This window comes from Acanthochromis polyacanthus, chromosome 21 (assembly GCF_021347895.1).
Source record: "Acanthochromis polyacanthus isolate Apoly-LR-REF ecotype Palm Island chromosome 21, KAUST_Apoly_ChrSc, whole genome shotgun sequence".
Lineage (NCBI taxonomy): Eukaryota > Metazoa > Chordata > Actinopteri > Pomacentridae > Acanthochromis > Acanthochromis polyacanthus.
Window position 1 is genome coordinate 3,868,541 of NC_067133.1, and position 61,494 is coordinate 3,930,034.

Below are 61,494 nucleotides of genomic sequence, written 5' to 3' on the forward strand. Positions count from 1 at the left end.
AGACATCAATCAACAAAAGCAAGACACAAAATGACAAAAACGAGAAACGAAATGACAAAAACAAAACACGAAATGACAAAACTGACACAAAACGACAAAATCTAGACACAAAATGACAAAACATTTGTTGAATAAGGTCATTTTATTATTGTTTAATTTGAAGGTGGTTGTTATTAAATTTGGATGGTTACTTATTTAAACTGCTTTATATCCAGTTTTATATGCAAGGACATGATTATTGGGAGAGAAAAAAATATTCTGAAACACAAACTTGTTTATAGTTTTTTTTAACTTTTCCTCATAATCTTTGATTTTATATCATTTGTTGACTTGAAATCATGGGCCTGGGATCTTTCTGCATGGAGTTTGCATGTTCTCTCTGTTCATGTGTGGGTTTTCTCCGGGCACTCCAGCTTCCTCCCACAGTCCAAAAATATGCTGAGGTTAATTGATAACTCTAAATTGCCCGTAGGTGTGAGTGTGAGTGTTCGTCTGTATATGTAGCCCTGTGACAGACTGGTGACCTGTCCAGGGTGTCCCCTGCCTTCGCCTGAGTCAGCTGAGATAGACTCCAGCACCCCCTGCGACCCTAGTGAGGATAAAGCGGTGTATAGAGAATGGATGGATGGATGGCTGGATGGACTTGAAATCATCTGAAAAATGTAGAAAAAAATCAATATTTAGTGAGTCGTAAACTAAACAGACATGTGAAATGTGAGCCCGGCTACACACTGCAATCAGAGAAGCCAAAAAGGTTGAAGGTTAAATATTGAACGGTGTGTTGTGTTTTAAGCAGGAAAATGTTATTCATTGTGTAAAATCCTCACTTCAAAAGCAACTAAAGCTGAGGGGCCGGGGGCATGTAATGGAGCACAATGTACAGTAGTTCTCTTTGAAATGTGGTGGAGTGGAAGTGTGAAGTAGCATAAAATAGATAAAATAGAAATACTTAAGTAAAGAAGTTTGGTTCCATGTGGATGGAGGAAGATGGATGCTGTTCAAAACTACCCACTCCACAATCAGTGTGCATTCATTTGGCTACAATGTAGAATTCAGCATATGAAATAACAAAATCTGCACTGTGCAAAAATATACACATTTGACATTTTTTATTGAAATTCTGTATTTGTTCAGTCGGGGGAAATGTTCATACTATCACCAAACCAGTATGCGTCGAAATAATCGTTCTGTCAGTCTGTAGGTTTGATGAGAACACACCAGGTTTGATTGAAGCAGCACCCTGTTTCCAAAGACAGCAGTGAAATGCTGCGTATGTTCTGCCAGTCAGTGTTCTTCTCTATGCTGTGGTCTGTGGGGTTGGCTAAGAGGAACACCAGGCGGCTGGACAAACTGGTGAGTAAGACTGGTTTTGTGCTCGACAGGAGTTTGGACTGACTGAGGACAGATAGTTCAGTCCATCGTAAACATCGTCAGACACTTCACAGCATCCTGGTTGAACAGAAGAGCAGCTACAGCGAGTGGATCATCTAAAGACTGAACACTGCAGGAGATCCTTCATCCCCACAGCCATCAGGCTCTAGAATACCTTGAACATCTAGCTGAAAAATTAATCCTTCCTGTCTCAGTATGGCCCATCTGTGTATTTTTATTCACATTTTGAAGCATTGCATCAATGGAAACTGCAGAATTTGAAAAAAAAAAAAAAAAAACTTCCTACGCCCGCTTGAAATGGTTTTTTTGGGTTTTTTTACTTGTCAGAAATGAGTCAATTAGCTTCCTGGGAGATGGAAACAGCTCTTTGAAAGAAATTCTAACGCTGTGAACACTTAATTCACCTGGCTCATTAGCTGTTTCCTCTTCAGCAGCATGAAACACCCTGACCAATACCAGCTGACTTCAAAGAATAGTTTCAATTTCCATGATTGAAAACCATACCTGAAGACTTCTCTCCTTTTCTGTCTTGTAGATGGACATGATGATTGTTGATCTATCTGTTTTTACTCATGGGTGTTTCCCAGATAAATGCACATCTTTTTGAAAGCATGTGGGTTAGAAACATCCCTGACACATCCATCATGACCCTTTTAGCAACATCTGCTGTGCAAACAACATGTTTCTTTTACGGATGGAGTGTTTCTATGTTTGCGAGACTGTGTCCTCTTCACAGCCACAGACATTCTCATTCCACGTTTTTTTTTTGCAAAATAGCTCAATATTCAGTAATGGAAAAAATATGAGGCCACCCTTGTTTTCTTCAATTTTTTGTTCATTTTATTGCCCGATACCGCTAAAGTTATATTACCTGAAGAATACAATGAGCTCGACAAAAAATGCAGCTGATTCCACAATACTTTATGTCCTATTTGACATGCTTCAGCTTCATTGTATTCCCAGGGTATATAAGCAACATGTCACAAGCAGCACATGTAAAGGCCAAGAGTGGTTTCCTGCTGACATTTAAGCTGTAGCACAACTCAGAAGTTGTCAGCTCTCACATAACGCCTAAAACTAAAGAATTATGTGAATCCACAAAGGCAGCCATTTTTGCTCTGCTTAAAATTTGCATAAGTGAGAGACAAGTAGAGAAAAAACTGAAGATCTCCAAAACAGCTTCATTACACCAAAAAAACAAAAAAAACAAGCCCAACATGGTTCTATCAAACTGCTAGCTGGTCACAACAGGAAACATCTTTCTACCCACCAGATGACCATCACTCATCTGTTCCTGTGTCAGGAATCATCATCAGACCTCCAGGGACCTTAAAAATGAGTGAACTCTGTGGAGAAATGTGACTTGTTGGGCAAGGACAGTTGGAAACCGACTTCTTGAAGCTGGTCTGAAGTCACACAGGGCAGGAAGAAGCCCTTCATCAATGAAAGGCAGAGGAAAGCCGGTTACTCTTTGCTGGGATCACAAGGATCGGACTGTTGATGATTGGACTAAGGTTCTCTTTACTGATGAATCCAGTTTTTACTTGATGCCCACTCCAGCCAAGTGGTTAGAAGGAAGCCTGGAGAAGCTACAAACCAGACTGTCTGCCCCTACAGCAAAACATGGGGGTGGATCAATGATGATCTGGGGTAGTTTCAGTATAGCTGGAAAAGGGCAAATGAACCAGGTCATGTACAGGGCTACTCTTGAAAACAGTCTTCTTCTATCAGCTGGAAAACTCTTTCCTGCCTCCAATGACTGGATTTTCCAACAAGACAAGGTCAGTTAAAGCCTGGATGGAGAACCAGAACATTAGAACCATGCCTTAACCTGCTCAATCACCAGATCTAAGTCCAACTGAAAACCTGTGGAAAATCATCAAACGATAAATGGAGAACCACAAGACCAAAAACAAAGCGAATTTGTTGGAATTAGTGCAACAGGAATGGGCTGCTGTGATCAGAAGCTGGTGGAGAGCATGCCAAGACGCATGGCTGCAATCATCAGAAACAATGGATATGTAATCAAGTGTGTGGATCATGTGACTAAAACAGACAGAAAAGGAAACATGGAATGAATAAAAGCTGTTTTTGGCAGTATAATGCTATAGCTATTGATGGAAGAACTGTAGTGATTTTGGTTATTATCAAGAAAACCATGGAAAATGTCTGATATCAGCTCTGAAATTGAATTCTTATGAGCTATTTTTCTTGTTATCATTATATTTCTCCAAACAAATGCATCAGGCATTAAAATGAACAAGAAACTGAAGAAAACAAGGGTGGATTAATCATTTTTTCCATGACTGTATGTTTGTGAGATCGTGTATTCTTCACACCCACGGACATTTTAACCCACAAGAACCCATTTTTCCTTAAAGGACTTAATGAGTTAAGGTCAGACATAAAGCTTTACAAGGAAAAGACTGGGGCACTCAAAGTGCCTGTTACACTGGTGTCACCGTGGGTTCTCATGGGTTAATTCCAAATATTTTATTTTATTTTGGCAAAAATGGCTCAATATCTGTGTTCAGTTGGAGAACAAAGTCCAGGCTGTGGCCCTCATAATTATACTGTCATCCAGGTCTGCAGCCAGCAGCACTGTGAGTAGCGCTGCTGACTGATAAATTCCGCTCACCGTTTGACACCTCCAGAAGCTCTTTCATAAAAATGGAAGTGAACAGAGAAGAGGTGCGCTGGAGCAATGTTAATCACCATATTCGGCCCCTGGTGCTTTCTTTGATGTTAGCTGGGAAACATGTCGGCATCTGGTGTGTTAAATTCAATATTTTCATTACCAGAATACACCCATGCACACACAGATGAAATGCACTAGGCTATATCAAAGAGAGGGCTTTTCATGTGAATCTGGGGCGGGACAATTGAGCTGTAAAATGACAGGCTTTCACTTGGAAGTAGGCGTCATTCTTGTTAATATCTGAGGCCTGTTTCTCAGTAATGCAGCCTTGTCCTCTACTTTTCCTCTTATTCTCCGTGCTGGAACGGCTTACGCACTTATTTTTTTTACTTTGATGGATAGATGGGCAGACAGATGGAAAAATCACATGTAATTCATGTAAATGAAGCTTCTTTTTTACAGAACTGACCAGAGAAGTGCCCCACATATTGAAACATTCATAGTTGCACTGAACCTATGCTTGTTGTTGCAAATCATTGGAAATATTTAATTGGCCTCGGATGTAACTGAGTCACTAAGTGGCACCCTGGACAGAATCACAATTTGAAATTGAATTACCTTTCCAAACACTCATTCATGTTAATAAGCAATGCAAAATGGGTTCCAAGATGCTTAGAAAAGGGTTCAGTGTCTTATAAATTTGCTTAACAAATCATAAAGCATGACAGTATGGAGAGCTGCATGCATGCTCAGGAGCACAGCACTTAAATGAATCATAAACACACCACTACACCATTTATATATGGTGTTTTTTTTCACATTTTAAAGCTTCAAAAGAAAACTGAAAGAACTGCAGACTTATTTCCATCCTGTTACTGGAATACTGGAGTGAAAATGTTCAGTTTAACAGAGCCCAATGTGATCGTGTTCCCTAACAGAGGCAATAAAAACAATGTTGCTCTGGAAAAGACAGAGTGTCCTGTTGTTACTGGTTTCAGTCTGTCATTTTTGAACATTCAAGCAGCAGGGTAGAACATCTATTTTCTAACGTGTGTGTTTGGAATAATGTCAGTATGATAAAAAAAAAAAAAAAAAAAAAAAAGGTGCATCATCTGGGTGTTCGGGGACTGGAGAAAGGTTCCTATCAACAGAGAAAGCTCACAGTACTGAGGGTAATTACTGTCGTTGCAAGAGCTGGTGGTGTTTTTTTGTTTTTTTGTTTCTTCAGAGGCCAGTATTGATGTTCCTACTTTGAAAAATGCTGCAAATCAGAAGGAAGTCGGACATTTGTGCTGATGTAAAAAGAGAAAGCATCTTACATTTCCAACCCTTTCTTCAAGGCGGCGGGTTACAGCAAAAAGGATTGCAAACAGATGATGTTTATTGATTTAGTTCAGGCAAAGTTAAGTAACATTGGAGTTAAGTGTTCTCAAAATATCCCAAAATGTACACTGTCCCTGAGGTGCAACATTTAAGCAAAGCTCACCAAGGTTACAGAAAGCACAACAACATGGAATGAAAGAACAAAAAGAAGCAAAACACAAAACCAGAAAGCTGAACAACATCTGAGAAAGTATTAGACAATAGAACCTTTTACAATATGCAAAAACATTTCTGAAAATATTAGACAGAAACCAAACAGAAAAGGCACAAAACAGAAAACAGAACATTTAAAAAAAAAAAAAGACTAGAAAGTACAACATTAAAAAACACAGTAAAACAAACAAGAAAAGCACTAAGAGAGCGCAGTTCTCCACCAAGCGTTGCTCAGTTGTATTATTTCTGACGGATGGAGTCCTGGGAAAATTCCTTGGACCACTTTTGATAGATACTGACAGCTGCATGCACGGAACACCTCACAAGAGCTGCAGTTTTGGAGATGCTCTGATTGAGTCGTCCAACCATCACAGTCTGATCCTTGTCAAACTCCCTCTAATCCTCTCTTGCCCATTTTTCCTGCTGTTACCGCATCAACTTTGAGGACAAAATGCTCACTTGCTGCTACTATATCCAGTGTTATCCGCCTGTCAGCCGTCATAATGTTCAACCTGATCGGTGTATGGATAAGTACATGCCCTCTTGTCCTTTTGGTTCCACAGTGATGATAGTCGGCAATACTGAAATAATGTGTGTTGGGCACTGTTGGGAATGTGCTCAAATGGGTTCTTATGAAATTAAGTTTGAAATTAGCAAAAAAGAACTTGAAAGAAAGAATGAAAATCACATCCTCAATCAAGGACATTTAGTGGCAAACTGAGTGATCAACTTAAAACAATGAACGATTAGAGTGAAAAGCGTTGTTAGTTTGAGTGGGCTGGTGAGATGAAACTGCTTAAAAGCCATCATGCAACATCAGTTTGCTTTAGAAGGATTTTTTTGAGAAAAAACATTTTCAGACAGTTTGAAAGGACATTATGCATAAAGAGCTTTGTGTGATTATGAGTTGGATGTCAGGATGCATTGTACTTGTCAGTGCGTCTTGGCCTCTGCAGAATAAACTTACTGTACATTGTGTTTGTTGGTTCTGCATATTAAAATTAAATATTTTACATAAGTTGGGATGTAAACCGCTTTCAAACCTGATGAGGTAAAGATACACCCATGGATAGATGCTGAAACAACAGGCACAGATATGCAAAAGTCTCCACACATCTCACCAGAAAGACTCAAACAGAAACACAACACGCAACCCAAAAACAACTAAACTGTGTCTATACAGTTGTTAAACATGTCGCTGGATCCTTTTTATTCCCCTTTATTATCATTTTGCGTCATTTCATAGTGATTTTAACCTCTACATGGTTGTCTTCTATATATGTAATTTTGTTGTTCTTGGTTGTTTTGTTCCCTTCTTAGTTGTTTTGCATTGTTTTGTGGCCATTTTGCACGCCATTGCAGATTGTTTTGCACTTCTCTGCAGTATTTTGCCATCAACTTTAAGAAAAAAAAAATTCTACTTGTAGTCGTATTGGTTCTCTTTGTATCACTGTGTGGTTATTTTTGTATCTCCATTTTGTGTGCTTTTGGACTTTGCCTTATAGTGAAGACATTGGACTTAAATGTGAGAAACCCTTTTCAGGGTTATTTCCTGACTTGCTGAGTGAGTGAATACGGAGTAAAAGGTGAGCTCTGAAAGGAAAGAAAAATCTCAGTGCCTGGGACAGCAAGACTCACAAGTGTTTATCTGCAAAACCCATCATGAATTCATGGAGTTCACAAAAGTAAAAGAAGACTGAATAGGAGGATTATGCTTCTACACTATCCCTGTGGATTGCAATTGGCCATACAATCTTTAGATTATTTTAATCTGAAGAATTTTTATTGAAAAAACTATGACCAACAATGACAACAAATTATGTTCAGAATCATGCTCAGACTCAACTAGCACCAAATCTCTTCATGTAAAGAACCTAACATACCATAAAATAATGTGTAAAATGTCAATTAGTTCCAGTTTGCTTTATAAGCCACCAATTAGGCCATATAGCACTGTGTGCCTCATTTTCTTCTAAAATAAACAGCATAAGAAACTTAAGTCACTCTCTGGTCATTCACCAAAACCCTATTTTTTTTTTTTCAAGAATCAAAAATGTGCTTTTTTTCCCCATGAAAATATTCCCTCCCTGCTTTAAAATGGATTTGACCTAACTCAACACCTTTCTAATGGCTGTTTTCATCAAATATCTTATACTAAAGTCCAGTCGGCCATCATCATTTCTAATTATTGATATGAAATGAAATGAAAGTGTAACCAGTAACACAGCTCTGAAAATTGTGTGAAATCCATAGAAAATCTCTGATGAAGTTATCACCTTGGAAACTAGCAATATAGGAGGTTGTAATATGGTAAATCTAAGAACAGAGTGTATTTTACCTTAGTCTGTTCTAAACTCGGCCAACAAAAGGCGGTTGATACAACCACCTCAGCAGGGCCAGTCGATAGCTGGACTCTGCTCTTCTGTGGTTCCCTGATAGTGGAACGAGTTACCAAATTGTATTCCATCTGCAGAGTCTCTTTCGGTCTTTAAAAAAATACTAACAATTCAGCTTTTCACTGAGCACCTTTGCACTTGACAGACTGCAATTAAAAAAGAGAATTAAAAATAATCCTGTTACGTCTACTGCCTGTAGACACTATGGTCCAATTTTGACTCTTGAACTTGTGTTTTGGCTCTTATCCAGGTGTTTTCTCCTGACGAGATCCTTGCTTGTGTTGCATCTACTCTCAGATGTACGTCTCATTGGATAAAAGCGTCTGCTAATAGAAATTATAGAATTGTAAATGTAACCAAGTAATTTTGTGTCATGCTCCGCCTGCTCCGGGGTGGTGTCACAATCAGCTCAACAATGAGCGGCTGCGCGGAGAGCACAGCTGGCTGGAATTGACAATCACTGCTGCATATAAGCCTGCCTCCTTGCACAAGCTCACTGCTGGTTCATTGCTCCATGTTTCATCTGCCATGCCACACCACGAAAGTCGCTACAACCTGCACGCCGTTCTCCATTTCCCTGCATGCCGCTTCCTGGACTCTGTCTCCCTTTTTGGATTGCTTTCCTGTTTCCCCTGCCATTGCCACATTCTCTTCACCTGCTCCATTTGTTTTGCCCACCTCCGCCTTTGGACATTCAGTGAGTCTCCCTGCTCCCGTGATTTAGTTTAGTTTTATATTTAGTTTAATTCGGCCTTCAGGTCCGCCCTTGGTTTAGTTCAGTTCTCCTTTCTGCTTTTCCCCTCCTGTTTCATTTATTAAGAATTTTCTGTTTGTTTCCTTTGTTAATTCAATTAAATCATTATTAATTCACCTCCCGTCTGTGCCTGCTGCTTTGATTCTCCTCTGACTCGTGACATTTTGGTGCTTAAACTTAACCAAGCGATGACTGAAACAATGAGTGAAAACAAAAGTCTTCAAATGGAGACTTTTATTCTATTTTTCAAGTGCAAAATGGTTGCTACTATGAATTCCCCTGCTCTCTCTCCACCTATACTCGCTGCAGCCCGAGCACACCGGCTCACCTACAACTCTGTTTAAACACACTGGACTCTGGAGCAATCCGGCCACACGTGTTTGAACCACAACCTGAATATTGACCCCTTGAAGCCTGAATTTATTGTGTGTTTTTGCTTTCAAACTGATGCTAACATAAGTGGAGATTGTTAATTTATCTGTTACACATAGAACAGATATATAGCAATAACCGATATATAATAATTAGGTCCCACTCTGACCGGTCCTACGAGAAACCAGTGCTTGCAAAAGGTTCCAAGGTACGTATTGAATATTGGAGGGATGGATTCGCTATCTTGGCTGCAGTCTGAATGAAAGTGGTATGATGCGAATTGGCGACAATAGGCATCAAGGTGTGAAGAATTATACAGATATCCTCACCTTGCACGCTGACAGAATTGATTCCTTAGACTTAGGAGCACAAATGTTTCGAGCTGAAAATGCTCAGCCATGGTGTTGATTGCTTTTTTCAATCATGATGCATCTTGTAACATGCAAAAATCCTCATATGGACATATGGATAACAAGATAAAAAAAACAACTTGATTTTCACCTGAGACGGTCTTAAATGAAGTATAAAACCAAGCTTAATAGCACATTTTGAATGCACACAATAGGTTTCACTTGCAAAATAGTGAATCTGACTTTAGTTCTATTAAACTCTAACAAATGCTTTCAAAAAAGGAATGTCACACACAAGGGCAGAGAAAGATTTATTAGCGGTGTCATGCAGTTTTGTGATCAGGCTTAATGTTCTATAAACACAGTCACTCAAAGATAATCTCTTACCAGTGCTGAGCATGAATAATAGCCTTGCAATGTCCTTTTGAAGTGCATGTGTGTGTATGTTTGGAGTCGTGTCGGGGGGTTTCTTATAATAGGGAATTACCATTTTAAAGCACTATAATCCTGGCTTTATTCCACTCATTTTCTTTTAAAAAATAATGTGTGTTGCTATGAATCCTTCCTCCTGACATTTGAATTAGCAGGAACACAGAGTCATGCCACTGTGAAAAGCTGAAAACCTGCTTCTCTGTCACCCCCCTCTACTAAGAATAAGCTGATGTTTGGATTGGAATGTTTCATCCTTGATAAATGACTTTGCATACCACTGAATTCAACACTTTTCTTTATTTGATGTTGGCAATGACAAAAAAAAAAATTATAAAACTAACCAAGGTTTCCTACTTTGATAGTACAAAGCATGCATGTACTCCTGAATAGAACTGAAAACTCAAATCCATCACGCTTTGGAGATCTATTTATAACTTTATATTAAAGTCAATTAGTTCTGGCCCCCTGATGAAAAGTCTTTTTTATTCAACTATGATAAAACAGTCTTCTTCACCTCCTGGAGCTTTGATAACCAGTGAACATACACAGAGACACGACAACAGACATGCCAGCGTGTACATTTCCAAAGCGGTCATAACACAGTAAAGATACCTGGTCATATACGCAGAAACAAATACCTGCATCACAGCACCAGAAGTCAAACGGTCACAAAGATTCAGCATGATACATTTTCAGGAAGCGTGAGCAATGACACTGCAATGTTCAAAAAGCCTATAGACCATCATCCATGTGCAGTCTTTCCGTAGTCGATGATTTGAGGAAAGTAGCAGCCCTTCATTACAGGCCACTAGTAAGGATTTTCATCTAATAACTTGCACTGCCTACGGCTTTGAGTGTGCCTGCTTAATGGTACACCACTACAGAATACAAGTGATTTATCTGTCAAATGTGCTAAATACTCAGGCGATGGATCAAACAGTCTATCAAATCACAGTTTTTCTGCCACAATATAGATAAAATTACAACATTTAAAAGGTAAAAGCTGCACTTAACGTGGATTGGATAGCATACAGATGCACTCCGGGAATACGTTTTAATATGTTTTCTATTCAAGTGATGACCAAAAAAATGATCATAATCAAATACAACATCGAACTGTTTGATGCACAAACATAAAGACACACAATAAATTCTGTAAACCAACTGTACTGATTGCAAATTGTGACATAAAACAATTAAAGTTAAAGTAGGCAGTATTTTTTCCACAATTGAACACTTAATAATATGAACATTTTAGCATATTTTAACTCAGGTAGTCTGAGAAGAAACTAGACCTCTGCACCTTCTCCTGTTTTGTGCATCTGACTTACCAATAAGTCTGCCACTGGTGGCCAGGTTAATGCAGCTTTTTCCTACCTTCCTGTTATCTAAATTCTTCTCCACTAAGCGAAACAAACACAGTAACCTTCAGGCAGCAACCCACATGCTGAAAATGTGGAGCTGAGGATTTGCATCATGCAATAAACCAATCTTGCTAAGATTATTTTGGGTGAATTATTCATTTTAAGACAGTTCTAACCTTCCTGCATGCAAATGTTCCACCAAACCAACTGCACCATTACTATTTTAAGGGATCATTGGTGCTGCAGCCACAGCACACCCATGATGACTGTGATTGGTTTAAAGACATACAAACATTAGAGCATTTTCCCCCTACATCAAAATAATAATAAGGTGCAGCCAGACCATTCTATACATATTGGTGCTAAGGAACCTCCTCCGTCTTCTAGTGTGCTCAGTAGGCTGTTCCATCCAGTGGGTGGTGCTCTACTATCACCTTATATAATAGTGATGGAGCCACAATTTTACACTTCCAAAGAGAAACAAAAGTCCATGCTTGAAGGTTGAGGAGGATGTTGGTGGTGGAAGTCAGCAGGATTTTACCAAGCAGACTGGAGTTCAAGTCTTGTCTCTGAAAATTATTGTAGTGTTATTTTTGACTTAAAATCTCATTGGATGTTCACCTTTATTTTCTGTTTTTCCAAATTGTATTTTAGTATTTAAGTCAGGTTTAGAAAAGGATCATAGTTTGGGTTAAACTACACCCTGTCGCTACGTTTACTACATGTTACAAAGCTCAATTTTGTACCTCAGCAAGGTGACGACCCCACCAGAGGTTTTATATATATACTTATTCACACAACTGAATGTGGTCACTTATGTTATCAGGGCTGCTTTCATTTTATTTATTGGAATAAATGATACCAGCCTACTGACCTTAGTATGAGGTCTCGGAGGCCCTTGTGTTTGTAGATGAGCTATGATGACAATGGGCTGATAGCATCCAAAAATCCAGCCCATTTTAGCCAATCACAAGGCTTCACCCAGAGCAGGTGAGAGACTACAAACAACAACAAAGTCCATTGCAAGAATCCATTGTCTTGGGACAGTGGGTCAGAAGAAGTTTGAACCCTGGTTGAAGCCACAAATGAATGTTGACTTTTATCTCGATTATTATCGTGTGTTTCAAATGCAGAAAGTCTGCAGGAGGAGGGCTGTATACTTTAAGCTTTTGGAAGTTTTTTCTTTTCTTTTCTTGATTTCCTCCAATTGCAGCTTTAGATACAGTTAGATAAATATCAACATTTCCCAAATTAAAAGCTGTTGAGGTGCAGGAATAAGGTTTGCATCTGAGTATTGTAACTGTATATGCAGGACGAAATTTTGTTACTACATCTGATGTAAAAAGTGTCTTCTTTTATGTCTTTTGTCTTTGTTGACATTATTGAAACACTGTTGGCCAATTCAAACTCAAAAAATGATTTACAAGAAACTTACACATAGGAAAACAAGGACTAATCAAGCTGTTAAAAAAAACTAAACATTGGATTTTCAGTCAGTCATGTTCTCAAATCTAATCTTATTCATATAGTCTATAGCTTGCTAAAACTTAAAATGCCTTGTGCCTCATACAGGTTGACTGTTGTTCCTTTTTTATAGTCATATTGATAACAGTGTGACTAAACAGCTGTTACTCACAATGAGCACATCTACAAAAGTCACAAATTATACCACCACTTGACACATAAATGAACTGCTGACAGTTAAAGTTCCTCTTTAAATATACCTTGATGCAAACTATTTTTTTCAGAGGAAATATGAACAGTTTACAGTGGCAGATGGCTGTTAGCTGGCAATGGTAGTTGGCAGTGCTGACCGGATAACTGTCCGTCTCAGTGCACAGCCACAGTGACAGGTAGTGTGTTTGGGAGCAGTTCCCTCGATGACTGCGAATGAGATGGATGAAAGCTTTCTGGTGCCATCCTCAAAGTCATGCTGCCATCGGCCACAGCAGGGGCGACTCTGAAACCCCTGTGGGGCGGCCGAATGGCTACAATGAACTGCCTCTTAAATGTTTCACTTAAGACAATGTAGATAAAAGGGTTGATGCAGCTGTTGGCATAGCCCATACTGATAGCGATGTTGTAGGCGTACATGAAAGCAAAGCTGGGCCGCTGTACTCCGAGGTGGGCCAGCTGCAGAATGTAGTAGGGGGCCCAGCATATGAAGAATGCCAGGCAAATAGCCACTGCCATACGGGTCACCTTTCTGGCCCGCATCCTCAGGCTGCGCTGGGGCAGTGGAGCAACTGTAGCTGACACGTTTTGGAGAATCTTGAAGAAGACGCCGCAGATGACCGCCAAAGGCAGAGCAAAGGCCAAGAAGAACTGGTAGAGGGTGAACCAGTAGGTATCTGTTGCCGGGTTGGGGAGGAGGAGGGCGCAGCCGACTGAGCCATCCTTAAGTCGCATGAGTCCTGTGTACATCCACACCGGTGTGATGGAGACCAGAGAAAACACCCACACTAGTGCCACGGCTGCCCCGGCCACAAACGGGGTGCGAACATGTTTGAAGCGGATCGGGTGGACAGTAGCCAAGTAGCGGTCCAGTGTCATCACAGTCAGGATATAGGTGCTGACAATCTGGCTGTTGGAATCGAGCGCTGTTATTACAGTGCACATGGTGGCACCAAAGCACCATGAGCCGTTGCCAACAAGCTGGTGGATGAGGAAAGGCATGCCGAGCAGAAAGAGCAGGTCTGCGATGGACAAGCTGAAGATAAATATGTCAGGTACTGTTTGGTTGGAGCAGAACTTTGTCTTCTTTACAATAGTGTAGATGACAATACAGTTTCCAATTATCCCGAAGAAGCAGATGACACCAAAGATGCTGGGCATGAGCACGTTGTTGTAATGATCGTGATCTGGTAAAAAGAACACAAACAGAACGTTTTCTGTCAGTCACTCATAACATTCTGTATATTCATACCTTTTCTTTTCAATAGACCCTCTATACAATATGAACTAACAACATAGGCATAGGTTTGGGGGGAGGATGCATGGAGACAGTTTTTATAGGAGAGAAACCGTAGCTCACACTGGGGTGACACAATGTTGTCAGTTTTTTCATTGTCAGCCAAATAGTAATTTGTTCTTTTTTTGGTCACTCACTCTTATTATTTGCTTATACAGACAAGACTGCCATATAGACACATGAGAGCTCATACACAGTATTATAAGCTTTTTATGTGATTCTCAGTTGATAAAAGTTAATCACTTTCAGTTAATGACAAAGCTCAAGCGTCTTTGTTCTGCTCAGGACATCCACCTCGTTTAGACATCACGCTGTGTTCATCCAGCCTTTAGTTTCATTGTTTTGGCTGCAGGTTCTGGGTGATGTATCACTTGATTCCAGAGGTTTTCCAAATACAGCTCATCCCTACTTTTGCTCAAAATCTGTTCCAGAGCTAAACCTATAATCATCAATGACACTTTCACCAATAGAAACATACGACCACGTCTGCCTGAAAGAAATAGTGGTTGCAACTCCAGTTCGATGAGCATCTGCGTCGCCCTCTGGCAGCTCTAATTATTGGTTGTATTGACTTTAGTGTAGTCAAACAAGTGCATTTCCCCCTTTAAATCAATGCATGAAAGAAGATTTCTATAATGTCATTTATAGATAAAACAATGCTTCATATGAGTATAATTTTCTTCAGAAACCTGTATTCTTGTACTCCAAAATGTTAAATATAAGCTGATACAACCACAGAATCTATTGTGAAAAGATCCATTATATTTTGAATTATCACCCGTTGCCTAGATTTTGTTGATTCCTTTCCAGAAAAAAATACATATCCATCACAAATTGATGCAGAAGATGCACAATCTGTGAGAGGACCCCCACAACTCTGCACAATGAGCTCTCCCCCATACTGAAATGACACCCGTGTCTATGTTAACATACATAATATTACATATGGACTACAACTCCATTAGTCTCCATAATTTTTAACCACATGTTTATATTTGTTACATGAAATAAGATGAAAGTTAAAACGAGGAAAACAAACAACCTACCTTGTTCTAGATAATCAGGCGAAGTGAAGGATGAAGAATTCGAATTGGAGACATCCATCCTACAACCTTTTCTTTTTTTTTCTTTTGGCTTTTATTTGGCTCAAATATTCTGCTGCACAGTATAAGAATAAAACTTACGTAACAGTTTCCCGGCGACAGAAAATCCAATTAGGACCTAACCAGCATAAAAACAACAACAGTTTGGCTAACACATAGCCAACTCTGTTAATTTATGGATTGCTGGAGCGCGAGATGCTTCACCGCCGCGCGCTCCTGTCATCCAAAGACTTCTCAGCGCACGCGACACCTAAAATAAACACAGGTGACGTAGCGCGCGCATCTCCCCGGCTTCGGAGCAGGTTCTGTGATGTGTTCGGACCAGAGGAGCGACTCAAAGCCAGAACATTTTCTGCGCTTTTTCCTCCTCCGCAAAGAATAACGGTGGACCGTGCTTTGATATTGCCAGCAGTACGTAAAGATAACTGCTAAAGGTAGGAGTTATTTCTCAGGGCACTGCTGCTGAGTGAGAAACTTAAATGACCCGCACGACACAGAGTTTCTCTCCTAACACGTGTGTTGTGTTCGTGTCAAATATGACCCGGCTACTATGTTTAATAGCATAAAAAACATTCTAAATGACCCTTTTCGACTTGAAATTCGATTACATTTCCTTTATTGTCCTACATCAGCTCATTAGAGTTTAATATGTTCTTCATATTTTTGTTCTGCATCTATTATTTTTATTATATTATTATTGTTGTAAGTTTTGCACCTTGTGGGTGGAAGCAATGATTCAAAAGATGTGAGAAGATTAGTATTTTGTAGTTGAGTTTTGTCGTTTTACAATTCATTGTAGTGTACAGGACACTGATGTTTCCCTTTAGAAATGCATTTCAAGCTACTTTCTGTACATTTCTGGTTCTTTCTTAGGATATACAAGTACTCTTTCTTGCTAAAGAAGTACTGTTTACACCTATACAGTAACTTTAGCGGCAATAATGGTGATAATAAACCTCTACTTTAGTAAAGAAAACAGAATGGGTGTGATGTATTAAAGCGAGTGGTGTCCTCTGATTAAGTACAGTCTTTCTGTCCTCTGAAGAGGGAAAACCCAGACATTTACAAAATGTGCGATGCATGACAGGTTGTATCTTAATGTAAAAAGATTTTTGGTTGAAACTTCAACTAAGCTACTTTAGAGGCTCAATGGAGGAGGGTTGTTTTTGACAAGAGGAGTGCAGGATCTTAATTAGCTCATTTGTTTTTTACTTGTTTGTTTTGTTAATTCAACTCAGTTCAGTTTACTTCATCTAAATTCGCTTTACAGGTGTGACTATCATGTTAAAAATATTGCCAAAACATCAAGGTTGTCTTAAGCACTAAACAAACCAAAATGAAAAACTAATTATTGAAATTCAGAATGGCACACTAACAGAAACTGACAATTAAGAATATAATAAATGTCTGTGTGTGTGACTTTTCTATAATAGGCCTTGCCAAGACTTTGTCATATTCATTGACGCTTTAATTATGTCTTACTTTTTGACGAGGCGACCTATTGTGCAGCTCAGCACTGCGTGTGCTTCTCTGAAAAGAGTGCCACTTTTTGATTTCTCCTTGAACTGTGACTTTTGGAACAAATGAGAACTTGATCAAGTGTTCAGTCTTAAATCACTGGCTCCGTTATAGCTTTTTATAGACATACGCCTGTATTCAGTTTTCACTTTAGTGGCCTTCATTTGGCAAGAATATTTCAAGACGCAAAACTGGAAAAGCATCAAATTAATAATTTGTCTTGTTTGAATTTGTTATTGAAACCTTGTGAGCTCTTTAGAATGTTTAGATTTCTGCATTTCAGCATCAACAACTAGATAGATAGTACAGATGTCTAAAGAAAAATGCTAAAAAGAAACAGCAGTTGATAAAAAACGTCCACCAAATCAATGTTAATATGCAAATGAGAATTGCTCCCCTAACCTCCCTCAACTCTGGTGCGGATTCATTTCCTCCCCCCTCTTACAAATGTATTCTATACACATATTTTTTAATGAAGATAATACAAGAATTTGCATTCTAACATTACTGAGTACTGAATTATCTGATATGTAAATACAAAACAGTTTAATGGTTTTGAGGCTCTAGAGGTATATAAACATTCTGCTGTCTCTGAAGCAAGAAGGGAAACAGGATGCAAATGTCCAAGTTAGTCATTAAACAGTCAACAGAAGATTGGTTGAAAGGGGTCTGAATGTCAGAAGACCAATCAGGACGCCACATCTGATAGCCAGACAGAAGCAGGAGCTTCTCCAGAGGGTCAGGCAGTACCGAGCCATTACTGTAGATCACTGGTGACATGTTCTGCTTTGAGATGAGTCACATTTTCTTCTGTACCTAACTGACTGCTGTGTCAGGGTGGGTTAAATGCAAGTGAAAGACTCAATGAGTATTGTGTACAGCCAAGGCTCTGCAATGGAGGCGGATCTGTACATGTATGGGGCCTTTCACTCCAATGGCTTGGCAAATCAAACCTGCTGATCTTTTGGCCCAGTGTCACTGGGGCTGTGTATTTGCTGAGACATCACCTGTTGCCATGGGCCCAGCAGACATTCAGAGAGAACTTTATATACTAAGATGATAACGTCCCAGCATACAGAGCACAAACTGTGCAGGATTTTCTTGACCGGGAGGGAATTGGGGTTTTGCACCAACTGGCATGCTTGGCTGACACCAGTCCCATCGAGGATTTGTGGGATGCTCTGGAGCGTGCAGTTGCTGGCAGAAACCCACCACCAGCTAACCTTCATGTACTTGACCAGTTTTTGCTGGAGGAATGGGCCAGCCTCCCTAATGCTATGTCACACGCATTAGTGGAGAGTATACCTCGCAGATTGGCAGCCATCTTGCAAGTAAAGGAAGGCCATACATGTTATTAACTATCTAGGTGTCGTAAGTGAACTTTTGGAATACATTTAATATTAATTTGTTATAACTTAGCATCACTTCCAAGATTCTGAAGCACTTCTGATGCAATCTGTAAAGTGTTATTTGTTTTTTATAGGTGTCATTTGGAATTGTTACAAATTTCTGATGAAATAGTAATATGGAAACATAACTGGTACTCTATTATGCAAGAAATTGGTCTGTTTTATGCAACCAGAGCGAAAGCCTTCCTCAAAATGGCTCGTAACCAACATTTTGACCAACAATGTATTTATAGGACTGACATGTGAACCTCATGAGAGCAGCGTTAATACAAGATTTGCAGAGGCACTTGAAAGTTTGTGAACCGTTTCTTAAAAAATATGTCCTAGAACATCATCCGATTTCCACCCAAGTCCTGAAAGGAGATAGAAAGAAACGTAATTAAACAAGCTAGACAAAGTATTATACTTGGTGTGATATTTTCAAGAAAAATTATCCAATTTCATAAATCTATTAGTGTTGAAAATCTGCAAAGTTCTGGCACTTAATTTGAGAGTGAAATTACAGTTAAGTGTTTTCAGTCAGTGGGATGACAGTTTGGTGTGAGGGAGCATCCTTTTTTATTTAAAGAACAGAAATTCATAAAAGTCTGATTTTTATAGCATGTTTCTGGAAATGTGTCAGGGCACAAACAAAGGCGATTTCTGAGGATCTTAGAAAAAAAAGCTGTTGATGCTGATCAGGCTCAAAACAGTTACCAAATCATCTCTTTCTTTCAAGTTATTGTTTTGGCCTTTTGGCTTTATTAGATAGGGACAGTGAACATATAGACAGGAAAGTAGGGAGAAGAATTGGGGGGAAGACATGCGGTCAAGCCCGAAATTGTTCATATCTCTAGCAAATGTTGACTTAAAGTTACTTTTAAATGTAAATAAAAGCCTAGAAATTATTTTTTCCACAGTGGTGCCTCTTGTACATTATCCTGAAGCCTGTTGGATTTTTTTATTTTATTTTTTGTGGCTGGATGAGACAAAAGTAGAGCCTTTTTTGGTTTAGATTAAGTACATTATGTTTGGAGAAAAGATAACGCATGGTGGTGGTATCATGATTTGGGCTTGTTTTGTAGCACCTGTGCAATTATGGCTCACTGTGATCGATAAAACGATGAATTGTGAATTCTAAATGACTGCAGCTACTGATCTGCTAAAGAATAGTTCAAGAAGAATAAAGTTCAAGTTTGGAATAGCCAAGTAAAAGTCCTGGCCTTAATCCAAATTAAATGCTGTGGAAGGGCCTGAATAGGAAGTTAATGTGGGGAAACCACCATCCTAGAGCTGAAGCTGTTTTGAAGGAGAAATGGACTAAAATTCCTCCACACTGATGTGCAAAGTTGATCTACAGTTACCAGACACATTGTGTTTCACTTATTGCTGCACAAAAGTGGTCACAATTGACATGAAAAGCAAACACTCACATACTTTTCTCACTCATGCATGTGTAAATGTGGATCATTTCCCTCAATAACCAAGCAATCAGGTATATTTTTTGTTTCATTTTATTTTAATTGAGTTCTCTTAATGTACTTGTATGAGTTTTGTAAAAAATATGATTATTTTGGTCACATTTTTGCATAAACAAGGTTCAGAACCGTTCAAATGCCACTGTCAATCTGGTATGAACACTCCTCTTGTGAAATTCACATATCAATGCTTTAAACATATACTTTTTTGGTAGTAACTTTTGCCACGGTTGCCAAATTTGCTTGCACACTAGCCCTTGAAGTTGCTGTTTTCATAAAGTCAGAACATTCCGCTAGATGGCAGCATGGTCAAGGGATTTCAGTTCTGGCCTGCTGTCAGAGGCCAGAATTAAAAGCAGATGTGCAAAAAATGAAAACAATGAAAGGCGACCAAGTATCTCAACAATTTACCAAATAAAACAGATGATTTATAAAATGTTGTGTTTTATCAGACACACTCAGATGGCCTACTTTCTGACGGAAATCATCGGGACAATTGAAACATATTACTGATACCTGACCTTATCATGTCCATTTTATCTCGTGTTTCACCTATCGTAATTTCACCCTGGTTGAATTCTTTATAGCTGGCATGGACTAATCTCATTTCAACTTCAAAATACCAATATGAACATGCACAATCGTCAGATTGCAAGAAGTATAAAGTGAAGTAAGGCAGATCAACTCCAACACATCATGCACCCTTTTTAAAATATTACTTTAAGGAGACAGAATTTGTGCAGACTCCATGTGAGCACAGAAAAATGAGTGAGAAGCAGAAGAGAACCACTGAAAAAGAAGATTTTGTTTCCCAGAGACGTGGATACCAGGCTCAAACCATCACAAATGATTTGTTTACTATTTCAAATCAGCACTGTAACGCTCAAAGCTAAGTCTGAATGACATCTAAAAAAGAGCTGGTTTGGTTTTGAGTGTTTATGTGCTTTTTTAATCTTTCATGCAGACACATCCACTGACAAAAATTATACCAATCACTGTCGATGTTTTTAATTACTTCAAAATAGAGCAATTCAAGTTATCCGCTGAAAAATTCTGTGTTTTTTCACCGCAGTGTCATTTCCCCCTGCATATCATTGAGTTATTAGTAGCTTGTATAATGCTGACAGACGTGGGTGACAGTAATGTGGAGGGTTTGGCACACAGACTGACAGGGAGGAGCTCCAGTCACAGCAGCAGGCTGATCCTCGGAGCTCCGTGGAAGGAAGCGGAATTAAACGTATGCTAGCAGCTAGTTTTCGGCTCTTGGGTCGGGGTGGAAGCAACACCACACATACATCGCTGGTTGGCTCTGTAGAGGAAGCAGTGAGCGGATAATTGCAGTTTTGTTTGTTGCGGTGACAGCATCGAAACGGAATATCTCGAGTGGTGAGTTTGTTTTACGCTTTGTCTGAACATAGAAGTTAGGTGCTGTTTCATTTCGCGACGCAGGCTAGCCAAGTTCACAACGTTAGCTGGGCTAACTGTTAGCAACAACAGCTTGCGCTATGAAAAAAAGGTGTTTTCTTCCCTTTCACATTTGCTAATGTGAATCTAGCAAGTAGGCCTCGGGCGTTTAAGAACACCTCCCGTTTATTTAAACCCGAGCTCGGGCTTTTGGTAATGTCGTCGTTAATTTGTCTGTTGTTTTAATTTAACGTGGTTAAGTTTGATAACCGCACTGCATCGCAGTTATTGTTATCCGACCGTTAGCCGGCATGCTAACTGTAGCGTTCTAGAACAGTGGGCGCAGTCTGTTTGCTGGAACGGAATCGATCCACTCAAAGTCTAGAAAAAACAATAAAAAACATGCTGTGGTGCTCGAAGGGGCAGGTTTGTGATGTTTATACGTGACATTTTAACAGTTAACAACCACGAGAAGGATGTGATTATTTAACGGTAACTACAGTCTGTCTCTGCTTGAACTCTAGCTTCCCTTTTTATGACTTCGCCTTTGATAGCACCTCTGTAAGCGATGGTTTTTTCGTCTTCAATAAAGGTCTGCTGGTCACGGGTTGAGTTATTTCGAGTAAACAACACGTATAGTAGCATGTCAGGACTTATTGTGTCGTTTATACCAGATCCCTTACCTCGCAAAAAATGTGCCCTGCATTTTTGTGTTCCAAGCTAACTGACGAACTGACTGTTCATCCGTTAGAGATGTTTTTGAATTATAAACCCTGTGAAATCGTGAACTCTGCATTGGCAGGTTTGCCACACTTCTCTTCTGTTGTCTTCTGGCTGGCTGTCAGAGTTAATGGCCTTAGCAGAGGCAGAGTTGTATTAGTGTGAGCCCATCAGAGCTGTACCATAGTATGCTAGCAAACAACTTAATTGGATAACAAAGCTTTATCTATTTAACCCAGCAACTGTAGGTTTAGCCAGTGTATCACTGTCAGCTTTGGGTAAATAACTACTGACTTATCTTAATTGGACCAGGTGTTTGGCTGATAAGAAGTTCTGTAGGACTAGTCACGGATCGTTGTGCACTTTGTATCAGGATTCTCTGATGACTGTTTTCCAGTGTAGAGACAGCAAATTATGAAAAAAATACGTTTTTACAGAGTTTTTTGCTGTTGGAAATAACAATTAAAAATATTTTGTTTATATTTTAGATATCCAAAGCAACATGTGTGTTTAGATTGTTGAACAATTTAATTATGTCACATGTAAACAATTATAGAAAAAATATGTTTGTGCATTGTACACTATTCAGACACAAATAATGATTTGCGCTTGAGTGGTTGATGAATTTGAAGTGGCTAGAAGATGTTCAGTTGCTGTGCAGCTAACAGTACGGCTGAGCATCATGTGGTTCCTTGTTTCAGGTGCCTTCCTGTGACCTTTATGTGAGGTCTAAGCCCTACAGAAACGGGTCATTGACGGGAGGAGAGACTCGGAGAGAAGCGATTGACCGCAGAAGCCTGGATAAGTGTTTTTATTTTTTTTAATCAGTCGCTGAAACACGACTTCAGAAAAGCAGCGTCCAGCACGCCAAAAGGACCATGGAGGCCATTGCCAAATACGATTTCAAAGCTACTGCTGATGACGAGCTTAGTTTCAAGCGTGGAGAAATCCTCAAGGTAAGTGACAACTGTTTGAATATTTGATGTTAAGACTTGTCTTACTCGAGATTGGGAAACTTTGGGAAATATTTTCTTACTTTGGCTTTGTTTTCTGCATTATCAGCACTGTGCTTAAGAAAAAAGTACTATTAAAGGTAAATACAAATTTTCAGATGAGGAAAAAAGAAAATTTAATACTTTAGTTTTCATTCAGATTTAATATTGTCGTATGATAGCCAGAGGCACCTCTCAGCCAATGTTTACAAGAGAAAAATGTGAATCAGTTTGGGCTATAGCATGAAATCCAATACAGTGCTGTGTTATGTGATGATACACATAACACTGTTGCCTATTGTAGGGCAGTGAAGTATTCTAAACAGACAGTGTTACTCTGCAAAGGCACAATGATTTAAGAGGCAAAAGCTGCAAGGTCTTCCATTATGAACTATTTAAAGAGCTCTCTCTCTGAAATCCCAGGCTTGTCCTATCCTCAGGCATGAGAAGCTTGTTCAAAGCTTTCTGCTTTCTTGTTGGCTGAAAAGTGTTGGTCATTCCCTGACCTTGATGAGATGGCCAAGATTTGAGAAAGCACTTACGGAAATTTTTCCACACAATGATTTTCTTGGATTTAAATGCAGCTATTTTATTCTACCCTGATTAAATTTATAGTTCTAAAGTGCGGGTTGAAAAGATGACAGTGCAGAAAATAAATTATAACAATATTTACAGAATTTCAAAGGCAATGTTTCTAACTGGATGCTTTGTCCAAAATACCCACTGGATAATGTGTGACTTTAAGAATTCCTTTTTCTCCCTGCTGGTTTTTAGGTTAGTCATTATTGTACTAAACAGGACTGCTTTAAGTTAAAGTCATTCTCAGAAACAATACTTGAACTTTTGGTTGATTACAGATCAAATTACCCCCTCATGTCCAGGCTATGTTGGTAAAGCACCACTCAGCTTTTTGTATTTTCAGTGTTAACCTGTCATGCTGTTTTGATCAAAACAGTAAATTGCTTTGCAGGAAACCTCTGCTTTGCCTTGTCATACAGGTATATGGAAAACTGTTGTGAGGACACTGACTTTGTAGTCACCAATATTGTTTTTATTTTTAAGCTTTTTTTTAAATGCAGTCAGCTGTTGTGGATGAGATGACTGTTCTGTCAGGAATGACTGCTGTTTTCTCAGAAAAAGAGATTTGAGCAGAGCGGTTTGAAAAGACTTCTTATCTCAGCAGGGGGGCCTGGAGGACGAGAGAGCAAGAGAGAGAGAGAAAGTCAGCTTAGGAAACGCTGAGCTAAATACTGAGCTAAATAGGGGTTCTTTACATTTGCATATGATAATAAAAAGTACTGTACTTTACCTCTAATTTCAACAGCCAGCTGCGTTGTTGAAAAATCTCTCGTCTTTCCCCAGATGGCAGAGTTCCATCCAAGAAGTTAATAGGAAATACCACGGATTTCTTTTTTCTTTAATTCACGCCATTCAAGATAGGATGTACCGAATGGTGGCTAAGCTAATATTGTTCTGTGAAAGATGTATTTTAATGTCTGATGTTCTGCTCATTTTTCCAAAGAAAGTTGTGTACAGTCCTCTGCATTACACTCGGGTTTGTAATTTGTTTCCTTGCTAAATGTTTTCAGCTCCGTCTTACAGAGATTTGCACGAGGAAGATGTTACATTAATGACTAACATAAAATAATCATTGCATGTGTAATGTGTAACCGTGTAGAGTTAGAAAACATCTGACTTTAGTGCCCACCAGCTCTGCCGCACACAGTGGCTCAAAAATCAAAAGAAAATATCCATATGTCCTGGTGATACTTGTGTATAAGAGTCAAATGGCGACTGGGCAACGTACTGTAAGCGCACAACATTAAAAGCAACAAAAAAATGAACGCATTACAGTTTATGTCCGTACAGAGAATGGATCTAAAAAGGGGAAGGAAAGCAGCACGAATGTTGCCTCTAGCAGTGGCCACATTTCATCTGAATCATTTGTTGGCTACTTTGCCCATAGGACCAGTTTTTGAGATGGAATAAATTGGCATAATTTTTGTCAGATGCTGCCCCCCTGTCTATTTCTTTCATCTTTTTTATCTTGTTTCCCTCTTTTGTTCCTCTCCTTGGTACTCGTACATCAGTTTCAAGTCTGAATGTTTCTAACCCCAGGTAACTAATGAAAAACTGTAAGGAACATGCGCTTGTCATTTATTGAAACATATGATGTGCATAGGGACCTACACTACACCTTATTTATTAACATGTTTGGCTTGTTCAGCTTTATTTAGTCAGAAACTTTTAATGAGAACAAGAATTCTTTAGGGAGAGAAAACACTTGTATAGCTATATATATCTATAGTGATCAATCTAGAGAGATAGAGAATTTCTACACTCTTGATAGATGGATTATATAACCTTCAATGCCACTCAGAGGAATACATGCCCCTAACTTTTTCTAACTTAAATGGTGTTCCAGCTCATTCCTGTAAAAAAGTGGCTAGTATTGGAAGCCAGTCTGTATGAGGAGCTTTCACCGCTCTCTTTTTACTCGTGGGTGTGGTAGTTATCCTGTGTGATTAATCAAATAGCACTGTGTACAGTATATTAGTATATATTCAAAATGTAACGTATAGGGTACAGTGGAATGCATAATGTTTTCTCTGTTTTCAAATGAGGAACAAGATATTTTTTTTCTCTTTGGATATAAGCACCTACTTTGAAATTTGCATTTGGAGTAAGCTGTTGAACAGCTTGTAGCACGAGCTGTTGTCTAGCCATATTCCAAACCCAGAGTATTTATAATGCTGTTCTGTATTGATTTGATCTCCATTAAGTCCATTGATATGAGTGGAAGCATCAAGTGGCATACATTTGTGAAATACACCCATTTAGGCTTTTTGGAGTTTAAAAAAGGCCATAAAATAAATAGTTTGTATGAGGCTGCCATTGAAAGTAATTTTGGTAATCTGCCAGCAATTCATTTTGATTAGTACATTGAACAATTTGTCTCATATCCCTGGGTTTTTTTGTAGTGTGTCACAAAATTGTACATTTGCAGCAACTTTTCTATCAATAGAAACAATAAAAAAGAGAGGTACATGATGATTTATGCTCATTTTTTGTGCTTATTGTCAAGTTTAGAGCCGTTGTGGCACAAAAGTATTGAAAATCAGCTTGTGCAGTGGAAGGCTACCAAAAAAACCCCACTGAAATACACTAAAAAGTACAGCATTAGTTTGCCGGGCATTAGCTGTGTGTGCTCTTTACCTTTTTTTTTTTCTGCCAATTTTTTACATTAGCTAATTACCTTAAGCAATAAGCACTTTCTCCATCTCACTTTACTCTTTGCACTCAGCTTTAGATACTTCGGTTACTTAATAGCTATTTAAACATCAATAATACTAAATTCCTCTCTCAGGTGACTCCATTACTGTTTGTAAAAGAACATAATCAAAAGAAGCGTTGTGATTATAAATCACTCAAGTCAAGGTTGTGTAGAATTGATCCTATTTGCATTAGATGTCCTTGTTGCCTTGCTCGATGCTATACCGAATTGCTTGCAGCGTTACATATAAAAAACCTTATTTTGGTGGACGATGTTCGTTGTGGCTCCTTTGCTCCCATTGCCAGTGCTATCTATCCGCTGATACTAATACTAAATAGCTCTGCTCTCAGGACAAAGACTCCCTCTCATGAGAGAGCAACCCTGTGTTAAGGCTTGCCTTGTATGTAGAATCCTTAACTTCTCACCATTTTAAGTATCACTCAGAGATAGTGGCTGCGTTGATAGCTCTAGCACTGATATAGGCACACAATATCTGTGAGGTGTTTCAGATTTGTACTTCGGATAGCTAGTTTTGCTTTGATTCACAGTCTCACTACCTGTTGCCACACACTACAGTAGGGTAATTTTATTAATGTGTACAACGTGTTAATGATAATGTGGTGTAGATGCATAGGCTACAGACTCACTGCATGCTGTTGCTGTACAGTTTTAAAGTACAATTTACGTGGTGCGTCTTATTCTTCTCTTGGCTAAGGTAACCACTCGTGACTCTAGATGTTTATGGTGACGATACTTATCTTGTGGTTTGTCGGCTTTAGGTGTAGCGTGCTTGGTGTAAAACTCAGTAGTACATTACTGAGCTGTCCACTTTACTGAATGTTAGCAGTAGTTTTCCAGTACATAATTTTTTGAAAAACATCCCAAATACAGTCTGTAGCTGAATGTAACAAAACTTTGATCCAAGTACCTTTGAATCCGGAGTTGGAATTTGTTGCCTTATAATTTGCATTTGATACACACAGCTAATATGGATTGGTACTGTAGACATTTAGTTGACTGTACTTTTGCTGTTTGTATGTTTTTTTGGCGTCAGCGGTACAGTTTCTCACAAATATTACACAGACCCAGCTCTGGCTTAATGCCACAGTTTTTGTCCTTGCTTCATTTGCTTTTAGAAAAGGCCTTTTATGTAAGACTCTGTCTGCCACTGTGGGGATGAAGAGGTTGTTTGGAGACATGAAATCCTTCATCGACATATTCAATCATAATGAAACCTGCATGTGCTAATTTTTTATCATTTGGCTTAATTTTAGATTTACAGCATTATGTATGTGAATACATTAAAATTATGCTCAAAGTATCATGGGAATTTCTCTTGTAGCCAAAATTTTCATTAATAAGTTGTGATAATTGATGCTGAGTCCTTAAGGAAATTATTGTGAGCCACCTAAAAGTCAATTTGGTTTTATTTTGGAGAGATTCTTTGATTTTTATTGGCTATAATCAATCCGTTATTATTTACTACACGTTAGCTGACACTTTGTGTAGCTTTCATTCATAATATTACTTTGTTACAGTCTTAGGCATTCATCAGACGAAAGGCAACCCATATTCTCCAGCGCTACAAAGATATTTAGTTATCAGATTCCACAACTGTCAGCCGGATAGCAACTTCTGTGTGACTATGAGTCACAGCTGGTTGACCATACTATACCCACCACTAATTTGCAGCCTTGAGTCATAAACCAATATGTAGTTGTCACATTTACTAGTTATTGAGTAGCGAAGCAGAGTGACTTTACTCAGGCTCTTACTCCTCAATTTTCACAGTTTACCTGTAAAAGTAAACAAAAATAACAAAAAGCAATGTCATTTTATGTAGGGGCCACTGATGTTAAAGAAAATATATCTAATAAGCTAAATATACAATTATGTGTGTGCATTTTGCTCTACATTTTGCATTAGCTCTTTATCAGTAAATGACACCGTGTTGTTGCAGTAACTTTCCTGTTTGTCTTTACAGACAGCTTCAAGTTGTTTAATTTTTAAACTTCTCTCTTAGTCTTAATGTATGAACAGATTTATTGATTAATCTTAAATTTGGACCACAGTGTGAAGAGCATTTGGCAGCACTGAAGCATAGCCTTATATGTAAAGTATTTTATAGTACAATGTGTGGGCCCATGACCAATTTGCATAGTGCAGACAAGTTAGTTTCACAGTGTGATTTCCTATCATGCATACAGAAAAAAGGGGAAGATGGTGAATAAATGCACTGTCTCCAAGTCTGTCTACTGTAACTTCAGTCTTTTTGTCCCCTTTTAAACTTTGAGCTTGGTTTCAGTTACAAAAGTTAACAGAAGTTAACATTAGTTCACGTTAGTTTCGCATGTTGTACTATTTATTGCATTTTCATGTTAAGATAATTTAAAAAATTGTTTCTGAAATAGCTGCCTCATTAGTATTATTTACCTCCTTTTATGTGTCAGAAAGAAGATCTAGAGGCAAAGCAGCAGGCATGTGGAGGCCACAGTCAAGTCTGGCCATTGCCCTGAGCGCTGTGCACTTGTTCTCATTTCCTCCTTAAATAAATAAAGATTACCAGCCCTTCTAGCTGGCAGAATTATCTCCCATTAATAGATCTTTGAACCCTGCCCATATAGCATGATCTAAGATCCGCCTTCCGACTGTGCAACTTCTGCAAACTGCTGTCTGCAGAGTGGAAGCTTTTTTTATTTAAGAAGACTATTCAGCATATACTACTCTGTCAATATTATGTTGCAGCCATTAATAAAATAATATGCCATAAAATTCAAATTTAAAGTCGCCCCAGGAATTGAATGAGAGCTTGCCAGTAGATAACGAACACAGCCAGCAGTCTAGGATTGTCAGGACACTCGGTGCTCATTAAGGCAGCCAATTGTTTGCTAATAAAAGAAGAGATACAGTCTGTTGGTATGCTGAGAAACTAAGTATTACTTCACAGAGAAGCACCAAAAGAACAGAATGAATACTGCACCAGATATCAAGCTGTTGTTTAATGTAAAAGGTTTGACTGTCTGCACCAGATTTTGACATATTTGATTTAGCAGTTCAGTTTGAGTTAGCTAAATCAAGGAATTCTAAAAAAATTAAATCATCAATTTGAGCCTTTCTCCACCTAAAATGCCAATATTTTATGGCCTCTATATTACAAGATTTACAACTGACAGGTTTTGTGGAAAGTGACTGTAAATATGAGATATTCAAAAATAAAGTTTTCCTTAGGAAGAACACCAGTCATTCATCCTGCTGCCTCAATCGTTTTTTGAGCAAGGAGTGAATGCTCAGTTTAGTCTGTGGTACAGTTGTCTAGTCTGTCCCAACAGTAGTGTGTCCTTGTATCTGAATGCGCTTATGTTAATGCTACAGCTTAGCTGTTTCACATCCTGTTTGATGTGTCTTCCAACCCCCAGCAACTTCCTGTGTCTCCACAGCAAACTCCAGCAAACTCTACAGTCTACATCTAGCATACAGCAGCACTGCATGTACACTGAGAAGCATAAGCCTTATCATTTCAAACACAGACAACTAGAATTTAGTGACCACATTACTTGGAATAGAATTGCAGTAAAATTATTTAAATTCTCCTCCTTTATAGTAGCACTGTTACCAACATTATTGACACAGATGGATATTTTAAGCGGTAGTTCAGCACTTTTTTATGAGACCCCACACCCATCCCACGATTAATGATACACTTGTCATTTATTAGTGCTTAGGATACTGTTTTCCCCTCTCTGTCCACTTGACTGCTGAGGAGAGAAAGAATTCTATCTACCTTGTAATGCCTCAATGTCTTGATTGTTCAAAATTAACTTAAAAGACTCAATGACCGTTGTTAGAATCTGAGCTCCAAGTCCAGATTCAAATTCTTCCCTTCCAAGCACATTTAAATCAAGTTAGCAGCAGTTTTCTGTGGATTTCTTGGCTCTTTATGGAGCAGAAGTGACTATGTGGAGCTTTAGGGTCAATAAATCCCTGCTATGTTGCTCATTGTGCAGTTTTCGATACAGATGAGTATACTTACATTGCCAAGGGCCCTGTGTGATCTTACTGGAGTCTGAGAGACTGTGCGTTGTTCACATTTGCATAGTAGCAGACAATTTTCTCATTAAATCCTGAACCTCTGGAGAGAAAGCTTAGATAAGTAAATTTCTCTGACTTTGTGTTTCTTGCTTCTGTTTTTTGTCTGCTTTAAACTATGATATATTAATATAAGAAAAATGTGTGTTTTGCTTTGATGCATATATGGCATTGTAAGTAAATTTTTTCAACACAACAAACCTATTTTGCTTGGGATTGAATTGGTCAATACTTATGTTTCTCATTATGCATGACCATGATCCAGACTGTTATTGAAACAGAGGTATTCATGGATCCCCAATTTGTGCCAAGCCCCCAAAAACAACCCACTAATGTAATACTCGGAACTGAAAACAGATCCATCTATTATTTGAGAACTGGGCCCTGGACCCAACCAGGAGATAGACCGATTTGTACAAATTTCACTGTTGATTTCTATTAAGTTTGCATCAATTAACAGGTTGTCAAAGCAAAACTTTGTGTCTTACCTTATGTAATGTTAGTAGCCCTGGTATAAATCATCATCCCTGTCGAGAAAGTTCGTAAAATACATGCAGATTCCTGTGACTCCACTGTTGCTAGTTGAAACAGCATGGCTAATCCACACACTATTCCCCTTGCAGTCACAGTGATGGATGGCAAGCAAAACTAGTTTAGAAACAGCTTTGAAAAAAGATAACTCTGACTGTTTGCCCCTTTTAGGCTACAATAACGACTGCTTATTCATTGCTGCGACTGCTAAGATTAGCATTGCTTACGTAAGTATTAGCATCACAGTCTGTTTTTTCTGATCCATATAATTTTAAACAGACCCAGAAAAGAACAGTAATAGAACAGGGCCAGACCCAGACCCATAAATACTGCTGTAACTTTAGCGTCTCAGTTATGAAATACCCTTGCAGCACACTGGTGTGTGTGTTGCTTTTGTTGTTTTTACAAACCCTACTTGTAAATAGATTTTTAGTAGGTCTTTAGCGACTAAGTAGTATCCCCCCAAAAGATGAGAACTGGAGGGGCAGATATGTTGTCAACTTAAAAATGGCAGGAATAACCACCTGTTGTGACACCAACACCAGCAGGCTTATGCTCACCGTAGAAGGAGATGTGAAAATTGCAAATTTTACCTTAGCGTAGGGATGGTGCAAAGTTTGCATGAACCTTTTCCTGCCTTGCTCCCTTCATTGTTGCACTGTTTCTTGTGTCTGTGTATTTGAGGCAACTGCTCAAAGTCAACACATGATAGCAGGTCTAGGCAGCAGACATTTGTCACGGAAAATACCTATTTTAGCCTGGTAGCCGCTCAACTGGACAATGTTTCATATGTCAGCACTCAAGCCTGTTGCTAACTCTTAGAGTTGTCTCTTTCTCCCTCAGTTTCTATGAACTGCTTGCTCATAACTAGTTAGAACAATGAATTGTCTGTGCTAAAGAACATCTGTCGAGGATAGAATAGCACCAGTACAGGTGGTATTCAGGTACTTGATGAAGCAACTGAGAATATTTTGTTGGAAATCGGCTTCTCACCCATTATCCAACCCATTCACTACTCAATACCCAAATACAAACCAGATTGTAAACTCTGTTATGAGCAATACATCCATACTAGTTACTCATTATCATTTTTTTGTCATCATTGACAAGTATTACATGACTGTGATGTTTATGAAATTCAGTGAATTGCATTCTGTCATTGGTAGCAGAAATACGAAATTTTAAGGGCGCCATACAGTGCATACATTTCTTAATAATGGTCTCAAAGAACTTCGTAGTTTACAGTTCACTGCTGATTCAAACCTTTGCAGAGTTGGAGATAGGACAAGTTTAGTAACCCATTTGAAAATCAGATATTTGCTGATGACGAATGACTGGTGGGGTTCAGGTTGTTTACATATCAGGAACCAAATTGGGCAGTAATGGGCTTTTAGTCTTTTAGCTTTTTGTCCCAAATTAAAACCTTGCTTTTGACTAGCAACTCAAAGTTGCACATAGATACGGATACAGCAGTTCTGATAGAGCTTCTTAGTGTTTTATTAAGGTGCTTCCTCGAAACACTGTCTTAATCACTAAAAAATGACTTGTTTACCCATGCCCTAAGGATGCAGGCACCGTGGACACCCCATAATTCAATAGTCCAGCACACGCAAGCTGTGTGGTTCATTAAATTAGACATCTAAAGCAAGAATTAGGACGACTCGGCTCCGTTGATTATCACCCTTGCGCATACATGTCCCAGCTTACGTCAGTATCTCCATGTCATTTCTGCGTGTCCGTCAAACATGGTGAAAAAGACACTCAAGACACACATCAAATAGTCATAATAGTGAATGTTACTGATAGTTTCTTGTTAACATTTACTGTACGTCTTCAACATTCTTCCTGGCATCTTACAAGTAATAAAAAGAGGAGGTTAGAAAGAGCATTTCTGTGGTACTGCAGATACAGGTTACGTGTTTCATTTAATGGGGACCAAAAAATCTGTGTAATGTGGTGATGAAAAGACAACTTTCTCTTTTAGCTGACTGATGGAATCACACAAAAAGTCATTTAGCTAGCCATCTAACGGAGATGGAAGACTCTGCAGAATGCAACATTGCTTGCCTGCTTTGAAAACGAAATGCCCCATTTTATGTTATTTGCCCTTGAGGAGTTTTCCTAAGCTGATCACAAGGAGTGTGATTCTTCAAAGTGGTTCTCTGTCTCCTTCATTATCTTTCTGTGTCTATCTGTTTGTCCCACTCTCTTTCTCGCTCTTTTTCTGCTCGCGCCGCTTTCTCTTGCTTTTGCCGTTTGGCTCGCTTGATCTCTCTTCCGTCATTGTGCCTTGTTTTTTGCTCTCCTCTCGCTCCTGCTGCCTTTTTCTCACTCGTCATCCCCTCTGAGTGTTGAGTCAGAGAGCTGTAATTAGGTCTCACTCCTTCTCATCTCCGCATCACTCCCTGCTGATGTGCCATAAAGACACTGACAGCTGTATTTAAGCCAAAAGTTACAATTCTTTCTTTCTCTTTTATCCCGGCTTTAAATTCCAAGCTGCACAGCACATGAGTGAAAATAGTCCAAAAATAGGTCGACACTGTTCAGCTAATATTTAATACATTTATAAATAGACAATTGATGTGACCACAGTGACCTGCATTACATGACATAACGGGATCAGTGTCTTTTGGGTTACAAACTGACTTAACATTGTGTTTTTGAGTGGTTAAGTTCACCTTTTGCGTCAGACAGCAACAATTCTAATCTTAATGCTTTATAAGAGGAACGGTTGTTCTTGAACACACACAGTTGCCTAAGCTGTCACATCTGTTTACTGCACAACAGATTTTGACGCTTTTTAAAGCGTGATCCATTAGAGAATATTGCTGAAATAAACTGCACTCAGAATTCAGGCTCTGATAAATAACATCATGAATTAGAAGAGGATCCTGCCCCCAGCTGCCTGATTCAAATTGATTTTATTGATTTTGATAAAAGAAAGGGGCATTACAGTGGGAGTAAGGCCAAAATTATTCTTCCATATCAATTATCACACTTTAAACTCTTAAGTAACGCTAGAGTAACTCTCCTAAATAAGAGTTACTCTAGCTTGTCTGGTAGGTTAACTATTTTTCAGACATTATGACTTTTTAGTCATCAAAAGATGGCCTTTCATCAAATACAATATAGCTATTTGATTCCCTGTTGCCTTTTATATCAAAAATGTGTGTTTGTGGGATACATTAGCTGGATAATGCTTTGTCAATTTTTTTTATTTTTCAATTGGCTTTCATACAACATTTAACTTTCTCTGTTTCCTTTCCTTGTAAGTAACACTACTTTATATGCTGTGGTTGTTCTGATTAGTGCAATTCATGTAAAGCTGATACTCATCTTTCACTGCTTGTAAGCATATATTCCAAGAACTCGCAACTTGTCTAGACCAGGGGTCGGCAACCTTTAACACTCAAAGAGCCATTTCGACCCGTTTCCCACAGAAAAGAAAACACCGGGAGCCGCAAAATCCTTTTGGCGTTTAAAATGAAGACAACACTGCATATATCGCTTTTTTTTTTTTTTTTTTTTTTTTACCTCTATGCCCTTGTTAATCAGTCGTGATTAATTAATTACAAAGCCTCTAATTGGATAGATTCATTTTTTAATTGTGTCCTTCCACTAATATTTATCTTACTTGGTTAATGTCATTTTTGCTCCTGGACCTCATATGTTACATAATGTTATCTGGAAATCAATATTTTGCGAATGTCTATTTAACTTGTAAAATCTATTTATTTTAAGCTAATAACTTTTCTCCGGTAAGTCGCTGCCCTATTTTCCAAGACGACACTCCTCTGACTCTCTGACCTGCTGCCTGGATGTGACATCGAGCAGTGTTTTTGCGAGTAACGTGTATTACCCTATCATAAGTACTTTTGACTCAAAGACAAGACGTGTCTTTCTTGGAGTGAAGCTTTAATATACAGGCTTGCCATTCTTGAGTACAAAACGATGTGAAACTACAGGCGTTGCTTCTCCAGGAGTAAAATTTTAAAAAGGCATGAAACGTGTGGGAATCAGAAGCTCTGTGTTGTCTCTCTGCATCAGCTTTGCGCTCTCATGTCACAGACACAGCACATCAGGTGGAGTGACACGTCAAAGTAAGAGCGGTAATTTCACAATAAAATTCTCTATATTAAAATGCATTGAAAGGCAGAACAATGTATTTTCCAAAGTTACAGGGAGCCACAACAGAGGGATAAAAGAGCCGCATGCGGCTCCGGAGCCGCGGGTTGCCGACCCCTGGTCTAGACCATTTGGCATCAAAAATGTGTGGTCTTACAGAATGGTTTAAATGGTTTTTGGTTGCAATAAATATGTTTTAATATATTGATGTTTAAATATTGCCTCAGAACAACAAGAAAATGCAATATATTATGACTTCTGCCACAGTTAAGTTTAAGTTTTTTTTTGGTTGGGTGTCCAGTGTTTAGTTTACGGATCAAGGTGCAATGTGTGTTTTGAAGCCACAATCTCTGCTCCATAAGGCAGCCTCCCCATGTGGTAATGGCCCCAAGCATTATTTTAATTACAATAGTGTTACAAGCCTCTATTTAATAGAATCCAATGTAATCTGTCGCCCTGTGTCTTTCTGTATTGGGGTGACGCTCATTACCTCCCTGGCACTGACCTATCCTGGTCTAAGTCTGCTGCCTCCCTGCTGTGAGCTAAACGGGTCAGACTCATTTTGATGGGATATTTTTCTCCCGGCGCACCCCTAAATCTGCTGAGACTTAAAATCTCTGTCCATATCAATCCGTTCACAGAAATACTGTTATTTATCTTTGTGATACGCCAATTCTTCACCTACTTTTTTTGACTTGATCCCACATCTCCTGGGTACTGTCCTAGATACTGTAGTGTTAGGAGGTGAATCAGTTTGTCCCCTCTGCCCCACTGCTGCCAGCATGTCAGCATACCAGGCCTCAAATTCCATTCCTACAGGACATCCACACAGTTGGCACTCGAGCGCGCGCACACACACACACACACACACACACACACACACACACACACACACACACATGAATGTCTTGGTATTTGTGCTATCACAGACCTTCTCTTTTTCCTGACACATTTTCACTTTCTTCTTTAAGCCAAACCCACATAATGCTGTAATACTGTCTGCTAGAAGTATCTCTTCAGGACTGATCAACCTACCACCTCTCCATTTAATACTTTTTTATGTTCCTTTGTAGCTGTTGAACTGAGGGCAAATAATGACTAATATTAAAATATGTGCTTTGCCTGTTTCTTTTAAGTAATGTGAACCAAATTTATTGTTGTGGGTTGCAAAAAAAAAAAAGTCTCCTGATATGCGATGTGCTGTTTGAGTTATTTAAAACTTATATTTCCTCCGAGCTTTGGTTCACTGGCTCTTCTTACCAGTGGCTGACTGACTTTGCATATCAAAATAGTATGCTGTTATTTGGAACCAATAACTTTCTGCGGTCTGATTAAGTAACGAATCACTGTTTGAAGTGTGTCAGAGTTGCAGTCTGGTGTGCAGAAAACAGATGGGGCTCTATCAGGTCCATTAGCACTGGTGGCAGATCCAACCAACAGGCTTTGGCCTCGGAGGTTCTGACGAAGCTTTAGCTAGTCTGTCTTTCTATCTGGCTGACCTGCCGCACGCTCAGATTAACTCACACTCCAGGGTAATCCCCGCTCCTGATTTATTGCAATCCTGTGTCGACTGAGCAGACATGGTTTATTTAGCATCTTGTTTTCTCTGTCGCCGCTGTCTGTCTCCCTCTGTACGTCACTTTCTACCTCCATTTTGTACTGGGCAGCAAAATACTGTTAGGGCGTATGCAAAAAATGTCATCCTGAGCGTGGGTATTTCTTTAATCTACATACTTGTAGGAAGGAATCAAGGAATTCTGATTTGGATAGTGAGAAATGAGAAAGTTAGGGTTTCAACCTAATCACTTTGTGGTCATTTTTTTTAGATTCGATTCCATTTAAACCAAAGCAAAAACTCAGCAAAACTATCTGTCTGCTTAATTTTAACTACTATTCATGTAAATAACTAAGGTACTTGATAATTTTAGTCCAAGTTGAAACAAGGTAACAGAATACAACAGAGGAAATGCTGTTTTGCTGCATCAGTTTGTCTACATCAGCCTAAATAAATCTCCTTTCTAAAAAAGACAAAGCTGGGAGAATTATTACACTGAAATACAGCAGCTGTGTTTATCACTTGGATTTACACGCAGTATTGTATAATTTCATGGTTTTAGGGAGACATGCAGAGTTAATATTTGTACACCAGGGTTTGATGTGACAGTTATCGATGTTTAGTGTAGTACATGGGTTTGTGGGTGGAAGTGTGACATTATTTCAGAGCGTGTGATTGAGAGAGAGAGAGAGAGAAAAGATATGGGGAGGAGGGAGACCACAGTGGCAGCTGTGCAGGAGATAATCCCTGGACTGGATCTTAGCCTCTCAAATAGGAACTCCTACAACTATTGTGGCTCAATCAGATTAAAAAGACAAAAAAAAAAAAAAATCTTCAGAGGGAACTAGGGAATGCACATCATCCACAGAAATGCAATAGCACAATGCCGGCCGAGCTTAGAACACAGGGAGAGAGCTCAGTCAGAAAAAATGCTGCGATTATCTTCTCTGTGGGGTTTAAAAAAAAAAAAAAAAAGTCTAGCAAGCAAATATTTTATTTCTGCTTTTACTCACGCCATTCTTTCAGTGTTCAAAGCCACCAGATAGACTAGACCTGTAATGAATTAGGTATGAACCATTTTCAGTGCATTTCTAATATTCTTTTTGACCGTGCAATTTCTCTCCATATGCCATCACCATTTTAGCTTTCAGCATTGAGCTCTTATCATTTGAGCCAATTTGACAAAATGTGCCCTGGTTTAAAGATGCATGGTAGCATTATAAACATATACTCAAGTGTAAAAAAAAAAAAAAAAAGCCAAATTACCACAGTTACCAAGTTACACACAGACAGGATGGGCATCTACTGATGAGCATGTTGTAGTCCGGTTAAAAAGCATGTTCTGAAGATGGTAAATTACAGTTATGCTTTTGTTTGATAGTTGCATGAAAAGATGTAAAGTATTTTCGTCTATGAATATAAAGCCAGCTGCTGGTTATTTTAAGCTTTGTAGAGAGACTGGAAATAGTTACAGCAGGTTACTTCCTTTTTACTTCCATTTTAGTTTTTGCACAGATTAACAAGGTAAAATGTGTTTAATATGTGATCTTCAGAGGTGCTGGCAGGGCTTTTTCCCAAAGTTGTGGTGTAGCCAGTCAAAGTCTGGTGGCCTTTGACACACTCTGGAGCCACTATTCTGTCATGTCGAACATATTTTGCATATTTTAATGAGTCTGCCTTCCTGTTTGTAAAAATGTATGTGAGTTAATGGAAAGAAAAAATATTCTTATACCTGTTTTTGTACCATGTCTCATCTGGCATATGTATTGATTTTTTAATGAAAGCTTGTAAAATGAGGCTGTGTAACTGTAAAATAGCAAAACATATGAATCACTTGAGTTCAGTCTTGTGAATCTATTCAATCAACTCAACTGATAGTCATCTCCTGCTGTAAAAAACAAACTGTAGATGACAGTGATTCATCCATTTACACATTAAGCTCATGAATATATCGGTGGCACATATGATGTTTATTGTGCAATTATAAAGTTGCTGCCGCTATGTTTTTTTTTTTTTTTTAAAGCCCCTCTATTTGTTAAGTCTTGTGTTCATGCAGTCAGTTCAGTTTTTGAAGTGTTATTTGCCAATATTTGTCAAACAATGAAGACTATCAACTCAGCAGGATTAAATTTCTCAGCGGAGTGCTTACAGTCAAATATAGAATATGGGGGCACGACCAACACAGGCATGTTTCTCTATCATCATGTTTGTTTTTAAATGGAGGCCACATGCTACAAGTACATGGGTAGTGAATCATAGCTTCAATCAAAACGACATTGTTAGAATTAAACTAAGGTGAAGCTTCTGTGTACACTGCATTTAACTTTCCCCTAGAAACCAAATACTCATATTTGTCAAAATGTCAACTTTTCCTTTAAAAATGGTGGCCAAAAGCATTCAAGCTGATAATAATTATCTTCATGCAAAGGTAACAGGAGTAAAACATTCACAGCTGCACCAAAAAATGTAATCGTTACGTGCAGATGTGGAGATTTATTTGTGATATCTGTGCCCAGCATTGACAGAAATACATTTTGATACCCATCATTTTAACGGGCTCATTTTTGAATCCCCGGGTAAATTCACATAAGCATCTTAGCAATTTCTGCAGTATAAAGCTTAGGCCTACCGCATATTGCAGTACCCGCTGTGCTCTATTATTAACTTTGGTCATAGACTGGGTAATTATTTAAGGTTACTCCGGTTCACAGGGCCTAATGGCATGTTACACTGTCTGGCAGACAGTCTCCTTCTACTTAGTGATAGAATAGAGACTTATGACTGGTCTATGAAGTGATTTTTCACCACTAAATAACCTTTTTGACTGAAGTCTGCTCTGTGCTGGACAATAATAACTTCCTTTCATCTTATTTGACCACGATGGGTCAAAAAATGCACTTCGAATGCTTTCATCGTTCTCCCTGCAGTCATCTTGCTGAGAGAAAGGCATGTAAAATCATTATCAACTTATTTTCACCATTGCAGAGACAGTGTATCTCAGAAGAGTGTACTTAACTGATGTGAATCTACAAATGATATTTCATCCAGTTTAGAAAGTTTCTCCACTCTGACCTCCTGTGAGTGGAGGTCAGAAACTTTCTAACTGGTCGGGTTTGATGGACACTTCAGCAGAGTGGATGTTTGCCAAGCAGTAGGCTTGAGCCGGGGTTGTAAGGATGAATCATTGTCTTTCTAACTGCTTGGCAAGTCTTCCACCTACAGTGCTGTGCAAGAAAACACTTTCTACTCCCACAGTTTGTGTTACTTATGCTTGTTATGAAATATGTGAATATTTTTTTTATGCTGCACTCCCTTCAACTAACATTACACGCCACCTCTTCCTCTCAGTCAGCACTGTTAGAACAGCCTCAGGGTAGACACTCAGCATGGTGAGCATGATTCCTTGGATCATTTTTATTTCAGCATTCATAGATCAAGCAAATCAGTCACTCGCACCATCACATGTTGCTCATGACTGAGGGCCCAGGGCACTGTTCTTGTGTCTCAAGATGAGCTTCTGTGTGAGTCAGCGGTTAGTATGACAACAACACATGCAGGGCTTAATTAAATAAAGCACTTTATCTGACACAAATGTGCGAAATATGGAATCCACGTTGTTAGCAGCAAACAGAAAGGGGGCAATTGGAGTTCACAGTATCTCAAAGACAAGTTAGGGCCCTTCCACAGCATGCGGACGCTCGTATAGTTGGGCAATCATTTTGGCCGCTAATCAAACATAGTTTTTGCTGTTTATATTTGGCATGTGTGCATTTTTGTTTCTGACAAGATCTTCCTAACAACCAGTTCCCTGCAGATTAAATGTAAATTTGAAGTTAGGCTAGTTGAACTAGTTTAAAAGTAAGAAAACACTCAGAAAACAGTAGAAATTAAGCACAATTTCATCAACTGACTGAAAAAAATACTGTGAATATTTGCATTCCATTTGAAATGATTAATCTCATTCTTCAGTTACCAAATGGTATTTTAAGTACCGCAGAAATGTGTGGCACTCTCTCGCACATGAATGTTGGACATTGTCCTGCAAAGCCTACTTCACCAAATTGAAGTGTACAAATAACATTGAAACACTTTCTTCATTTATTGTAGCTTTGCATTGCCATAGTCAATGTTTCACATTTCAACTAATTCTGACAAAATGTAGATATAAGCTTATTTCCTTTTTCTGGTTTAAAATGGAGCCACACCGCACTGGTGTTGTGACATGTCATCCTTGTCACTTTCCACCTTAATGGTTAACATCTTGTGTAACACCTTAGACGCAACAGGGGTTGCATGAAATATTGATATAGCTATGTTCAGTCATTTAGCTGAATATTCATGTACATCTCTAACTAATGGCAGTTTGGCTGACTGAGCATGTAGACTTTTTAGAAGCTGTTGTTAAAAGCAAGATCAGTAAAGGTTGGCTATGACAAAAATTACTGTAGTTTCTTCATATTTTTCACCACTGCCTTTTATCCATGCAAGAGTTGGATAGCTACGTATTTAGGTCAGTTGCCACTTTGGTTCTGAAAAAAGACCTAATCACTTTCTGACTTTTTTCTAGCAGGTTCATTAAGTGGACTTTTGTGATTTATAGTGATGTATTTTGACAGCTATTGAACTTATTGTCAAGAAATATGCTCCAAATACTCATGATGCCAAGGGGATAAATACTAATGACTATTGATCTTCTGGCTTTTCTTTTTATTCCACGCACAGGTTAAAGTTTTCATTTGAAGGATTGCCAGAGTTTTATACATTCATTCCTAAACTATGCATCTGACTCTGATACCAACTTGCAGATAATATTTTGGTGGTTTCATGAAACATATAGATGGAGTGCCATGAAATGTAGTGCAGCTGTTTGTGATGATAGGGAAAAGTTAGCATGCTAACATGCCAAAGTACTACTGTGACTAAGTACAAGCTCACAAAGCAGCTTGTCTGGCAGTACCATTGTCTTGTCTTGTTATGCTTCACAAGCAATAGCCCCTGGGCTCACAGTGCGAGTGCGTTTACAGAGAACTACATGATGGTAGCGAGCTGGTTGCAAAGCCACACGGTAATGGATCGTTCGGCCTTTGTAGGTGCTTACTCTTAAAGGTTGGTTTGGTGTGTCAACATAAAGCCCAGAGGCTATGACTCTGTGTTTGAGTCTTGGCTCAGATAGCACTGACAATGTTTAACATGCTCATCCTATCTGAGTTTTCACCCTTTTTACCATTATTACGCTACATAAATATAGACACATCTACCTTCCCACTCCTGACTGCAGCCTACTTTTGCCTTTGGTCCAAAGCCACTCCCTCATCCAGTAATGCTGGTCTTTCGCAGGATTAGCAGCTGGGAAGACGAGGGACAGCTGGCATTCTGCAGGCTCACTGAAGCAAATAGACCCAGGTCACTCACACAACACAGGGACCAATTGGACAGCTGTCTTGGGCAGGGCTGTGGGTACATTATGAATTTAATGGGAGAGCAAGGGAAGGGAATAAAATGTGATTTAGAAAATAGAGGGACAGCTTCTTTGATATGCAGAGTTGTGTGTGAAAAGTAAAGAAAACCACTTTGGGAAAATTTCAGGGAAAATTAAGTGGCAAGGATCAGTTGTGTTTTTTGCGCCATAATTTGTTTTTATCAGTTCTTTCTGGAAAAAAGTTCCATGAGTTCTGGTCTGAATTTATGCAGACGAGATGTGATGATAAATGGTGAAACAAATGTTTTTAACAGACTTGACTCACTTAATTTCTAGAAGTAGAACTGAGTCATTCCTTAACACGGGATTCTGACTGGATGAGAAGGAGCGGCATTAGTACTAGCCCTGCTTTACTTCAAGCTGCTCAGAGAATCAAACGAGTGACAGCGTGGTTGTATGATGTGTGTATTGTTTCTTTACAATTTTTCTTCTGTCTTCATACCTTGCTGTTCTGTGGAAGCCACATGTCAGACTTATGGAATGCTTTTTGTCGTCATAAAAGCTGTGTGACTCAGTGCCATTGCACAGTTTTCCCCTTAAATTTCTTCATGTCTGATTGCTGGTGAAACGCAGACATGTTGTGAAGATTTGTCTCGTGTGTAATTATAAAGAAAGATGGAGCACGCTACTTCCCCTCGTTGATGCTTATTTAATCTGCATTTAGTTTTACTTTACAAATGATCAACACAGACTCAAAACTCATATTGAGTGGCAAGTTGGTTACTTAAGAGGGACGTTTTTATAATTCAACTCGAGGCAAAAAGTCTAGCATTTTGAATTATGAATGAAACAAGCCAGACAGCTGCTACAGAATGAAGGGTAATCTTTTTTTCAGCATGGCCCATCTCGTATAAGCACGCACCCACATGGAACAAGTAGCACATATAGATTGACTTTGATACACATGGATGCACCACTAGCCCAACACACCTGCACTGTAGCCATATTTTGTCAGACATGAGTGCCCTCATAACTGTCTTGGCCACTATGTTGTACTGGTGAATTCATCTTTATGGCTAAAGGGACAGGGTACTTATGGACACATTACTTGTGTTTCTTGGGAGAAAAGTTTTGGAATAGTTTATTTATTTTATTGTGTTTGCATGCTGATTTTCTCTGCTGTTGGTTTTGTAGTTTCCTGATATTTACCTAGCAGTTGTACCTCAAAGGACATGCACATTCTGAGGTCACAGGAAATCAAACCAATTAAACCGACTGCCGTAAAGGTCAATTTAGAGGATTGCCTTCCATCATTAGCATTTCTATTTGGCACTGACCTGAATCTCTTTTTGTCCACACCAGGTATTAAATGAAGAGTGCGATCAGAACTGGTACAAGGCAGAGCTAAATGGAAAAGACGGCTTCATTCCCAAGAATTACATAGAGATGAAAGCCCATCCGTAAGTATTACATACACTGTCGTGATTATGTATTATGTGAAAGTGTATTGAATATGCATCAAACTTTTCATCACATTCTGATAACCATTGTTGTTTTTTTCTCTGTGTGTCTTTATTTTTTATTTTTTAAAGTATATGGACATATTAACCCTCTGAACTCCTAGCAGTTTCTGGATGATTTTTGCTCTGGTCACCTTTTTTTTTTTTAACTGACTACAGGCTTGTACTGTACTGCAGAATAGATAGAAGTATTTATATATTAACTACTTACATGTTAAATTTGTTACCATACTTTTAACTTTGTGTAAAGAGAGCCTGTAGTTCATCCCAGCGCTGACAAAAAGTCTCTGAATTTTTGTCACTTTCCCTTTTATTGCAGCTGAGTCAGTAGTTGTTTCATGGTTGTGCCAGGGAGCACAGAATTTTTGGTTTTTACAGATGTGGTTAGAGCAATTGGTAGAATGAAGGGATTTTAACTTTTTTTATTTTTTTGTTGCAATTTGTGGTGTAGTTTTTTCAAAATTTCTAACTTCCTGCTGGGTTTTGGGGTTCAGAGGGTTAACTGTCAGTTTCTCCGGTTGAGTCAAACATTCTGTTTACTTTAATGAGATATTATTGTATGTGATGTCTTCGCCCACAGTGAGAGAGAGGGAGGGTTTATGAGTTAAACCACTTTAGACGACGCCTGGTAGGATCCTTAGAGAATCTCTGGGCCTGCACTCAGTGCCAGATTACCTCTCTTTATTAACGTGCTTGAGACCTCTTACATTTAGTTTAGTATTGACCTCAGCGCATCATTGCTGCGGCGCTATCGAATGTGTCCCCGTTTGCAAGGTGATTGTTATTGTATTGAGCTTTACTTTGAGATTTTTTTTACTGTCGTGTTCTATTTTTTTCTGCTGTCTGTTATAGTGCGACAATAATATAATGAAGTGATGTCACTCTTTTATTATTGTTATGGGGGATCGGTTGCCTCGTACATCAATACAGCTGAAACTCCTGTAATCATAATGGAGGATCTCCATAGTGTTGTAGCTTTTAAGCAAAGTTTTCAACACAAAACAGATACAGTGATTGCTCTTGACATACAATTAAGCATCTTACTTAAAACATTTTTGTTGTACTCTTTATTAAAAGAAAAAACGTGTCCTTTGTATTTAAATCACTACATTTGATTAGCACATTGTAGGGGGAGTTGTTTATGTTGATATACTAGTTAACTGTCAAATTACTTTTTCCTGTTTGACCACTTGCACTGATCGTTTCTTCAATTGTACCCTCTCATCAGGGATTTAGCATTCCAACCCCATTTAAGAGAGCAGGAAAGGCTGTGCCATTTAAAAGGCAGTGCATGTGCAGGGCTTGACATTTCTACACAAAAAAGGATCTGTTAAGGTGCCTTCATGCTATCTGGTGTTGAAGTGAGACTTTGTGTTACAAAAATAGTGTTCTGTGGAAGGCTAACAGTTTATGAATGTGAACTAATAATTTTTGTTTTTATATGTAAACACACACACAAAAAGGTCATTGACTGTGTGTGTCACAGCTAAAGAGCTGTGTCTGCTTCTCTCTGCCCAGGCTGAACAACCAGTCCTCCAATCCTAAGGCTCCTCTGCTGGTTGTTGTTTTATTGCATCATGTATTTGATGTCAAATCATTTGACAAAGCTTCTAAATGAATAGCCACTTGAGGTTTTTAAATCTGGTATAAAAGTGTGGTGGTACATATAACTGCAGCAAACTACAGAACTAATCGAGTGTATGATTGCAGTTGATGTCTTTACATGCACTTAATACAATCATTACTTCTTGTGGACATCTTGTCAAAGAAGCAATGTTTTGCCAAAAAAGATTGCCAGTAAATGTAAGCGCAATGCTTCCAATAATAGCGTTTCAGATTCAAGATTTGCTGTGAATAGAATTGTGTAGGGCTTTTATTCCGAGCACGTCAAATTACCTCCAAGGCTAGATCACTAGTCGAACCCAAAATCACTAGAGATTACGTAAGGTGCCACCCATGGGTTTTGATTTTTGTGAAATGGTTCGTCATAGTTTGCTGTATGTAGGTTGACTTTGGGTTTATTTTAAATTTCATAGGAAAACAGAGACAGAGCAGTGACGTGGCTGGCATATTCCCATTGTGGTGACAAAGAAGTGCCAAAGCACCAGGCACCCACACGTCCCTATAGACATGCACACACAGCTGTGCTGTATAGCAGGGCACAATAGAGTATGGATCAGCTCAACGGCATGGCTTCTTTGTTCGAACACGGAGCTTTTCTCCTACCCAACAGTAATTATGTTTTGTGGCTAATGCTTAGGTTTGTGTAACAATCTAATGGTAAGAGTTGTAGACCAGCATGAGTGCTTTAGAGTAGAGATGTACAAGAATATCTGAATCATCATCTGCATTGGCTGATGATCGCTAGAAAATGAAATCTCTAAATCAGCGCTACGTTAAAAAACTGACAAATGTAGCATGTTTCCTTATTTTAGCCAGTGAATGTAATAATAGAAAAGTACTCGAAGATATTTTAGTCCGACTACAGGAGATACCTGATATTGTCTGCTATGGGGTCGAAATATGTGCATATATACTATCGGCCAAAATTAATCGGAAAGCATCAGCATAAACATATAATCAGGGACTGTGCTTCCCTCTTCTCACAGGTTTGAAGGTGCGTGTGAATGTAGCTGATAGTAATGCTAGTCATTCTCCTCCTGTTTCCTTGGCTCCATTAATTGCTCTGCTATCACGTTTATCAAATGGGGAAAAAGACTCAGTGCGCAGGCTTGCTATCGTGCCAAGCGCAGATACAAAGCAGATTAAGAGTTGGCCATTTCATTATTGATTTTCACCTATGTGTAAAGGAGCCAAGATGTCATCTTTTGGCTGACTGTACTTTTTAATTATTTACACAAGTAAAAAGCTTTCACTCGCATCGTCTCCCATTTGTCTCTGCCTCTCTCTATCCGTCTTTATAGCTCTCACTTATTCCCTCTGTCAGAGCTTTCTCACAGAGATATATTTGCCCCATTATCTGCACCTAAAATAAGTGTGTGACTTGAAAGCAGCTGAAAACATACCTACTTTAAGTCTTACATTGAATTAGTTGTTTTTACGCCTTCTAAGTTTATGGACTTTAACACATAAATGCATAAGAGTACAAATATGGGAAGTAATGGATCCAAATATTTATTTTTGATGTTGGTCTTGCCAGTAAATTAGGTAATGACTAATCTTCTTCCTGGTATATGGTTGGACAATGTGAATTCATGACTGACCAGTGCTTGTGTAACTTTTTCCATACTTCCTGGTGGCTTCAAGTGTTGTCTGTTTTTGTTCGGTTGAAGAGGACTTTTTCTTTACAGCCCAAGAAACCAATAAAAGTAAATGATTAGTTACATTTAGGTTTTTGTATGATTTAGCTCGTTCACCACCATTTAACAGCTTGGTGGGTCAGTGGTTAGCACTGCTGTCTCCACAGTTCACACCTGTCGGCCAGCTGGAGGTGTGACGTTTGTGGGATTTGAGGCTTGCAGTTTACCTGAACTGATGTGTCTGTGTGTTTTTCTGAGACAACCTTTTATAGATGAACCAAAGTCAAACGGGCGGCTTGGGGTTAGCTTGGTCCACTCACACTTACACCTGTTTTGCTGTTTCCCCAGGTGGTTCTTTGGGAAGATTCCCCGTGCCAAAGCAGAGGAGATGCTAAACAAACAGAGGCATGATGGGGCTTTCCTCATCAGAGAGAGTGAGAGTGCACCGGGGGATTTCTCCCTCTCTGTGAAGTAAGTACCACCACACAAATTTAATGGGGAAAGTATGAGTCACACTCAGTTTTTTTTTTTTTTTACAATTACAGTTTAATATTATCAGTATATCAGCATGCAGTTTCCTCACAACTGATCAGGTTGAGAAGTTTCCGTACTTGGTATGTTTGAGTCATCAGCAAAGCCACTTCCTTAATCTTGTGAAATCTCAGTGATGCCCTCTAGTGACCAGAGTTTGCCTGTTCTGATATTTTGTGTTGGACTTCAGCCCTCAAGTGCTTACTTTTTTAGCTGACACGTACAGAGCTCATTTCCTCTTATCTGCCTTTGCTCATTCTGTCCTTCCCAAAATTAGGAAGGACACCAGGGTATATGTAAAGTTGATGCCTAGATATAGATCTTAATTACTGTCTGGACTTTTCCAGTTACACTTTCTCAGCTAGCATTGAATATCAGTCTCTTACTAGGATGCTAATTCATTTGCCTAACGCTTACTAAGCTGTCCAAGACACGCCTATTTGATGAGCGAGGTTTGTGTCTGTTACATTACATTCATTTAGATGTGTGCTCGGCCTTCAAAACAACTAGTTATCAGAAACCTTTTTACTCTTAGATGTTGCTGTAGATCCCCTCCTCATGCTTTTTATCTGTGTGACCTTTCCCAGGTTTGGAAATGACGTCCAGCATTTCAAGGTTCTTCGTGACGGTGCTGGAAAGTATTTCCTATGGGTGGTGAAGTTTAACTCTCTCAATGAGTTAGTGGACTACCACCGCTCCACCTCAGTCTCCCGCAATCAGCAAATCTTTCTGCGAGACATAGAGCAGGTCCCCCAGGTAAGACATGACACACACTCTGGGTTTTAGTTTCTTTTCCTCAAGTTAAATCACAGCGACATCAGGGCAGAAAAATATTAAACTATCGAGGTCATAGTATGGTCTCTAGTATATAACTTAGATGTGAACATGTTATCAGAACCACTCATGCTCATACAGATATTTGGCCTCAACTCAAATCTAGATCAGTTGTGTCAAGAGTGAAGTAAAAACAATACTGCAGAACTAAAAGGAGCATGCTATTTGTCAGCTTAACCACATGCGAATATACTAAATGCCTGTCGAAAAATAAGTCCCCGAAAAAGAGTCTTTGTCATTACACTGTGAGTGTAGGCAGGTGGTTTCTGATGGTGAAAGTTACATGAATGTAGCTGGATTATAAGGCGGGAGAATCAGAATGAGAACGGAATGGATTGAATGGTGATGTTTTGCCATTAAAAGTACAAAAAAGTTCACGGGCAGGAGCCAAAAATACCATCATTCAGAGTGCCATCACATATCTTTAGTAGGGATGGGAATTTCGACTAATTTCCGAACCGACAAGTCGCTAATTTTATTGGCGACTAGTCGCGAAGAACAAGGTGCATGATGCTTAATGCAGCGTTCAACCGACTACTAAAATGCTAAACGTTTAATAAATGAGTAGGCGGTTAAACGATTAAACGGCTAGTCGTGCACATCCCTAATCATTAGTTAATAGATTGCTTCAAAACACTACGATGTTAAACACAGTCCTTAATATATGTTTAATTATGAGGACTTAAGTGAAATTTAACTTCAGGATATATGTATAATGACTGCGCGGGGACTAAAGAACGATTGTTGTAGCTGAAGGGGCTGGGTGGGGTTTGTTCAATCAGTAAAGTGTGTGAAAGCAACATCTGTCTTGTTCTGTGAATTCATTTGAATACACATATATGTGCTCTGTTGGCACCCCCTTTAACATGCTGGTTAACCCCTGAGAGGTGCCACAAACCACAAAAGGAAGCAGCATTTTGTTGCATGAAGTTTTACCATAAACTTAATGCAGCATTCATACAGAAAAAAATTACTTGGTGAGCCAGTGAAAATGTTAATCTAATTTAGTGTCTTTATGATCAGGCTCTGGGTTAGTAGATGTGGTGAGAATTCTATTTTACTTCAACTGAAATGACATCAATAGTGTCGTCTGAGTGATCGATGTAGAGCCTCGGTTTTAATCTCGTTGAGGTCATACTGACATGTGCCAGTAGGGGATGGTTTTAGAAATGATGTCATTCACATCATCTTATTTATAGAACAATGGGAGAAGTAATAGTTGCAAAGAATGTTATAAATGTCAGCAATTCACCAAACTGCTCAGTGGCAAATTCCAAGTATCATGCAAAGTGAACAAGTAAAGTACTCACATTCACCTGTTGCCATAGTTACAGTGACACCATGTCACTATCTCGCGATGATACAGAAATCTTTAACAAATACGTGGATCCAGACTATAATACGGATCACTGCCAAAGTCTAATCAGTTGGTCCTTGTGTCATTTCTGACCTTCCCTGAAAATTTCATCCAAATTCGTTGGTCTGTTTTTGAGTAATCAGACAGCCAGACAGAGACACAGACACATAGTGGTGGAGTAATAATTGTGGTACAACCTGTACATTACATAAGTTGTTACTTCAAACATGTACGTAATGCTGTCAGTAATACTGCAGCTGTTCAGCCTTCAGCCAAGGTCACCTGATATGGCTTTCCGAATCGTGAATTTCTTTCGAAGAATGTTGTGAAAGAACTACTGACGCAACACACCGGTTGATTTCCAGATAAACTTAGTTTGTTTGCTGCTATGGCAGTTGACAACTGTTCATTCTAACTGGTCGTCAGGTAATGATTAACTTTTGGTAAGCAGACCCCTGTGACGTAGGGATGTGCAGTTAGTTGATGTGACAGTGTTGAGAACAAAGCTTGTGGCTAGGGTTATTTGTGTAATTTACTATCCCTTCCAAATGAGACCAATGCATATTTACGTTCAGCCATATTGATACTTGATCGAATTTTTGTTCGACAACGAACACACAGTGGAATGAGGACAGAAAAGACTTTAACGTTAGCTGCGGTGAGGCTGCAGACTGCAAGACTGAGAGACGGCTGCAGACTGCAAGACTGAGGGACAGCTGCAGGTGTAGGAGAGAGGAAATGTGACCAAAACCACTCAGAAGCTAAAGAGATGAGAAAAAGTTGCAGGTAAGACAGAGGGAAAGACAGAATGCTAGAGAGCTAATGTGTCTGTGTGTGGTAGGCAGTGGGAGGGCCGGAGTGAGGTATAGTGTGTGAAAGAGAGCGACCTCACTGAACGATCTCTTCTGGAAAGACGCTTCGATAAGATCACATAGGAGAATGTTGTACTTTTGTTCAAGGTTGACTTAAGTTCAGATTTTGAGCAACAAATTATAATTTAAGTTTATTTTCATAGTTTTTAGACAGCTACTCTGGTTTACTGGGTCAATATATGATTGTGGGACTTTTTGTAACATAGCTGACAGTTATCCTAGTTGACATTTTTGCTGTTTTCAGGCCTAAAATCAACATGGCCGCCTGTAACCAAACACCGCATGGCATTTTTACACAAAGATTCTTCTAAATATTATATATACAATTGAGTAAATTTGAAATTGAAAGTTATTTATAAAGATATTGTAGTAAACCTGTTGACATGCCATAAATCCACACTTGACTCACACACTACTTTATATTAAATAAGTCAGAAAGCCTTGGAGTCTTCCAGTCTTTTCTTCAGGAGGAAATGACATCACTTGGAGCAGGTCATGTGATCTGGAATTAACACACTTCCTTGAGAGGTGGTTTTGTAATGGGGAACTTAGTTGAAAGTGATTTCTCTGACACAGATCCAATTTGTGATTTTCCGTCTGAAATTTAATATATTGCCAAAAAATAAATATCTGTCATGATTATCTCAACTTAATAAAAAGAACACAATCAAAACAATTTCTGAATAAGCTCATTTTATTATTGTTTAGCTAATTAGAAGGTGGTTTTTAAATTGTGATATTTAGTTGACATTTTAGTGATGTCCAGTCATTTTTTTTATTAATAAATGATTGCTTCCATAATAAATAATTATGGGATTTGCAAAGACATGATCATAATGAACATAAGAAACTTTTAACAAAAATGTATGCAAGATATATCCCATAGACTTCAAAAGTCCCTCAGTTCTATATTGACCCTACTCATGAGTTTAAGAAATTCTCAGTATTTTAAAACTGACATGATTCCTTCCAGTGATTATTATTTCATTGTTCTTTGGAGAAGTAAGACATTTTCCTTCACTGGCTGCCACATGCCAGAATATTATATATATAATATTATTATATGCATACTGTTGTTCAGAAATACATGTGGATATTTTAGTGAGTAGCATGTTTTACTATTTTTATTCTCTGTTAGTTTTTCTAACCCGTTTTAACATCTCTTTCCATTTTTTGATTCCTCAGCATCCCACATATGTGCAGGCGCTCTTTGACTTTGACCCCCAGGAGGAAGGAGAGCTGGGTTTCCGACGCGGCGACTTCATTCAAGTCCTGGACAACTCTGATCCCAACTGGTGGAAGGGAGGCTGCCACGGCCAAACGGGCATGTTCCCCCGCAACTACGTCACGCCTGTCAATCGGAACATGTAAACAGTCAGACCATGTAAACAACAGCCACAACAGCAACCATCACCACCACCACCATCGTCATCATCATCGTTCTTGATCTCATCAGCCCCCCTTCCAAACCCCCAACCACCCCTCCACCTCTCTTGGCCATCCCACAGTAAGAGGAGCAGACAGGAAGAACGCAAACAACTGAAAGAGAAAGATAAAACAGGAGTAGTGCTGTCGTAGGCGTCGCTATGTGGGTGGCAGCTGAGCAAAATCAACTTTTATTGTGCTGAGAATGTTCACCTCCCCAGTGAACGCCTCAGCGAGGATTGAACTGTCTTTGAGGGAAATCTAAATGCAGAGAAACTAAGCATAGTGCACCGACCGTGAAGATAACCAAATGATTTCTACCGCTCCCACAGCTGCTTCTGTCTTCTCCTTAACTTCTTAACATTCTGCCTTTCTTTTGTTTTTTCTTTCTTTTGCCGCATGTTGTTTTAATCACCTAAATGAAATGCCTACCGATAAATCTTAACTCTGTTTTAAAGAAAAAAAAAACAAAAAAATATAAAAAGAAGAAATGGTTTTGAAAATGTACAAAAAACGAGAAAAAAAATGATGCCATCAACAATACAAGTTTCCATGTTTAAGATCATTGGCACGTGAGCATTGTACATCAGCCACTGGCTGTATAAATAAATCAAGTATAGAGAGAATCCATTTTTTAAGAATATATATTATATATTTGTATGTGTTTGTCTGTTTTACCTCTCATCACAAATTGTTTTTTTTTTCCATTTGTAAATTATGTTCAATCTTCTGTTAGTCTGGATAAGACCTAGTAGCTCTAGAATGTGCTGAATTGTCAAGTTTGCTCTTTCCTTTTTTATTTCAAAAATGATCTGAGGGCTCTCGGATGAGTACAGCATGACATTTAAGGGGTCATAAGTTCCATTTGAAAAAGTTTCTCTTGTCTCTGATGCAAGAAAAGCAAAGTTAGTTCTCTGAAGAAACTTGTCAGTACGCTAATGTCGACCAGCAAGTAGAGCCATGAATGCTGCAAAAGCTGTATTATGAAGCCCTGTATAAAAGGTCGGCCACCTTTTGAAAGCCAATATATTTATTGCAGCCATTTTACTTGGGCAGTGAATGTAGCTGACTGAGTCTATAGACATAAACATGAGGGAAGCAAGGTCGGAGAACTGAACTACACAACCACGCAAGGGATTTTTAAAAAGACATGCTGAAAAAGAAATGTTGTCAATATTCATTTATAGAGAGTGTGGTGTCTGAGGATATGTACAGGTAGTTAACATACATACTCAAACACATTCATTACATGCATGCACACACAGACACTCCCCTCCTTGTTATACCTGCACGTAGCAAAGAGGCTGAGTTCGGATAATCACATTGTGTATTCACCAGTGCAGATCTGCAGCTGGCACAGTTCAGAAAACTGAGAGATTGTCTTTTATGCTAAAAGTTGAGAGATCAGCTTAAATGATGTAAAAGATTTTTTTTTCTTTTTCTTTTTTGTCCAATGTGTGGTCAAGCACTTTTTTTTTTTTTTGTCCAACATTTTATTTTTGGTCTGGTCCAGTGTGTGTTTGTTTACTGTGTTTGTGTTATTGGTTTCTGTTTTCTTGTTCTCTCTGGATAGTGCCTTTCTCTCTGGTGTTTCAGTGTCTCCGACCTGCTACTTTGAGCCCCCTCCCTTTACGGGGCCCTGCCAGTCCTGCAGTGAGAAACAGTGTATATAATCCAAGATGTCACATCCAACAGCACCCTCCCTCTCCCTCCTCCCACATCAACCCACCTCCACCTTTGCCCTCACCAACATGGAACTCTTCTTATTTAAGTGTCTCTCGCCTTGTCTTACCTAATGATACTGTTTTTGTTTTTGCTCTTTTTTTTATTTGCATTTGTTTTTTGTTTTGTTTTGTTTTCAATTAATAAAATGCAATTATTAAAAAATGCGAATATTTTTGTGGTTTATGTCTTTCTTTTTTTTTAAGACAAGTACCACATGGAAAGTAACTGAAGGATTAACAAATACACTTACTGCTCTTTAATAGGCTTCAGTTTCTTCACTAGAGGGAGCTGTTCAGTCATTGTCTGAGTGGTTCAAAATGTAAATTTACATCAACTATAAAAAAAAAAAGAAAATAGCAGCAGCACTGCAGGAACTGAAACATTTTCTGAAATTGTAATATAGGAACCACCTTTTTTCTTTTTCTTTCGTTTTCTTTGTGTTTGTCTAATGTTTTATGGATGAACAAAAAATGAAATTTAAAGAAATCCTTTGTCATTTTGGGTATTCAGTTGCCACAAGATTGATGAACAATAAAAATAAATATATTGCTGGGGCCAGCAGCTGCTTTGTTTAGAATAGAGAAGAAGCAGTCTGGCATACAAACGCCTAACAAAATGGCAAAGTAGCCTTTTTACACTGGAGTTCTGGTACCAATTATACAAAAGAGGAATAATCTTGGCTTTGAACTGCTGTTTGAGCTGTTTCCAGTCTTTGTGCTACACTAAGAGAAACAGCTGCAGGTTCCAGTTACATATTTGCCATTCTCACATCTAAATAATTTCTTTAAAGACTTAACCTCTGTTGAATAAGTGAAATGTTACACATTGAATAATGTCTTTATGTGATGAGCTAATATTTTCTTTGCCTGTAGGTGACATGCCAACATTCAGCAATTCCAAACAGATACTGTTGCCAATGTATGATATTGCTAATTAGAGAAGTATCTATCAATTACGGAAATATGCCTGTGTTTTTACTATAAGTTTAGACTACTTGAAGAGCCCGTATTATGGTTTTTGATTTCCCTTCAGTGCGTTATCTAGCTGCTTTTTGTGCATGTAAAAGGCCCGTAAACTTGAACTTAGAAGTTTACGCCAAATGGAAATATGCTCTCATGCAGAAAACAAATTCCTAAATTGCCTTGTTTGAAGTCCAGCCCTTTCCTCCTCGTCTCATCTACGTCACTATGTAACACCTAACTAGCTTATCTAGTTTGGTACGCCCTCAAACGAGGTATGAGCTGCTTCCTCACTATCCATGTGGACTGTACAAAACCAACATTACCTCGCTTTTATCGGGCCAGCCAACCAAACAGAGCATACTAACCTTTATAGATGGAGGTTTTTAAAGGGACAGGAGCTAAAACAGCATTTCAAACAGAGTGAGAAGAGGTTCTGCGTGGGTCTGAGAAATTAAGCCAATGTGGAAATGCCTTAAGCTACATTCTTACAAACAGCCAACAGGGGGCGACTCCTCTGGTTGCAATAGAGAAGTCTGATTGTATCGAAGTGTCATTTTATTTGTTACCTCAGTAAACATTTTCTTTATAGATTTTTAGTCTGAATCTCTAGTTTCAAGTCTCTTTCCATTCAGCATGATGTTTGTTTTGTAAATTATGGTCCCATTTAGAGTAAAATAGAGAATAACGCAGGGCATGTGATGACTACATGTGGACTGCAACTAATGGGCAACATCACAGTCGGTATGTCCATCTCTTACATACAGTCTATGGTGCTGTCACATTGTATTTTATGGGAAAATGCATGCATTTTTTTAAACATTAAAGCATGTTCTAGTAGACCTCAAAAAATAACCTGAAATGTGCATAATATGGGCTATTTAAAACAAGACTTTGAACCTTTTCCTAAATATTACTTCCTGTGGCCTTAAGTGGTAATTACAGGATAGTGACACGGTGCGTTGTGTTCGTTTCCTGCTTTACGTCTCATCTCGAACAGTTGAAATGTTAGTCTGTGATGTGCTATAATATAATGTAAAGGTAACATGAATAGCTCCAAGTCATTTGTAAGTGACTGTTAATCGGTCACCAGAAGCTGTTTGTTAGAGGCCAGGGTCATGACTCAGTAAGGAACTGAACTTTTATTTTTGTAGGATCTTCTTGCATAGTGTAGTTTTACCTTCACTCTTGACCTACATTATTTTCAGTGTTTCAGATTCATTAATGCTTCTTCCCACCAACTTGGCAGCAGGTTTTTTTTTTTTTTCCCACGTCTGTCAGTGCACTATGATAATGAGCTTGCAGACCTGAAACTTTCTTGTGATGACTAATTCATCACAGTGAATATCAGGCAAACTTAGATTTTTTTGGCAGAATCGTCGTTGCTTCTTCGCACAGTTGAAATCACAGATTGTTTCTTCGTCTGTGATGCTTCTTGAGGACTTTGACGATCTGCGAGCCGCCTTCATTGGCACTTGGTTTGAAAATGAAACCAGGAAACCATAAATGTCATAAAAAGAACAGCCCACATAACGACCAACTGAGACTGCAAGAATCTTTGTCTTTTTTTAACGCGAATCACCAAAATCAATTGAAAATATGACAACCCATAAGAGGTTTATCTTTGCCATCCTCTCCGTGGGTGATCTGCAGTTAAATAATGCTGCCTGTGTTGTCGTCTGGAAGTGCTCATATTACAAAATTAGCATCTCGACCTTAGAGGACGAAAAGGGAATTCTTCAAGACGTCAGAGCTATGGCGGTGAGTCAGCCAGTGGGTTTAGATAAACACCAACTCAATGTCTCTCTCGCTCTTGAGGTGCAGATGATGTGCATGTGTCAGTTGATGTGAAGACGCAGTGAAGAGGAAGCTGATGATTTCATTTCTCAGAGAGGAACCCGGGGTGCTTTGCAAGCTGCACTCTGCTGCAGCTCAGCAAGATCTTTAGTGGCACGTTAGCCATGGTCTGGTGCACTGTCTGCTCCACATTCAGACTTTTAGCACTCAGAGCACCACTTAGGCTCTTCTCTTCAATCCGCCTCCTCTCTGCCTTCATTTTTGTCACGGACAGCCTTAAACAGACGCTGTTGCATCAGTGTTGCTGTCCTCTTTCTAGCCCCCTCATCTGGAATGTATTCTGGTTCAGAGAGATATCATCCCGCTTCACTGCATCTATTCATCCTTTTGACATTTACCAGTAATGTAACCCACTGAGACGTTCACACTGTGCTGACCAGCTGTGGCACTGGCATTGGTTCAGATAAAATTAATACAAGTTTTCTTCTGCACTGTGTATGTGAAGCTACACTACACACAATACACAATAATAAGCCACTCATAATTCCAGGAGGCTTTTCTAAAGTGTAAGGCCTGAGTATGAACTCTGCCCCGGGGGTTTTGGCTCATCGGCTGTTTGCCATATGGTGCTGCTATAGTAGTCGACGGCAGTAATGACAGCTTTAAAAGCCCCGTTCTCGCCACGGTGCAGCGACATTTTAAGATGATTTGGGGATTTGCAAGTGAGGAGGACATTTCATGCAGAGTTGAGAAGATTATTATCAGCGTGTGAACTAGTGACCTGTTTGTCCCACTCCCTCAGCATTATTATTACAGCCCCTTGTATTGTGAGTCCACACATGCATTGGCATGATTGTTCAGAGACAGATTATATTGACTATTTGAGTATGTCTGGATTTAGTAGGAGTAAGAAATAAGCCCAGTTTTAGAAAATGCATGACAGGGAGATTTGCAGTAGGATGGTATTAAAAGGAAGGCTTTTTTTGTATCCAACTAAGAAAGAAAACAATAAAGACTAATGCCTGTGTGTGCAGGGGCAGGGCTGGGATGTTGGTGATGGCTGACACCCCACCCCCACCCCCACCCCATGGGACTTGACTGAGTCAGAAGGTGGTAGATTTGTTAGTAGGTTAGTTTGAAATCAACTTCGCCTCACCTGAAAAGTTAAAAGTTGCCAGTCAAGACGGACAGTCCCTCAGTCTGCACAGTAAGTTACAAAGACGCACTGATTAATTAAAGTATTATCAGAAACTTATCAATTTGCACACAGTGTCTGATAGTTTTCAACAGGGTGACCTATTTAACTGCCAAACAGGTGATGATGGTTGAACCTCCATCTTACATGAATTCTCATGGAAACCACCATCGACAATATATACACTACCAGTCAAAAGTTTGGACACACCTTCTCATTCAATGCTGTTTATTTATATTATTTTTATATTGTAGATTATTACTGAAGATTAACACTTTTTGTTTATGACTTAATTCTATATGTATTATTTTATAGTTTTGAGTATTTTCAGTATTAATCTACACTATACAAAAAGATTTTAAAAAAACACTGAATGAGAAGGTGTCTCCAAATGTTTGGCTGGTAGTGTACATCAGCTAAGCGCTACAAAAAAATAAACACTACTAAATAGTCAAATTCAAATACAATATTTTTGTTGAATTTTTTTTCAAAAACAAAGCAGCAACAAAGAAAAGATACACAATCATACCAACCACAGACAAAATCAAACCAACAGTGCTTCTCTTCTTTGACTAAGTAACCTGTTACCAAAAGTACATTTCAAACATCCTAATTAAAAATAATAAATTAAAAAAAGCAAATCACAAGCATGGAAATTGCATGGCCCATGATCACACACCTTCTTCAGGCGTTACATATGAGTCCTTAACATAATCAATGAAAAGCCACCATATCTTCTTTAACTCATGTTATTTTTTCAAGTGGAAGGTTTGTTAACATCTGTCTCAGCCCCCGAGTCACAACTGGTCTATTAATCTTTTTCCATAACAGTGCAATGCAGTTTTTGGCATTAAGCAGGTTGAGGTCTATGAATATTAATAGTTTTACTGTTGATATGTAAGATATTCAGACTGTCCTTCAGGGCTTCGCATCTGCCAGATGTTTTATTAATTTTACTATTCTACAATTTCATTTAGCAAACGCTTTTATCCAAAGCGATGAATGTCTGAGAGTAGATAAAACACAAGCAAGCGTCTAGTCAGGAGAAAACAACCTGGATAAGAGCCATAAAACAAGTTCAAGCGTGATAATAGGACCTTGGTGCCTCCAGGCAGTGCAGATGTATTCTAATTTTTTATTTTTTCCTGTCTGTCAAGTGGCATTCACTGAAGAGCCAGGTTTTAGTCTTTTCTTAAAGACTGAGAGGGACTCTGCAGCTCGAACAGAGTTTGGTAACTCGTTCCACCACCGGGGAACCACAAAGGAGAAGAGTCTAGCTGTCGTCCGGTCCTGTTGCGGGGGATGGATCAGGCGCTTTTTGTTGGCCGAGTGTAGTGAGCGGAAGTGGTTTCACATCTTTGTGAAGTTTTGATGCTGCTAAATACTTCATCAGCCCACTTTGAATATATAATAGACCAGAATTCATATATTGTTGCAGTTTATGGTCTGTAATTTTATTGTCTTCAGCCTCTCTGACTGATAAACCACACATGTATTCTGTTAACCTTCAAAATTAAACAAAACTAAAATCTCTCAAATTCAGCTAAAATAAAACGTTTCTTGTGTAATATCATATTGTTGAGTAACTAAACCCATCAGATGTTAGATCTGGTGACAGTCAGCCGTTTCCCATCGTGCAATGGCACTGCAGAGCCAGAGGCGCCAAAAACTGTAGCCGCTTTGATCTCATGATGTTATCGTAGCCTCCGTTTGCATCATGTCACAACAAGCCATAGTCAAACCAAACAGAAATCTAACTGGCATGAATTGTGTGATGATCGATTCTGTGCAGGTAAAGCTCACCTCGACAAGCCTTTTATCATAGATGGATTAATCAGGAGAAACTGGTTACAGGCCCAAGAGCCCCTGCACCAGAGCCACTGGAGGAAGTGACTGTTGGAAAGCTGAAAAAGCAAATAATTAATTATAAGATGACAGAAAATGGCCTTAAAGAGATGAAAAATCACTACTAAGAGATAAGGAGAAGCAAAACAGTGACCAAGAGCAGCAGGTCGACTTAAAAGAGACAGAACTGACTGTAAAAAAAATGCAAAATGACCACAAAAATACACAAAATGGCTGTGGGAAGAGGAAGCAAAATGTAGGTCTCCTTTTACATGTCTGCACCCAGGGCCCTGTTGTCTTATAACCTGTCCATTACTGTAATCTCATTATAGTTAAAAAAAAAATAATGTCATTACTTCATATTGGAACATTTGGCCTTCGTTTATTATACTCGATAAACAACACCGCTTTTATTGATGTACACAACTAGATATTTAAAGTCCAGTCTGTGTAGTTCCTTCAGAGTCTATTTCTGTCCATGTTTACTGTTTTCTTCTGTAAATGATAACTCCTGAGTGGGCAGCAGTCTGCCAGTGAGATGAAGTAAAATCATAAACCCGTGGGAACAATAGGTAACTCTGTGTAGGTGTCTGATAGGTGATAAAGTTATCAGATCACTTGCTTCAGTTGCATGAGCCCATGCATTTATCTGGCATGCAAAGGTTGAGACTTTCCACTCCCAGGCAGGTAGACGAGATGAGCTCCAACACACCTTTATGACGGCATTCAAGGTCACACCGGTGGGTACTGACGTAAGCTGAAGTCCCATAGTCCACTTTAAAGCTCCCCCTGAATTATCTGTCATGTTCTGTCATAACATCATAATGTGCTAGTTTATCATCTTTAACTAATTTAACACAAATAGCCTGTGTATTGCAAACACTGGATTATTTGTGCTCTGCCAGCCTGGTACTGCTGCTGCCAGCTGTCACAGAAACTTTTCAAAACAGTCTTTTCAAAATTAGACAAGAACAAGGACTCGTTCTGATAAATCAGTTCAGAGTCTAACATGAAAACACAGCTGAAGACAAATATTTGGACTTTCCAGTTATGAATATTAGAAATGATTTATGTAACAGCTCATCCATCCACAAGGTTTACTCAGACTCGCTTTCTGTTCAGACATTTATTGTGTATTACTGCCACCTACTGGCTAATCTCCGCAGTTTATTCTACCTGAATAAACCAGGATGCACTTTAAAATTACTAAAATTTGATATATAGTCTTTTTTTTTTATCCAACCAGTGGGTTTTTATCTGGCTAGGAATTACATAAAAGACAGTATGATATCCTGTCAGAGATGTTAATGTTACCCTTTTTCAAACTATTTCTAAGTTTCCTTATTTATTTATTTTTTACTAAAAATGCCACGTTCAAATTTATTCCTACCTTTTCTCAGTTATCAGTAGCAAATATTTTATTCTTCCAAACAGTTCTTGTGATTACTAACCACCTATGTGTATGTCTCCACTGGGATTTTGTTCCTCTTTGTGAAGATCTCCAGGCCTTTGAGGTTGAAGGCCTCCTCGTCATCGCTCGGGTCTTCAGCTTCCTCCACAGATTCTTGATAGATTCAGTTTTATTCTCTGGCTGTGTCACTTCAATGTGTTCATATTGGGTTTTTTTAATCATTTTGTTTGTTTTTATTATTTCAGATCATTGTCTTGTTACCCGAGGACATATTTCTCTGCTCAATGATGTTTTCCACCGCCATCTTAATGCTGTCTTTTCTCACAATGCTGTTTATTTTGACAAGGTTGTCTAGAAATACTACATTCCCAACACAATGCTTGACTGTGGAGATGGTGTTCTTGAGTTGAATTGTTCTCCTTTCTTTCACTGAAGCAAACAAATGTTTTCATCTCATCTAATAATAGAATTGATGTCCAAAATCTTACTTCTGTGTCCATTTATTTTTTTTCTTTGCAAATGATAGGTGAACTTTTGTGTGTGTTCTTTGAAGAAGAAGAGTTTTCAACCTTGTTCAGGGTCTGCTGGGGTACCAGATTGAAATGTTGGTACCAGAGTTGCTCAGATTCATCAGGATGGTCTTGGCGGTGATCGCTGGATTCTTCTTGGCTTCTTAGACTTCCATTCTTACCAGCGCAGGGATCACATTTGGCTTCCTACCAACCCTTTGAGACTGTTCTGACTGTTCTGTTCTGCGGAACTCCTTGTACTTTTTGAAGATATTCCCCACTGTGGGCACTTTAAAACACTTGGATATGGTTGTATAAACTTTTCCCACCACGTGAGCAGCTATAATATGCAGCCAAATGTCCTCGATAAGGTCCAAAAAGATGTGGGTGACTTTGAAAGAGGGTTCATTGTTGGGGAACAGATGGCAGGAACTAAAGCCACAAAGAAGCTCAGCT

The 61,494-nt window shown here is 38.9% G+C and overlaps 2 protein-coding genes across 2 annotated transcripts; one reads left to right on the forward strand and one right to left on the reverse strand.

Annotated features, from left to right (window-relative positions):
• Positions 1-9,730: 9,730 nt before the first annotated feature.
• Positions 9,731-15,777, reverse strand: mchr1b (melanin-concentrating hormone receptor 1b). The gene is made up of 2 exons (XM_022190699.2): positions 15,252-15,777; positions 9,731-14,095 (listed from the first exon to the last, which is right to left on the reverse strand). The coding sequence occupies exons 1-2, from the start codon at positions 15,307-15,309 to the stop codon at positions 13,065-13,067; spliced, it is 1,089 nt and encodes a 362-aa protein (XP_022046391.2). The 5' UTR covers positions 15,310-15,777; the 3' UTR covers positions 9,731-13,064.
• Positions 15,778-20,881: 5,104 nt separating this feature from the next.
• grb2b (growth factor receptor-bound protein 2b) lies at positions 20,882-53,494 on the forward strand. Its single transcript, XM_022190700.2, has 6 exons — positions 20,882-21,078; positions 22,518-22,772; positions 43,161-43,258; positions 46,927-47,049; positions 47,697-47,865; positions 51,358-53,494. Exons 2-6 carry the CDS (start codon positions 22,695-22,697, stop codon positions 51,541-51,543), a joined length of 654 nt encoding a protein of 217 aa, XP_022046392.1. The 5' UTR covers positions 20,882-21,078; positions 22,518-22,694; the 3' UTR covers positions 51,544-53,494.
• Positions 53,495-61,494: the final 8,000 nt, after the last annotated feature.

Coding starts and splice junctions, on each gene's coding strand:
- mchr1b (XM_022190699.2), bottom strand. CDS start 15,309: ATGGATGTCTCCAATTCGAATTCTTCATCCTTCACTTCGCCTGATTAT. Junction 14,096..15,251: donor GCCTGATTATCTAGAACAAG/GTAGGTTGTTTG, acceptor TCTTTTTACCAG/ATCACGATCATTACAACAAC.
- grb2b (XM_022190700.2), top strand. CDS start 22,695: ATGGAGGCCATTGCCAAATACGATTTCAAAGCTACTGCTGATGACGAG. Junction 43,259..46,926: donor ATAGAGATGAAAGCCCATCC/GTAAGTATTACA, acceptor CTGTTTCCCCAG/GTGGTTCTTTGGGAAGATTC. Junction 47,050..47,696: donor GATTTCTCCCTCTCTGTGAA/GTAAGTACCACC, acceptor GACCTTTCCCAG/GTTTGGAAATGACGTCCAGC.